At 37.7% G+C, this 72,089-nt stretch overlaps 2 protein-coding genes across 2 annotated transcripts in view; both read left to right on the forward strand.

Annotated features, from left to right (window-relative positions):
• Positions 1–11,086: 11,086 nt before the first annotated feature.
• On the forward strand, positions 11,087–34,195 carry BPIFB3 (BPI fold containing family B member 3). The gene is made up of 14 exons (XM_074201531.1): positions 11,087–11,126; positions 11,542–11,698; positions 13,080–13,184; positions 13,976–14,116; positions 18,821–18,884; positions 20,086–20,146; positions 20,829–20,920; positions 21,650–21,829; positions 22,673–22,726; positions 23,011–23,024; positions 29,399–29,441; positions 31,055–31,118; positions 33,465–33,541; positions 33,869–34,195. The coding sequence occupies exons 1-14, from the start codon at positions 11,087–11,089 to the stop codon at positions 33,902–33,904; spliced, it is 1,128 nt and encodes a 375-aa protein (XP_074057632.1). The 3' UTR covers positions 33,905–34,195.
• A 22,172-nt stretch (positions 34,196–56,367) lies between these two features.
• Positions 56,368–72,089, forward strand: part of BPIFB4 (BPI fold containing family B member 4) — a 25,779-nt gene continuing 10,057 nt past the window's right edge. The window contains exons 1-8 of the mRNA XM_074228924.1: positions 56,368–56,479; positions 59,546–59,608; positions 60,098–60,602; positions 62,834–62,938; positions 63,119–63,262; positions 65,108–65,171; positions 65,763–65,823; positions 70,570–70,661. Of these exons, the coding sequence (XP_074085025.1) occupies positions 56,371–56,479; positions 59,546–59,608; positions 60,098–60,602; positions 62,834–62,938; positions 63,119–63,262; positions 65,108–65,171; positions 65,763–65,823; positions 70,570–70,661 (1,143 nt within the window). The 5' untranslated portion in view covers positions 56,368–56,370. The remainder of the gene's footprint in view (positions 56,480–59,545; positions 59,609–60,097; positions 60,603–62,833; positions 62,939–63,118; positions 63,263–65,107; positions 65,172–65,762; positions 65,824–70,569; positions 70,662–72,089) is intronic.

The following is a 72,089-nucleotide window of genomic DNA, read 5'->3' on the forward strand; positions in this document are numbered from 1 at the left end:
CTGAGCCCTTGCTAACGGATCTTCTAGACAATAGTCATTTATTAAGTGTACAGGTTGTGCAGGCATTGTGCTAGATGTCAGGTTATATATAAAGACAGAAATGAAATAGTCCTTGTCTTCAAGGAGTTTATATTCATATCTTCCATCTTCAGTCCCCTCACTATCCTGATTACTGTATATGGTCATAGAGCAAATATTTAATAACAAAGCAAAATGGAAAATGATTAACATTCATGTAATTCAAAGCACTTTACAACAATTCTGGAAAGTATTATTGTTACCTCCTTTTTCCAGATGAGAAAATTAAGGCAGATAGAGTTTAAAGTAAATTGCAGAGTCACACAGCTAGTAAGTATCTGAAGTTGAATTTAAACTCATTTTAAGAGTTCTATCCATGGTGCCACTTAGTGATCTGGAGCATTTAAATGGGGTCTCTGATAACATGATTCCCAGAACAAAACATCACACTGCAGATGGGAGTCTGACTAGGGCTGAGCCCTTAGACTCTCAGAGCTAGGAGGGACGTTATATATCAATTCTTAGCCATTGTTGTCACTGTCAATTTTGTTATTGAACTCTTCATGACCCCACCTAGTATTTTCCTGGCAAAGACACTGGACTGGTTTGCCATTTTCTTCTTTAGCTCATTTTAACTAGCAGAAAACTGAGGCAAACTGGGTTAAGTGACTTGTTCAGAGTCACTCAGCTAAAACTCTCCTTTGACTACTCAGTGGTGCTGCCATATTCCATGGTATCCTATTATGTCTTTTCATCTTGCCATTCAAGGCTCCTCACTGTCCAACATCAATCTACCTATTCATTCTATTATATTTCACCATTTCCTTCCTTTTGGTCAACCAGATTGTACTTTACCCTATCCACATCTGGACCATTGGTCATGCTGTTTGTTCCCTCTGGATTGTTGTCCTTTTTTTTATCCCCCTCTCCCTTGTGACATCTTAATTATCCTTCAAATCCCCACTATATTGATGCCTCCTCCATTAGATCTTCTGTAATTTCCCCCAGATAGAAATGATTCTGGGATCCCTCCTTTCTTAACACATTATACTCCTCTAACACACTTATTATTAATCTACTTTGCATCATATTTGTCTCAAAGCACTGGATGGGAAAACCTTATAGAGGATGAGAAAATGTAGAAGGGTTGTAATCTGCACTTGTGAAAGGAATAACTATGTCTATGAGGTCACTGAACCAAAATAGGTTTCAAGTATATTGGTTTATAATTAGACATCAGGTCCTCCAGGACAGGGATTGAGTTTTGTTTTCCTTGTCCTTGACAATAGATGCTTAATAATAGAAAAATGGATAATAGCAAAAGATTACATTTTAAAAAATACATTATTATTGATAAATTTTGTGTTTCTGTTACTTATATTTCCCAGTTTATTCCTCCTTTTCCCTCAAAGAGAGCCAAATCTTATAAACAAAGAAGCAATTGAACAAAATAAAAACATAGAAAATGTATGTCTTTATATGTGGTATTTCCTATTCATAGCCCCCCCCCCCCCATCCCTGCCTTTGCCAAGAAGGGAAGGAATTGAATCCTCAAATATCTATTTTAAGGACAATTTTGGCTATTATGATTTGGTATCATTTAATTTCATCATTTTGTTATTGTTACTATCTCCATTTAAATTGGCACAATTGTTTTCCTGTTCCTTCTCACTTGGATGATTAGGAGAAGCATTTATTAAGTGTCTACTTATGTACCAAACATTTTGCTAAGCTCTCTCATCTTATTTGATCCCCACAACAACCCTGGGAGGTAGGTGCTGATATTATTCCCATTTTACAGTTGCAGAAACTGATCCAGAGAGAGTTTAAGTGATTTATCCAGGATTACATGACTGGTGAGTGTCTAAAATCTAATTTGAACTCAGATCTTCCAAACTTCAAGGTTTAATCCTCTATCCATTGAATCACCTAGATGTTACTTTTCATCAATTCATATGACTTCTGATACTTTACTGTATGACTCATATTTGTCATTTCTTATAGCACACAATTATTTAATTACATTCAGGTAATAGAATTTGGTTGGTCACCCCCCCCCCCCCCCCAATGATGGACATCTATCTACCTTGCTCTATAAATATTTTGGTGTACAAGAAGTTCTCAAAATTAGAAAACAAGCAAATTTCTAGAGTACTTTATGATTTGAAAAAACCACCTTTATGACAGTCCCATGAGTTATCTAGTTAGTAAAATTATTAATGTTTCCACTTTATAGCTGAGAAAGCTGAGATCTGGAAAGAGGAAATGACTTACCAAAGGCAGCTAGTTACTTTTTTTCTAAGAGCAAAGACTCAAAAATCAGTTCTTTTGACTCCAAGATTAGTCCTCTTTTTACTAAGTAAGGGAAAGAAATTGAGACCTGGAGAGTTGTATGGTAAGTGGTAGAGCAGGGCTTAGAATTTAGGATTTCAGGAGCTTCACATGGTCTTTTTATTCCATTGCATGACAATTCTTTTCTTATTGGTCAAGTACCTAAATAGACATATAGAGGGTTTCCTTACCTATATCACCTTTGCTAGCTCTTTCTCTTAGGTTTGCTCTTTTTTTCTACTATCTTCTGTAAAATTTTAACTTGATAATGACAAGAACTGTTTTTTTTAAGTGACCTTAAGGTTTACAGAGAACCACTCTCAACACAGTCCTGGGTGGTGAGTGGTGTAAATATTTTCATTCCTACTTTACAGATGAGAAAACTAAAGCCCAGTGAGGAAAATGACTTGCAAATGATCACACATATATTACAAGTTAGAGCCAAGATATAAATCCAAGTCTTCCGATTCCAGGTCCTTTAATCTTTCCATTACACCACACCACCTTGGGACTTGAAGTGCAACTGGTCATAGTGTGACAATATGTTCCACCAGTGGCAAAGCACCAATTCTCCTAGAGCTGATTCCTGGAGGTAGGGGCTCATTGTCCTAGCATCCCCTCCAAGAGCCATTACCTCGTACAAGAATCTCATAGCATTTGGCTCAGACCCATAGGGCAACTGATCCCCCTTGAGTTACTCAATTGTTGGCTGACACTTTCTCTCCCAGAAGGAAGGCTTAGCCTGGGTCGATAGGAAAACCACAATTTACCGTTGACACCCTGATGGGTTTCTTGGCTATCCCCATCCTTTTGTATCTTCCCCATCCCCAGAGCTGTTAGTCCATATAAAAAGCCTGACGCCCTGGTGCCCAGGAGGAGCTGAGCAAGCAGGCAACCAGCAAGGTCTTTTGACTCACCAGGACAGGGAGCGGGTAAGACAATAAAGTACATCCTGTAGTATTCCCTCAAAGAAGAAAATCAGGGTTTGTGAGTATTAGAGCTGGACAAGACTACAGAGACGAACAGCATCTTGGTACAGTGGAAACAACATGGACTTTGGATTCAGAGGGTTTAGATTCAAATCCTGTCTATGGTTTCATTATCTTGGTCTCAGTTTCCTCATCTGTAATATGAGAGTCATACAAGATGATCTCCAGGTTCCTTTTTGCTTTAAATCTCTGATCTCTGATAATGTAGTTCAATAGTTTCATATTTTATATATATATAGGGGGAAATTGAGGCCCAGAAAGGGGGAGGTGTCTTTCCTAAGGTCACAGAAGTTGTAAAATAACAGATTCAGAATCTGAAGCTAGTCCTTTTGACTTCAAATCCAATTTCCTTTCTTCAATGCCATGCTATCTTCCCATTTGCTTCCCGTTCCCACTGGAAACTGAGGGTAAAACTTTCTTCTGAACATGTCATCCTTCTGAATTTATTATTTCTCTGTAAAACAGGTACAAAAATAGATTATAGGAGTAGAGGTAAAAAGGGACCCTAGAGAGCACTCTACCCTCATTTTATAAATGATAAAACTGAGATATCTGTAACCTCAGTCTTCTGATTCCAAACCTAGTAATCTTTATGTGCCAGTTAGCCCTAATGAAGGTCATAAGTATTTTGAGAATTGTGGGAGAAAAGTGAAGTGCTAACACTTCATTATGTCCTTGTAGATGGGAAGGAGTCATTGTGCTATCATTTTAGACATGAGGAAAATAAGGTTCAGAGAGAGAGGGAGGGACTTTTACAAGTAAGTGATGGAAATATTATTAGAAAGACTTTGTCTCTCTGGTTCAGTCACAGCCACAACCTTGTGTTGTATTGTGAAGTGATCTGTGAGTCAGAAAGAAATTATTCTCCATTTCCCTGACTACCAGCATTGTAGCCATCACTACCATTTATGATATCAGGATAAGAAATCTAGCACTAAGATCTTCAGGTCCTACTTTTTCTTCTTTTGAGGAGGTCACATCACTGTGCTCTCAGTTTCCCCATCTATATATTGTTATATCCTCTTGCTACTTAATTTAACAGATCAAGTATAGGGATCAGTCAAAAGCATGAAATGCTGGGCTTCTCTTGGAGAAATTCAAGGTATAGGTAATGGATGGATAAAGTCATATGAGATTTTAGTACAAAATAGAGCGTGATGTTAGAAGTGGACAAGATCTTAGAACATTGAACATAGACTATTAGTGCTAGAAGGGACCTTAAAATTTATAGAATGTGGGCAATGGCTAGAGCACTGGCCCTGGAGTCAGAAGGGCCTGAGTTCAATGTGACTTATTTACCTAGCTGTATGACCTCAGGCAAGTCACTTAACACCTTTGCTTTGCAAAAACATCAAAGAATTTAAAGAATGTCCCTACTAAAAGAGACATTAGATCACAGAATATTAGAGCTGAAGGGGATCTTAAAACATAGAATGTCAGAGCTGGAAGGATTTTTAGGACCTAGAATGTCAATATATATAATAACTATAGAATGTATCCTTTATTATATATCTCATTGGGGGTAATGAGATTAGGGATTATTTTATTCTTTTCATTTATATTCCCAGTCCCTAGCATAGAACCTAGTACACAGCAGTTGCTTAATAAATATTTGTTGATTGAGTGGAAATAATATTTTTCTTGGTGTCATGACAATTAACTTCTATTTATGTGACCCTGTGCAATTCACTTCACCTCATCTAAGCCTCCTTTGTAAAGTGCGGATAATCATACTTATCTATAGGATTGTTGTGAGGAAATCTTTCTATCAGTCTAAAAGAATGATAGCAGTATGTATTATTGGATTGCTCTTTGTCCACCAACTATTTTCCTTGTCCTTCTCCTAGAGAAACTCAACATTCAACACCATTTAATTGTCCCTATGCCAAGTCTATTTCTAGTTGTTTCCATATCTCTTATTTGATAGAGAGAAAACTAAAGTGAAGAATGACTCATGAGATTCTATGAAGAGTCAGTGGCAGATATGGAAATAGATACAGGTCTCCAGGCTTTTAGTTTTGTGCTTTTCCCATTCTGATGTCTTTTTTGTTCAAATTGTATAGAATGTTTGGAACCACACAAAACATCCTCACCCACTTTGTCACCTCAGGTTACAGAAAACTTGAATGTATAGGGGTGTAGAAGAGATAGTGACTCTTTCTGTTTTTGGGGTCAAATCAGAATTCTGGAATTTATCTCTGTATCTGTCAAATCTGACTCTGTCTCTGGTGGTGATAACTAAATTGGTCTCTCAGTTAAAACTCAGTCCCTCATGTTGTTATTAAGCTTCTATTAAGTTCTATGGAGGCAAAGGGAGAGAATTCACAATTTCTTTTCTCACAGATCTCAAGGTCCAAAGTTGATTTTGTGATTAGGCCATCCTATATGTGAAGTGAATATAAGACAAATATAAATATAAATATAAATGTATAGGTAGAAAATCCCTGCCTTGAGTTAACAAAGACAAGAGAGATATCATAAAAAGAGGCTTATATTTGGAGTCAGAGGACTTGAGTGGCAATCTCAGTTCAGTCTTCTATATTACTCTCAATAAATGAGTGTATTGAGTGTTAGACCTGTATTCAAGAAGACTCAAATTCATATCTAGCCTTAGATACTTACTAGTTGCATGACCCTGGGCCAGCCACTTAACTTGCACCTGCATTAGTTCCTCATCTGTTAAATGGGTTAATATAGCATCTATCTCCTAGGGTAGTTGTGAGGGCAAAATTATCTATCTATCTATCTATCTATCTATCTATCTATCTATCTATCTAATATCTATATTTTTGCAAATTTTTAAGTGTAATATAAATGCTAGCTAATATCATCATTCTCATTCTCATCACTATCATCACCATCATCATCATCATTTCTTCACCTCTTTGAGCCTCTGAAAAGGCTAGCTTGGTGATGCCTAAGGTCACTTCCAGCTTTAAATCCTCTGGTCCCATGACTTGGGAGGAATGGTATTACTATTGTGATGGAAGAAACCAGATTGGGTAGAAAAGTGGTAGAAAAGTAATGAGTTAAACTAGGAAGGCTTCATGGAAGAGGAAAATGTGCAGTGGGACTTTGAGGAGACTCCCATGTTTTGTTAAAAAGTCAGAGCATCACAGAATCATCTATAGAACACAGAAGCCTTCTAGTTTAACCTGAATAGTAATTTGTTCACTAACTTTTCTGAGGAGGTACAGCCTAGCTTTTGGTTATACCCCACTACTTCTCACAGAAGTCACTCCACTCTTGGATGACTCTGAATCATTAGATGTTTTTCCTGATACAATGCCCAAATTTGTTCCTCAGTCACTTCTCATCATTTCAGATTTTGGTTTTTTGAGAGGGGAGTGTTGGTCATCCCCTAGGGATGGGGTTGAGCCAGGGCCAAGATTGTGTGTGTGTGTGTGTGTGTGTGTGTGTGTGTGTGTGTGCAGGAGACTGAGAATTCCTGTTCCCAACTCTTCCAGGTATTAGGGTCGATGATGTTTTCCATCTTCTCTGTGCTCCTTTTTTTTGGATTGTTGACTCCATCACAAGGGCTACTAGAAACAGTTGGAACACTTGCACGAATTGATAAAGATGAACTGGGATCAGGTGAGTTTTGGTCATGAATCTCATATTCCTCTTAGGTGTTGAGGCACTGGATATTTCTAGAGACCTTTGCAGATGATAGTCTTTTTCTCAAGGTAGCCCTGTGAAGTAATTAGCATTTATATCATTATCACCATTTACAAAGGAGGAAACTGTGGCACAGAGAGAAAAAGTTTCTTGCTCAAGGTCACACAACTAATGAGGAACAGAGCAGTTATTAGACAGATGGTTCTTGGCTCTCATTCTATTATAGTTTCTGCTCCATCAGATAACTTCTTTAAATGAATATCAAGAGAAACCTTGGAGGAGAAAAGAAATCCTAGAAACAGAAAATAGGTCTTTAAGGGAACTCAGAAGGTGCTTAGCCCAACCTGTACCTGAAGCACAGGACCAAGAATCAGAAGACTTGGTTTCTGATTCTGGTTCTGAAACTACCTTGATGTGGGGCTTTGGACAAGTTTCTTCCTCTTGCTGGGACTCACTTTTCTCTTCAGCAAAACTAAGGGAATGGATTTTTGAAAATGAGGGAGGTGGTAATCTTACTGTTCTCTACCCTGGTCAGACCCCATCTGAATATTGAGAAACTAGAGTACATCAAGAGACTAGAATGGAGATAATGCTAGAGAATGTGTTATAAAAATGATTGTTTGAAAGAATTTGGGATATTTAGTTCAGAGAAAAGTATCCACATGGACCTTATAGCTGAAGGATTTTCAGGCGACAAAGGGATTAATTAAATGACTTTTTTTGCCTGGCTCCAGAGGGCAGAGTTGGTACCACCAGATGGAAATTGCTGGGAGGTGAATGGAAGAAAGGAAGCATCCAGGTGACTTGATTAATATATTGCTGGTCCTGGAGTCAGAAAGACTTGAGTTTAAATCCTATTTCAGACTTTCACTAGCTGTGTGACCCTGGGAAAGTCACTTAATCTTTGTTTGCCTCAATTCACTAGAGAAGAAAGGGCCAAGAACTTCAGTATTTTTTCAAAGAAAATCTCAAATGAGATCACAAAGACATGACTGAACAACAACAATCAAATGGAAGAAAACTCTCCTTAACAATCAGAACTATCCAGAAATATAATGGAGCTCCTCAGGGAATGGTGGGTTCTCCATTACTAGGTGTCTTCAAGAAGATACTGGATGATGATTATCAGAGATTTCCAAAAGATTTCTGATCATATCAAGGTTAAGCTGACTGCAGAGATTCCATAGTTCTTTAAAACAAGTTTTCATTATTGCTTTGGAAAGTTCTCATTTTTGGGGTGGCTAGTTGGTGCAGTGGATAGAGCACTGGCCCTGGAGTCAGCTGAATTCAAATCTGGCCTTGGACACTTAATAATTACCTAACTGTGTGGCCTTAGGCAGGCCACTTAACCTCATTTGCCTTGCCAAAAAACCTAAAAAAACAGTTCTCATTTTCCAAAGTCCACAATAAGAGCATCTCTTGTAACAAAGAAGTATATTTAGACAAACCAATAGGAAGGTTTGTTTCTCTGTAAGTCTGGTGGAGTCAAGACTGTTAGCTTTCACATTACTGTAGCTATTGTGTAAACTGATGTTTTGCTTCTCTTTTACATTGTTCTATATAATCTCAAATTTCTCTGAATGATTTCCATTTCTTTCTTTTTATTTAATTAATTTGTTTTGAATTTTACAATTCCCCCCCCCCCCAATCTCGCTTCCCTCTCCCTACCTCCCCACAGAAGGCTGTCTGTTAGTCTTCACATTTTTCCATGTTATACATTGATCTAAGTTGAATGCTTTGAGAGAGAAATCTATCCTTAAGGAAAAAAATAAAGTGTAAGAGATAGCAAAATTACATAATAAAATACCTTTTTTTAAAAAAAAATTTAAAGATAATACTCTTTGGTCTTTGTTCATACACCACATACAGATGGTATTCTCCATCACAGATACCCCCAAATTGTCCTTGATTGTTGCATCGATGGAATGAGTGAGTCTATTAAGATTGATCATCAACTCCATGTTGCTACTATGGCGTACCCTGTTCTTCTGGTTCTGCTTATCTTGCTCAGCATCAGTTCATGCAAGTCCCTCCAGGCTTCTCTGAATTCCCATCCCTCCTGGTTTCTAATAGAACAATAGTGTTCCATGACATACATATACCACAGTTTGTTAAGCCATTCCTCAAATGAAGGACATTCACTCAATTTCCAATTCTTTGCCACCACAAACAGAGCTGCTATGAATATTTTTGTACAAGTGATGGTTTTTACCTTTTTCATGATCTCTTCAGGGTATAGGCACAGTAGTGGTATTGTTGGATCAAAAGGTTTACGCATTTTTGTTGCCCTTTAGGTGTAATTCCAAATTGCTCTCCAGAAAGTTTGGATGAGTTCATAGCTCCACCAACAATGTTTTAGTGTCCCAGATTTCCCATTTATTTCTTAAAATGTAATAACAGAATAATAATCCATTATATTCATAAACCCACAATTTATTTAGTCACTTCTCAGATGATGGACACTCACGTGACTTTCAGTTTTTTGCTACCATAAAAATTGTTGCTATAATTTTTTGTACATATGAGACTTTTCTTTTTATCTTTGACTTTTTTTCAGTAGGTATCCATTTAATGGCGTTGTTGGACCAGAGATTATAATCAATAGAATGGATTTCTTTGAATAGTTCCGAAATGTTTATCAGCTGGCTAGACCAAACAACTTCCCTGACAAGGAATGCCTCTCTTCCCATAGCACCACCAATATTTTATTAATTCTAACTTGCAACATCTTTGTCAATATTGTATGAGGCAAAATATCAGAATTTTAATTTATGATAATTGCATCTCTTTTAAAAACTGTTCATATCTTTGTCTAGTTATCTATTAATAGATAGAAATTTATAATTCTGTGAAGTTTTAGTGTTAATATTCTACATTCTTTGTTCTAGCGTTTCATCTAACTCTAACATTTTATGTTCAAATTTTCCTTCCAGACCTAATATATGGTGTTCCTTGTTCTAAGGTCCTTTTGGTTCTAAGTTATTTAGGTTCTCTGACTCCATATCTATTTACCATACAACCAGATCATAAGAATTAGGAAAAAAATTCAGGTGGAGATATTTTCATTATGAGCCAGTTCTCTTCAGAGGGCAATTCTCTAGAGAGCTGCCTTTTCTTATCTCTCTAATCTTTTGAGTAGAAGGTTTTGTTTTTCCCCAGACTTAAAGCCCCGATTTGAACCCATACAAGTACTTTCTCAAAAGGGACAGTGTGAGAAACAGTGAACCCAGAACGATGTGGAAATATGGAAAAGGGGAATGTTCTTGAACAGAAGAATAGGTACAGAAACTTTAAGAGAAAAGAAGACTTCAGTCCCCCAGTCATTGATGCATCTCTTGCCCACTACTACCAGTTTGATAGGTTCAAGAACATTTGTCCATGATGATCCTCACATGAATGCTGAGGTTATATACAATCCTAAAAATTCTCCCTAATACTTCCCTCTGGTCTCAACCACAGTTGCAATCCTGGTGATAGTCAGGCCTTTGTATGTTTGTCTATTCCTAAAAAGGCAATGATGTTCAAAGGTCTCCTGATGGTGAGGTGGAAGCCTTGGAGAATTCTGTTTCAATCATTACAGAATAATTGGAGTGAAGAGGGTGTGAAGAACATGAAGGGGGGAAATGCAAAGTAAAGTTTGAGAGGCAAGTTGGAACCACATTATGGAGAGCTTTGCATTTTAGACTAAGGAATTTACTTTTATTCTTGGTCAGGCAATAGGGAGCCACTGAAGGATTTTGAGGGGGTGGGGGTACAAAATGACAAGAGCAGTGCCTTGGGAAGATCAACATGGGAATATATATATATATATATATATATATATATATATATATATATATATATATATATATATATATGTATATATATATATATATATATATGTATATGTATATATATGACGAATAGGAGCTCACCCCAGAAGATCGATATGGAAACATATTGGATGAATGTGAGCTCTCTAGAGAGATGAGCCTTCTTTGTGTGATTCTGACCACTTCCTGATTGGATGAGAAGAGAGTTTGGCTGGATCCATTTCCTGGTTTCCTCCCCTGATTTAAATTCCATAGAAACTACTGACCTGTAAAGAAGTTTTTGCTCACAGCTTCCAGACAACTAGAAGCTGAGCATGGATGTCCTGCAAGAAGAATGAAGTAGAAGCCTGGGATCCGAGTAAAACTGATTGGTCCATTCCGGTAAAATACCGATTTAATTTGGACTTTCTTTTTTCTACTTCACGTTATTCTAAATAATGCATCTTGTTGACTTGGAGACCAAGGGACTTTTGATTGGGCCCAATGACCTGAAGTGGGCAGTATAGTGAGAATACTGGATCTAAAAGAAGACCTGAGTTTGCATTTTGACTCTGTATTGTCCTAGCTCTGTGACCTTCGGCAGTTCTTTAATTTCTATGGGCCTCAGTTCTTCCCTGTAAAATAAGAGAGTTGTGTTAGCTGATCTCTAGGATACCTTTTTAGCTTGAAATTCTATAAAACTAATGAGGATAATTGTCTCTCAGGATATGGGAATAGTGCATTTGTTTTGCCTAGAGGGGCAATAAGGCCTAACTTTCTGTCACTCATTCCAGCCATCCAGAATTCCCTAGTGGGTGGTCCCATCCTACAGAATGTGCTGGGGACTGTCACATCCTTGAATCAAGGTCTCCTTGGATCTGGAGGGCTGCTTGGAGGAGGGGGCCTGCTCAGTTACGGTGGGATAGTTGGAGTTGTGCAAGAGGTCTCTGGGTGAGTCACTTTTAATTCAATTTGATTTATATTTATTGAGAGTTCTTTTCCCAAGAATTTCTTTGGGGGCATTTGGGGCTTGACAAATAGGTTCATTCAGGGGGTTAAAAGAGCTAGGCAGCAAGTCTGACTCAGGACACAAACTGTGTGACCCCTAGGCAAATTAACTTATTGGTGCCTCTTTCTACTAATTTGCATGGCTTTTTTTGAAAACTGCCAGTTCATATCTTTGACCATTCATCTATTAGGGACTGAGAATTCTGTAATTTTGTGAAGTACTCTTACAGTACTAACATGTTACCCTCTTCTAACAACTATTCTGGTTCTAGCATTCTATGTTTTGAAGTTCCTTCTACTGCTAATATTCTATGGCCTAAAGCTCTAACGTTCTATGTTATGAGATCCCTTTCTAACTCTATCATTCCATGTTCTCAGGTCCCTTTCAGCTCTAACATTCTATGATCTAAAGCCCTTTGTAGCTCTAATATATTAGATTCTAAGGTACTTTGCAATTTCAGTATCCTATGTTTTAAACTCCTTTCCAGTTCTAAATTCTATGTAATAAGTTCCCCTCTATTGCTAACATTCAAGATTCAAAGGTCCCTTCCCAGATTTAACATTCTAGATTCTAAAGTTCCTTTCAGCTTTAACATTCTATATTCTAATATTCCTTAACATTCTAGATTCAACAGTTCATTCTAGATCTAACATTCTAGATTCTAGTTCCTTCTAGTTCTAACATTTTATGTTCTGATATTCTTTGTAGCTCTAGTACTATATTCCAAGATCCTTTCTATTTCTATCATTGTATTTTTTGGGGTACAAGATCCATCTATTTTTAATTCCATTTAGCTAAAATTTAGATTTAAGTATTCTCTCTGATAACCAAATTTGTCTAGGTTATGACTAGATTAAATGTACCATGGAAAATTTCATGCTTGGGCCATGTCATTAGGAAAGTGTAGAGCAGGTAAAAATCTACATTGGTAGAGGAGGTTTCCCTACCAGGAGTTCCCTATATATAAGAACTCACAGTAAAGTACAAGAACAAAAAACAAAGTGTGACTGTATTTGGCAGAAAGGCAACATGTATTGAACAGGCCTGGGTTCTGGTTCCAAATTTGCCACTAACCTGCTGGGTGGTCATGGGCAAATCACTTAATCTCTCAAGTGGCTTAGCCTTGGTAGTCTTGAAGAGTCTTTCAACTCTAAATCTCAAGGTGCCTACCACCTTCCCCTTCTGAATATACCCAGGATTACTTTTTCATTGCATATCCATTCTAGAGGAAGGCTCATCTGTGATGTCCCCACCTAGGATGGATGCCTACTCTATCTATGACCTCATCTTCTCTGATTCATTTTCCTTCTCCTTAACTGGCAGGTTGAAGATTGAAGAGATAACACTCCCCAAGGTATCACTGAAGCTAATGCCAGGATTTGGGGTACAGTTAAGCCTGCAGACCAAAGTTGGTCTCCATGGATCAGGGTAAATGGAACTCCTAGGAAAGGGCAATTTCTGTTGATTCATTGACACCTCACCCTTGCTTTGCAGGACTGAGCTTCATACATCAGGTTGGGTGGTGAATGGGTAGCTCTGGGCTCAGAGTCAAGGTGGCAGGGACTCATTGAAAGGAATGGGGCTAAGTTAAGGGAGTGGGGGCTCAGTGAACAAATGATAGATAATCAAGGGAACAATTGGATTCAGGAAAATGGATGGAAGCTAAAGGATAAATAATATATGTATACATACACACACACACACACACACACACACACATATGACTATGGTTTAGTGTCATGGAAGGGGGTTCCAAACTTGAAGTTGGGAGATTTAGATTCTAGTATAGGCTTTGTAGAACCTTAAATAAGTTATTTCTTCTTTTGGGTCTTCTATAATTTATCTTGTCAACATTGGCCCAGGTAGTCTCTTGAGTCTTTTAATTCTGTGTTCTAAATTCCCAGCTCTGAATTCTGTATTCTAAGGTTCTTTCTAGCTCTGTCAGTCTGTGTTCTTCACTCCTCTCAGTTCTAACATTTTAAATTTTAACATTGTATTCTAACCTAATTCTAAAATTCTTAGATCTGTATTCTAAGATTCATTCCAGTTCTGATAACCCATTTTCTATGACCTTTAGATTTGTTAATTGAGACTTATCATATGTACATGTCTAACTGTCTACTTATACCTATCTGTATTCCTGTAGTGTCATGGTTCTAGTCTCTTGGCCTTCTTGGGGAAGATAGCCCTTAACTGTTTCTCTCTGAATTTTCTCCCAGTCCCCTGGGGAGCCTGTTGCAAGTGGCAGCTGAGGTGAATGTGTCATCCAAGGTTGCCTTAGGGGTAAGTCCCAAGGGCACACCAATCCTGATCGTGAAGAGTTGCAGTACCCTTTTGGGTCATATCAGCCTGCTATCTGGGTAGGTACTGATCAGTTACTGGGAAGGTACTGGTAGGTACTAGGGTTAGTGCTCAGCACTCCCTTTATCACCCATGACCTCCAGAACCTAAGGTCCTCTGACTCTGACCACTTCTTCTTGAGACTTGGGATTTGAATCTTTCTTGGACCTGATGTTCTCATAATTATACCTTCCATTTATGAAATAGAAAATGGGATATCTAGTTAATAGCCATCTATCAAATCTTGTTTTAGATGCCTAAAGTGTAACTAGGTGACATAATGGATAGAGAGCTGGGGTTGAATTCAAATCCAGCCTTAAACACATTAACTATGTGGCCCTGGGAAAATCACCAAAATTTCTTTCCGCCTCAGTATCCTCATATGTAAAATGAAATAATAATAATAGTATCTATATCCAAGGGTTATTGTGAGAATAAAATGATATAATACTTTAAAAATATTTTGCAAACTTTTATATATAAATATATGTATATACAATATGTATATATGTATATATATGTGTTAGCTATTATTACTTAATTCTTCATCAGACACTTATTAGCTCTGTGATATTGCATAATAAAGTCACTTAATCCCTCTTAGCTTCAGTCTCCTCAATTGTGAAATGGAAATAATAATAGCTCCTGCTTCATTGTGTTGTGAGGCTCAAATAAGGTAATCTTACTTAAAATAATTTGCAAATCTTAAAATATTATATACATATAAATAGAGCTATTATTGTCATTATATTGACATTCAGATTTACACAGAGATTAATCATATAGCCTCTCAGCTGGACAGTACTTTAAAACTGGAATCATAGAACTTAAAAGGTGGAGTACCTAGTACCCTAGGAGCAGTAAAGGACCCAGGAAGGGGAAGACTAGACTCACAGTCTAGAGACTCCATTAATTCAGATTTGCTAATTCCCCTTTAGATGAGGTCATTCTTCTACTTAGGTCACAGAGATGACTCCATTTAGAAGGTTTGATTCTTTCATAGTTTTTGTTCAGTCATTTCAGCTGTGTATGACTCTTTGTGTCCTTATTTGAGATTTTCTTGACGAAGATACCGGAGTGATTTGCCATTTCCTTTACAAATGCATTTTACAAATGAGGAAATTGAAACAAAGTTAAGTGACTTGCCTAATGACAATAGTTAGGTGTCTGAGACCAGATTTGAACTCATGTATATGAGTCTTCCTGATTCCAAGCCCAGTGCTCTTTCCACTGTGTCACCTAGCTGCCACAATTCTTCGCAGAAGGTTGTTGAAAGTCCTAAAACCAAAATTAGATGAAGTGCTCTAGAATTTTAGGTATGGTAAAAGGTCATTTGAAGAGTGGTATTTGTATGTGAATATAGGAGCAAAGAGAGGAAGTGATTTTGGTGGTGTTGCTACCAGCCTATATGATGGGAAAGAGATCTGGGCTAGGAGTCAATATCTAGGTTTAATTCTGCCTCTAATTGTGTGACCTTGGGCAAATTCCTTGTCTTTTCTAGGCCTGTTTCCTCATGTATAAGAGAAGGGACTGGGATCTGATGATCTCTCAGGTACCTTCCAGCTCTGTCACTCACACAAACGTGGTTCAGCCTTTCTTCCCTTCAGGTTCACTATGCCACGTCAACACCCAGCAAGGGGTTTGAGAGTTCTTGGGAGGGAGTCTCTTCCTCCCAGGATATGTATTCTCCCAGGGAGACTTGCATTCTTGGACTTGGCTCTAGTGGGCCATGTGAAGGGCTCTGAGTTGTTTCTGTTTCTGTTTATGTATGTGTGTGAGGGAAATGATAATGCTTGCCCTCAAGGAGCTTACAGTTTAATAGATTCAAGGTCTCAATAATCAGATTGGGGAAGAAATTATAAAGGGGTAAAAAAGTGCTTTATTAGAACCCTTAATAGCCTCCTCTCAACAACAGCTATCTGTTGTGCCTACAGAGTAGAGGCTGAGGTTATTCTTTGTCCTTTGTTCCTGAAAAAGACCATGATATCAGGGCGGTGATGCCATGACATGTAGGTGAATTGACTTTGAGTGAGGAGGTACTATACTAAGTCACCAGCTTCATCTGAGTCCAGTGGTCAGATATGAGTCAGGACAACTGGAGATGGCCCCAGATTCAAGGCAGAGTTAAGTGACTTGCCCAAGGTAGTAAGTATCAAGTGTCTGAGGCTGAATTTAAACTCAGGTGCTCCTGACTACAGGGCTGCTTTATTTACTGCATCCCATAGCTACCCAGTAGTGGGAGTAGGGAAGGACTTGCTCTATGGAAAGCTTTGGATCATTTTTTTCATGGCCTGTGAGGTATATGAGTTTGCACAGTTACAGAACACCTACTTCAGGTCATATAGATGGTAAGGGAGCAAGGCTAGAATTTGAACTCAGGACCTCTGACAAAAAGTCTAGCGTTATTTCTATTGAGTTCTGGGATTATGACAAAAAAATTCACAAAAAAACAAACCAGACCAAAACAAACAAACCAAAAATAACCAAAAGAAAATTGAACAGAAGTTGCAAAATTTTACTTGGACTTGGTCACTGTAAGTCAGACAATTCCCCCTAGTGGACCTAGAAGGAAGGTTGTCCTGACTGGAGCCACATCTCATTAGAAGTATGACTCTGGCTGTTTTCAAATTTTTAATTTTTTTCTTCCTGTATGAAAATGGGTACAGTTGCCTGATAGAAGTGAGGAGACCTATATTCTAGTTCTGTTTCTGCTATGGACTATTTAATTTTGAGAAAGTCACTTTCCTTTTCCAGATCTCAATTCCCTCTTGTAAAATGTAAGAGGACTAGATCCAGGACTAGATCAAGGCTATGCTGGAACTACCTCAAACTGGCTTATGAGAGCTGATTGTTAAATTTTTAGGTTGAGCACTTATATCTCAGAAATTGGGGAGCTACAAATCAGGGTTTGATTGATCATTTTGTTGATTGCCTAGGCTTTATAAAATAATGTTTCTCCATGTTAATAATGCAGATTAAACTTAAGAGTGTCATGCCTGCATTTTCAAAGAGCTTACTATTAAACATTAATGAGTATACTGTTCGAATAGATACACTTTAAGGTTTCTTCAACTTTGTCAGTTTTTATAAACTATATATTCTAAAGTTTCTTCTAGCTCTGACATTCTATAATCTATGATTTTTGGTCTATTGGTAATCAATTTGAATAATTTGTATTTCTATGCCAATTACTAAGGACCTCATAGGGAGCATTAAGTCTTAGTCTACTTTAAATTCACCTGTTAAGTAAGTCCTTATGGAATGATGATGATGTTAAAGTGTGAAGCTGGAGGAAACAATTTCTCATTTTAAAACTCTGAACCAGCAGATAGGACCGTGATAATATGTCCTTCTGTTTCCTCCCCTCTTCCCTTCCACTTCCACAATAGGTAGGAAACAGGAACTCTCAATGTCTGGGTAGAAAAACTTAAGTCTTAGGTTAGGGCCTTCCCAATACAAGAAACAACAGGAGTAATGGCATTGCTTCTGAGGTTACACTTGGCTAGAGCTGTTACTAAGATCTTTCAAATGAGACCTGATCATTTCTGGTGATAGTTGGGTGAGGAATGGGAGTTTCTGGGTAGAAATTGAAGGAGGCAAGAAAGATGTGGCTGAAAAAGCTCAACATTTGGTCAGCCAGTAAGGCCCTCTGCCATCTCTCTTTTATCTCCAGATTTGCCTTTCTAGATTATCCTGAGCTTTCACTATAACCTGTTTTTACTGGGATGTAAATGTTTAGGAAGGAGATAACACCCCAGTTCCCTGATTACTAGGTCCTTTAGTTAATCAATCTACAAACATTTATTAGATAGATTTGAACTCAGCAAGATAAGTCTTCCTTACTCTAGATCCAATATTCTATCCTCTGTGTTACCTAGCTGCCCTGCAAGCATTTATTAGTAGGTTAGGAATTGTGCTGGGGTTCTTTGAGTGTTCTCAAAGAACTTTCATTCTAATGGGGGATATGAACATATAGGTATATATATACATATGAAAATATATGAGTTTTGCAATATTTGTATATAAATTAAATACACAATAATATGTGTTTGTGTGTTGTGTCTATATACTAGCGAGTAGGGGAATCAGGAAATGCTTCTTGTAGAATAGAGATTCTTAACTTGAGACTCATGAATTTGGTTTAAAAATATATATACACACATATAAATACATATGTATACATTTTGATGATTATATCAATATTAGTTTTCCCTTGTAACACTATTTATTTTATTTTATGCATTTAAAAACATTCTTTAGAGATGGGGGTCTATCTACAGGTTGCCAAAGGGGTCCAGGACACAGAAAGGTTGAAAATATCTGATGGAGGAGGTAGTATTTGAGTTGAGCTTTGAAGAAAACCAGGGAATTGAAGAGGCTCATGTGAGGAGGTTGGGGGGAAGGGGACAACATGGGTAGGTCACTTGCTCCATTCATGGGGAGCACCCAGTTCAAGACACAGAGACAGATGTGGAATGACCTGTGTTAAGCACATTGAGAAGGTCCTGGTGATTGAGCCATTGATTCAGTGAAGGAGAATAATCTGTAATGAGATTGGAATGTCCCACATCTGCCCTACCTCCTGGAGATGTCTCATATCTCCCACAGTTCCTCAGGTTGTCCTAAACCCATGAAATGGCATGGGGACACCTGGGTCTCATACCCCTTGGGGAAGCCTTGGTCCCGAAGCTTCTAGGTTTAACTCTATTGTTGCTCTGTCTTAGGCTACTGCCAGCCCCACTCTTTGGTGTGGTGGAACAGACAATCTTCAAGGTGCTGCCTAGACTGGTGAGTCTCTAAACTGGCCCTGTCAGGTTGCTGCCCTCTGGCTGACCCTTGAAGTCTGGACCCTGCTGGGAAATTTATATAACTCCCTAAATGACCCCCAAGTTAAGCCCTTAAATCCCTGCATCTAAAATTCACTCACAAAAACCCTTTAGGGTAATTCCATCTGAGCCGATCAATTCCTAGTACATTGGTAGTTTTGGCAACAGGGAACAGGGGCAGAGGAACAAAGACATTACTAACATTAATTATAACAATTATAAATAGGATAGCTAGTGTTTATGTAATATTTTATGGTTTGAAAAGTGTTTTTTAAATATCATTTCATTTTATCCTAACAACAACCTCAGAAGGTAGGTATTAGTACATATTTGGAAAATGAGGCAGAAGTTAAATTTTAAAGTTAAAGTTAAAGTTAAAAGTTAAAGAGGAAGATTCTCTTGTTATTATTGTTTTACAGATAAGAAAACATTAGACACAATATCACTGCCCCCAAATTTCTCAAAATGGTATCTTGCAACCACAGTCCCACATGGACTCAGTTGGAGCTAACAGTAACTAAAAAATAAAGCAAAGACCCACAGATTTGGAAGTGGAAGATGTCTTTGAGGTGGTTGAGTTAGACCTCTTTATTTTATAATTGTGGAACCTGAAGCCAAGGGAGGTTGTGACCTGTGTAGACATTTAACCTAGATCAAAGAACTAGATCTGCAAAGGATGTTCAAGGTCACCTCACATTTTATGGTTGAGAAAACCAAGGAGCAGAGGTTTGTGACATGAAACTCAGGGGATGGAGCTCTGGATTATAGGGTCAGAAAGACCTGAGCTAAATCCTACCTCTGATAACTTTTTAGCTGCATTACCCTAGGCAAGTCGCTTAATATCATTTGCCTCAGTTTCCTCAATTATAAAATGGGAATAATCATAACACTACCTTCTTAGGATGGTTAGATGCATTAAAGAATACATGCCTAGCACTTTGTAAGCCTTAAAATGCTAAATAAATTTTATCCTTTTTATTATTATAATAATCATTATTATTTAAAAAATTCATGTGACAGAGAGAGCAGTTGAAGCCCAGTCAGGGATCATGGGATCACAGACCTAGCATTGAAGTGGAGCTTTGAGGCCATCTCATCTAATCCTCTCTAAATCTTACAATCCCAGGACTCCTCCAGCTGTGTCTTCCTTCTCTCCCATACAGTTGTGTCCCATTGTGGAAAGCGTCCTGGGGGTGGTGAATGAGCTCTTGGGCTCTGTGCTGTGTAAGTTGAGGGTACCACTCCCTCTTTTCAGTTTCTTTTTTATTTCCTCCTCCATTTTCACATAAGGACTTAAGGTCTGTGTGACCTTGGCCAGATTATCCCCTTCTGGGAGTCTGTTTCCTACTATAGAAATTCAGACTGACAATCCTCATCCTGCATCTCTCCCAAGACTTTAATTAGGCAGAACTAACAAGAGACCATGCTTGAAAGCTGTTGGAGGCATCGTGCAGATGTGGACAGATGTGCTCTATCTATCTATATTAGTAATTGTGGCTAATGTTTTTAAAGAACTCCTACTTTACTAAAGTATTACATATATCAGTGTATCCTTAAGCCTTGGGTTAGGCAGTGCTGATTGCATTTTACATATGATGAAAACTCAGGTTCAAAGGACTCCAAGTGACCTACCCAAGGACATACAAGGGGTCTGTATAGCATAGGATTTAGACTTGAGTTCTTTTTCCCTTGTATCACCTTCCTCTCTTGAGTGAGAAACCTTACTTCTAATGCTAGTTTCATTGTAATCCATATTAAAAGCTTGGGAACATTAGAGTAAGAGCATGGATATACTTATAACAGTCAGTGTGGGATTTTGAATAAAGACCCGCAGTCCAGGACTGTAGTGGGTAGGAGCCATTGGGTCAGGGTTAATTTAATGACACTCCTTTCTCTTTCCTCATAGGTCTTGTCCCCCTGGGTGCTCTGGGCACTGTGGAATTCACACTGGCTACCCTGCCCCTCATCTCCAACCAGTACATCCAGTTGGACATCAATGTGAGTGAGATGTAGGAGCTGTAAAGCATAATCTAAGTGAGAACTATGAAAGGTCACTTTCTGTAAAGGTGCGGCTGTTTCAAGCCACTATTAAATTATCTTAGAGAACATTTGGATGTGGGTGCCTGTTTTTTTGGGGGTAGGAATGCTATGGCTGCTTTTATTGAAAGAACAGCTTTCAGATCCAAAAGAGAACTGGAGTAGTCTAGTCCAATCCCTTCCAGAACAGGAAACCTTTCTTTAGTTTTCTTTGAAAGTGATTATTCTACTGCTATCTATATAGCCCTTCTGTCTCCCTCCTTTTTTGTGAATAGGAAGCTCATTATCTTCTGAGTAGCCCATTCTATTATGGAATAGCTCTGAATTTTCAAAAATTCTAATTTATATTGAATTGAAATCTACTCTCTTGTAATTTCAATCAGCTGACTCTAGTCCAACTCTCTGGGACCCAACAAAGCATGTCTGATCCCTCTTCCCCATGGTAACTGTTCAGAGGTTTTTATATCTTTTTTTATCAGCAGCTTTTATATCTTTCCTAGTGTACTCTTCTTCTTCAGAGTAAGGACTCCCCCTAATCCCAGTTTTTTAGGGTTTATTGGTGTCATGCCTGATCTTGGATGGCAAGGCAGGATCTACAGGAAGTTGAGGGATATGGGAAATTCATGTATGGGGTCAGAATCATAACTTTTCTCACTTTCTCCACCCTGCCTGCAACTCCTCTGTCCCCAGCCTCTGGTTAAGAGTGTGGCTGGTGATGTGATTGACTTACCTGAACCTCCAAAGCCCATTAAGGTGCCCCCAAAGGAGGACCACACCTCCCAGGTGACAGTGCCACTGTACCTCTTCAACACTGTATTTGGACTCCTGCAGACTAATGGGGCCCTGGACATTGACATCACACCTGAACTGGTGAGTGACAGGAGGCTAGGACCTAGAGATGCCATCATTAGGGATGATCTTCTCTGTGGGGCTCAAATATCCCTTCCTATTGCCACATCAGTAGAGAGGGTGGAGTGCTTTTCCAACTTTGCTGAAAGGAAAGAACATGAGTGTTGAATTTAGAGGTCCTGGGTTTAAATTCTAGCTCCTGATACTTAATATGACCAAATCATTTAAATTTAACCTCTCTGGCTTCAACTTTCCAAAATGAAGGAATGAAATCAAACAAACTCTAAGATCTCTTTCAACCCCGAATCCATGATTGGTCTACTTTCCACATTGTCCTTTCAGTCTGAGCTGGTATTTCTTAAAGGGAACATGGGACTAGTGAGTATGGGAGAAAAAGTCTTGGATTCAGAGAAAAGGCCCAAGACTTGCTGCATGATCTTGGGCAAGTCAAATTTACCTCTCTGAAACTCATTTCCTCAACTATAAAAAATGAGCATAATAAATCCTTGGATATGGAAGTCCTTGGTGAGTCTTTATTAGGTCATATTTGTAAAATGTTTGCAAATCTTAAACTGCCACATCAATGATAACATAGGAGACATAAATTTCATTTAGAGGTACATACCCATATGCATGCATTTATGTATAAAATGACATATTTTTCACATACATGGATATGTTTATAAAGAATTATTAGAGGTAGAAGGAGAAGCATAGAAATGGCCTTGTTGGTTGACATATCTCACCACTTGTATTCCCTCTCCCTAGCCCCATCTTACCAGACACCATTTCAAGGTCTCTTACCCTATTCTATGTAACTCTTTTCCATTAATTGGAATTCCACTGTGTCTGTTCTGGATACAGGTTCCCAGTGGTGTCCCCATGACAACTACAGCTTTGGCAAGACTGCTTCCCAAGGTAAGTGAAGTAGTACTGGTATTGATTGGCCTGCTTCTTTCCCTCTGCACCCTCCTTCTCTGCATAAAAAAGCATATTAAGTGGATCATAAGAGAAAATTGGGATAGCTAACTTCATGGTAGACTGAATGGGGCCCACCCTACTTATATGACTTTAGAAATTTGATCTGTAATTAGGATCAGTTTCTGAGGGTTTTGTCCAGATGCCAATATATTTAGGGGAAGAGTATTTTCTTCATTCTGCATTCAGGAGATTGGGTTTCTCTTTGATTTTTCTTCCTGTAGGAGTTGAGGGAAAGGCAAACTCAGGAGAGGGTGAGGGTGGCAGTATAGACCAATGTAGGTCCGAGGAGGAGAAAAGGAAGGCAGTTGCTTCTTTTTCCTCCTTACATTGCACCCCAGGTTGGATTGTCTCTCCTAGGACCCAACTGCCTTCCTTTTCCCCAATCCCAAGAGAGAATTGACTGGTCCAATTCCTCTCCTTCACTTTGAATTTGCCCAGGTGCTGGAATATCTAATTAAGATGGAAAGTCAGACTTGGGTTCTTTCCAGTTTTGTTTTTGAAAATTATTTAGCTATATAATCTTGGAAAGGATTATATAGCTCTCTTTTGGCCTCAGTTTCTTACTTTGTACAATGAGGGAGTTGAACTAGATCATCTCCAAGGCTATCTTTGTTGATGCCATTCAAAATTCATCTCCAGATATATCTGAAAGATATCATATCTTTTCTTGAGAATAGGTTTTCATGGAGGGAAATTTTGAGGGTCAGGGCAGGCTTGAAGGGTACTTAGGAAGAATGAGGACCCTAAATCATTTAACAAATGGATTTAATATCTTTAATATGCAGGGCTTTGTGCCTGGTGCTAGAAATAAAGAGAAAGATGGAACATGGGAGACTCTTCTCCGAGAGTTGACAAACTAATGACCATGGGTGGGAGGGAAAGAAGTTGAAGGAAGAAGATATGCATAGAAAATTACTGTGCTTCAGAAAAGCATGAGTTAAATGCAAAATACAAGGTGAGAGAAAGTTCAGACAAAGGACTTTGAGATTTTTCAGGAGAGAAAGGCCATATTGGAACCCATTCAATTCAATTCATTTAATTCCAACAAATGTTATTCATTGTGAAGAGCTAGAAATCAGTGGAAATATAGTGACAAGGACAGCAACAGTAAGAGCCTGTATTTACACAGTTTTAAAGTTTGCAAAGCTCCTTAAATATGTGAAAGTCTTATCTACAAGGAGTAGATTATATTCATTGGGTAATGGTGCCTTCACAGATAAGTATGATGCAAAATATGCATTATAGATTTTGACTGGGGAAGAAAAGGGTACAGTCAACAAACATTTATTAATCTCCTACTGTTGTTGTTTCTTGTTTTGTCTAATTCCTTGTGATCCCATAGCATGCCAATACTATCCATAGGGTGTTCTTAGCAAAGGTACTGGAGTGGTTTGCCATTTCCTTTTCCAGCTCATATATGTATATTTTATAGATATTTTAATATATTTTATAGAGACATGTATAAATTATATATGCATATAATGCATATACTAAAATATATACATATATAATGTACACATCAGTCTCTCAGGAGAAGGGACAAAATTTTCAAGCTTATATATTATATATTAAAGACATAAGGAAAGAAACTAGACAACCCTAAGGATAGAACACTGCATTTGATCTCAAGAAGACTTGAGTTCAAAAATCTATCCTTAGACACTTTCTAGCTATTGTAAAATGCAGATAATAATAGCACCTGCAGTCCAAGATTTTTGTAAAATGAGGTAATATTTGGAGGGGGGGGAGACATAATCAGCAATTGTATTAGCTGTGTGCGATGTGACCTTTGTCTCAGCAATCCACTTGCCACCAACTGAGAGATATTAATGAGATTATAGAAATATCAATATTTTTACCCTAGTAAAAGGATAAAAAGTGGGTATTGAGATTATGTAAAAGAGAAAGTATACTCAATACCAAAAGTGATCAAATGTGGGTTGGTGGAATAGAGGAGGCAATTGATTTTAAGTCAGAAGACACAGGTTCAAGTCTTGTAAAACCATGAGCAAGCAATTTCCTTTCTTTGAGTCTTAGTTTCCCAATCTGTAAAATGGAGATAATATTATCTACCCACATGGAGAAGTTATGAACAATAACAAGTAAGGTTGGATAAATATGAAAAAAGTCTCTAGGGGGTAGCGAGATGGGAGTGGATAAAGCACTGGCCCTGGATTCAGGAGGACCTGAGTTCAAATCCAGCCTCAGACACTTAATACTGTCCAACTGTGTGATCTTGGGCAAGTCACTCAACCCCATTGCCTTATATAAATGAAATTTTTTTAAAAGATTTTAAAAATCCTCTGAGGAACTACAAAGTGTATTAATCCCTCTAGCTCTGAAGGACCATCCTTCCAGGATCCTTTCTCTGACAACTCTTCCCTTTTAGGTCTTTTGACCTGGTTGTCAATCTTAGCTGTAGTATTTTCACTTCCATGACTTTGGACGAGTCATTTAACCTCCTAGGATCTCAGTTTCCTTATCTGTAAAATAAAAGGATTGGATCAGATGACCTCTATGTTCCTTTTCACTTCTATTCAAAAGGCACTGTGAGATGGATGATGCAAATTCATCTATTTTTAATAGTACACAAGGAGAAAATAAAGTCTGCCTATTACCGTTCCAGAGAGAAGGACACATGAAGTTTAGTTGCTGAAGTAGCTAGCTGAGCACTCAGTGTCAGGACCTGGATGAAAAAAATATGTAAGCCCCATTAATCTAATCCTCTGCTAGATTTCAAGGCAATGAAATTAAATGGAAAAAAAATAGAATAAGTATCCCTTACTTTACTGAATATATGCCTAAAAGTTGAATTCTATGACAACTATTTCTCTCTGAACAATATTTTTTCTCTCTGAACTTTATTTTTGTTACTAACTTTTGTTTTTATCCAACCTTCATTTCTAAATATGTCTATCTCCTTTCCCAACCTAACAAACCATCCTTCATTTTTTAAACATTAGAAATTTTTTTAAAAAGAGAAAAATAGATCTTAAGCAAAATGAACCAACACATCAACTCTTTGTAATAGTATATGTAACATCCACATCCATAGTCTTTCACTTCTGCAAATGCACTTCCTCATGTCTGGAATCAAGTTTGATTTACACAGTGTTAAATTTCTTTCTTCTTTTTTTGTTCTTTTCTTTCTTCCTTTCTTTTTTTTTTTTTTTAATTTCCATTTAAATCATTGTTGTCATTGAGTAATTGCCTTCCCAGGTCTACTTACTTCCTTCTACGTCTGTTCTCTGAACAATCTTAAGTAAATCCCTCCTTTCTTCCCTCCAACCCCACCCCTCATGACCATTGTGGAATCAGAGATTAATTTCACAGGTGAAAGAAAAAAAAGAAATCCTCATACATGTCTCTATAAAATATATTAAAATATCTATAAAATATACATATATATTTTACTGTAATGACTATACTGGTTGACATGTATTTAAGGCACAACCATGATTCAGCTATTTAAGTTGTTGGGCTGGTGGGATCAGTTACTATTTATTGCTCTTCCTTAAACTGAATCTAAACTCAAGACTGTGAAAAACATAACTGTCAGTACAGGAGAGATCTTGGAACAGAGAAGGTCAGAATTGTAATGAACTTAGAACAGAGTGGGTCAGAGCTGGAAAAAATCTTAGAATTGAGAATGTCACAGCTGGAGGGGACATTAGAATAGACCCATATTAGAGAGAGAGAGAGAGGAACCCAAGAATACAGAATTTGGAGATGTAAGGTACCTTAGGACATAATAATCAACAATGTCAGAAGTGGGAGGGACCCTGCAGCCCATATAATCTAATGCCTACATTTTATAGAAAAGGAAATTAAAATTGAGATGAGAAATGCTTACCCAAAGTATCATGGCAAGCTAGTGGCAGAGCCTAGACTAGAGTCCAGGTCTCTTGACTCTCAGTCCAGTGCCCATCCAACTTGGTTTGGTGATTGGCCCTGAGAATCCAGGTCTGGCTGTACTTTGGATAGATTGCTCTGACCTCAGTTCTGAACAGAACTGTGTTAAAGAGGAAAAGTTTGTAATAATACCCAAGGGAGATCTCAGGATCAGGGAAGTACAGGTTGGATTCAATGCCTCAGGAGTTTCCTCCAGTCCTAAAATTTTGTGATTCCTTGATTCTGCTACAAAGATGCTCAATGTCTAGAAAATATACTTGACTACTTGGTGGAGGTGGTCCTAAAACTTGGGAAAGTGTCTCTAGTTATTGCTTCCCTCATCTTATAAAAGGAGGAGATTGGGTTAGAGCTGGACTGGACTAGATGAGACCCCCTTCCACCTTTTATTCTAGAATTTTGGTTATCTGCCAGCTTTGAGACAAGTAAGTGGGGGCAGTGGAATTCAAATCTATCCTCAGACACCTACTAGCTGTGTGACCCTAGTCAATCCACTTAACCTTAGTTTGCCTCAGTTTTCTGGATAATAATAGCACCTATCTCCCAGGGGTGTTGTGAAGATCAAATGAGATAATATTTGTAACTTCTTAGCACAGCAGGGGTTTAATAAATGCTGGTTTCCTTTCTCTCTCCTTGTTTCCATCTTTCTTTCCTTCCCTCCTTAATTCCTTTCTTCCTTTCTTCTTTCCATCCTGCATCCCTTCCTTCCTTCCTTCCTTCCTTCCTTCCTTCCTTCCTTCCTTCCTTCCTTCCTTCCTTCCTTCCTTCCTTCCTTCCTTCCTTCCTTCCTTCCTTCCTTCCTTCCTTCCTTCCTTCCTTCCTTCTTTCCTTCCTTCCTTCCTTCCTCAGAGCATTCACACTGATTTCTGACTATTGAAGGTCCTTTCTCCTCCCTGCCCCTTCACCCCTATCACCAAGCTCTCAATAACTAGCACTCAAATCCCCCTTTTCAGATTTTGTTTCTCAGATAGCCTCTCCCTGGCACATTTGACCTTTCCAATGGCTGAGCAGATTATCTGATTTGACCATGCAAGGAGAAAGGTTAATGTTAAACTGCAGAGAAGAACAATTGACCTATTCTTTAGTCAGGGTCTTGTTTACATCTCAACTCTAATGGATGGTTTGTGGCTGTCAGGTTTCCTCTCTTTAAACTCCTTGTCTGTTAGAAAGTTGTAATTGTTAGTTGACACAGCCTGTTTGTCTACTCCTTCCCAAATCTCCTGGACTTCAAGGTAATGGTTTGGTGATAAGCTAATCTTACTAATGTGTTCTCACATAACCAGTTATTCCCTCCTAAGGCATTTAATACTTTAACCCTTAGTAAGAAGGAGATTTATTTTCAGTTAGAGCTGAAATTTTTAATCTGAAGTTCTTGAACTTGAGCATATGCTTAAATTTTTTTAATGACTGTATTTCAATATAATTAGTTTCTTTTCTAGTCCTATGTATTTTAATTGTGTGTATTTAAAAGTATTATGTGCAGGAGTCTCTAGATTTCCCTAGGCTGCATAGACTGTGTATATACATATATAAACACATATACAAATAAACTGTATGTACACACATGAAAATATAATATGTATATGTCTAAATATGTATGCATATATATGTATATATTTGGTTGTATGTATATATGTGTGCATCTATCTATCTATCTATCTATCTATCTAGCTAGCTAGCTAGCTAGCTAGCTAGTTATGCATCCTGATAGTACATTCCCTTCATTTTACAGAGGAGAAAGAAGCCTGTAGCCCATAGACTGGTTCAAGGTCATATAGTGAATTAAAGGTAGAATTATTTCTTCCGGCAACAGGGACAAGGGCATAGGGACAATAGTCTAAGAGGACCTCCCTCAGATCTTACCTCTGTCTTGGTCAGAACCAGCCATATTCCCTTGGTCCTTTCCTTTTCTTTTTCCTCCCTTTGTTCTTAGATCCAAGAGGATTTGTCCCTCTTTAGGCCCCAATAAAAACACAACAATCTGAGCTGGCCATTGTGGTCAGAAACTTATAACTGCCCTTTCCTCTCTTTCCTTTCTCTCAGCCCTTCCTTGTTTCTCTGAGCTACGGAGGTCAGCTTAGTGCAATGAAAATAATGATGGATTTGGAATCAAGAAATCTGAGATCAATTTTTGGCTTTATCATTTCCTAGCTGTGTAACTTAAGCAAATTATTGCATGTTAGATCTGGAGTCAGGAAGATGTAGTCCAATCCAATGTGATAAACATGTATTAAGTGTCTGCCAGGCTCTTTCCTGAATGTTAAGGATCCTATTAATAAAAAGAAAGGCAGTCCTGCCTTGAGTTCCGATCCAGTTTCAGATACTTACCAGTTAACTGTGTGACCCTGCAGAGTCACCTCTGTCTGCCTCATTTCCCTCAAGTGTAAAATGGGGATAATAGCAACACCTGCCTCCCAGGGTTGTTATAGGATCAGATAGGATGATATTTATAAAGAACTTGCTTGGCACTTAATAAAGTGCTTTCCTACCTTCTCTGGATCTCAGTTTTATTATCTATAAAATGAAAGGTTTGAACCAGATAATCTCTAGACTTCATTATAGGAATGACATTTTAGAGAAATTTATGAGTTTGGAGGAAGCCCTGGGACCTCCCCTCTGCTTTATTAGCTCTTCTTGTCTTCTTTGGGAGAACTGGGCATACAATCCCTAACCTGTCCATATCTCTCTTCATTCCTGCAGGCTCAGTGCAAAGCTGGCTTCTTCCTATGCAGCTAACTTTGATGTAAGTTCTTGGGGAAGACAGGTTGCAAGGGAGTGAGTGGGCCATCCCTGGATCCATTCCAGAAACACCACAGATTGCTTATGTAAAGAAATAAACTTAGCTATACAGTCCCCACTGTTTCAGCTCCACTAACACCAACCCCAGGCAGAGCATGTCCCTGAAGTTCAGAGTCAAAGTACAAACACTGAGGATCTGAGCTGCTATTGGGAAGGGAGTCAGGGACCCAGCAGATTTGAGGAGCATTTGCACCTGAACTGATGCTGTGTCTCAAAGACATCCATGGTAATTTCTCTTCCTCCTTCCCCTCCCCATCTTCTAACCTTTGGTGAGAATCTTTTTTCCCTTCCCAAATTACTGGAGTGATTTTGGTGGGCCACGTTGGGCCAATGGATGACCTTGATTCCCTTGTACCTCCACAGTCCCTTAATAATTATATCCATTCTCTCATATAACCCTCACAACAGTTCTATGAAGAAGGCATGTCTCTTATGTCCATTTTATAGAAGAGGAAATTAAGACTGAGAGAGGTATAATGAATGAGTCAGTGGCTAAAGTGCAACTAAAATTTAGAACTCACAACTCCTAATGAAGTGTCTTTTCTATTATAGCAGGCTGACTCCCTATTGTAGCTCTGGACAGAATGCAGCTGTTTGATGTAAAGATTAACTGGGATTCTTAAGTGCCAGAATAAGGCAAACCAGAACCAATAAAAAGTTATTAAACTCTATAGAATAAGAAACTTGTTACCCCCAGGAAGCTCAGGATGAAACAATGAACAGATTCTGGAAAGCTATAGGCAAATGATGATGGCAGATCTCTAGTGACTTGTAAAGTAATGATCAGATTTTAGCAGGCAGCTGTGACCTTCGAACCAATATTTATAAAGGACAAATTCTACTTTCTGTGGCACTATCATTCATTCATTCATTCTTCATTCATTTGACAAGCATTAAAAGCTTGTTATATGATAAGCACTGTGTTAAGTGCTGGGGATACAAAGAAAAAGCAAAAAGCACCTGCCCTTAAGGAGTTTACATTTAAATCAGGGTGTCAAGATGTATGTATAAAGGTAACAAGAAAGTATGTAGAAAGTAGATAAATTACAACCTTAGAGGAGAAGACTTTAACATCTAGGGGTGGGGAGAATAACCAAGAAAGATCTTCTGCAGAAAAGTAGCATTTTAGCCAAGACTTCAAGAAATCAATACATCCTAAAAAGTGGAAGAGAGGAAGGAGTTATCAGGCATGGAGGACAGTGGTTGTAAAGGCAGTAGAAGGATTAATGGGTATTGAAATGGACTAGTATGGCTCATTTGTTGGGTATGTAGAGGAAATTATGTAAAAGAAGATTAGAAAATTAGGGAGGTCAGGTAGTGAAAAGCTCCAAATTTATAATTGATCTTAGAGATAAAAAAGAATCGTTTGAGTTTATTGAATAGATAGAGGTGAATGGTCATACTTGAATCTTAGGAAAACCATTTTTATAGCTGTTAGATTCCTATGGATTGGAATCTAAAGAAATTTGAGTCTGGGCTTCTAATGCACACAATAGGAAGAAAGGAGACAACTGGTTGCTAGCCATACTTGCCAACCCCCTGTGTGTTCCATTTCAGGTTTCACATCTAGAAGAGTGGCTCAGTGATGTCGTGCGGGCAGCCTACTTGCCAAAACTCAATGGTATGGAGCATCTGACATTCTTATCTTGATTTCCAGCTCTTTGTTCCCCTCACTTCCTTTAGTTCTACCTCTTTGTACCTTCATGGGGAAGGGAGGTGATGCACCAGAAAAGAGCACTAGTCCTAGAGCACCAGTACTAGCTTTTTGATCTTGGACAAGTCATTTAAGCTTGATTGCCTTACATCTCCAATTGTACTGATTCATATCTGGCTACTGGATCCAGATGGCTCCAGAGGAGAAAGTGAGGCTGGTGACTAAATATAGCACCCCCTCACTCAAATCCAATTCACTTGCATGTCATGGCATCATCTCTCTGAGAATGTGGTCCACTTTGAGAACAAAGGACAAATATCACTAGTTCTAGTAGATGCCTTTTGGAAGCATTAATATGCACAGCCTGGGGTGGATCTCATTTTACAGACAGTTCCTTAAGTGATTGTACAAATTAAATCCTTTTTGGGGGGCGGCAAGGCAATGGGGTTAAGTGACTTGCCCAAGGTCACATAGTAAGTATTAAGTATCTGAGACTGGATTTGAACTTAGGTCCTGAGTCCAAGACCTGTACTCTATCCACTGCACCACCTAGCTTTCCCAACAAATTCCATTTTTTAAAGGGTTTTTGCAAGGCAATGGGGTTAAGTGGCTTGCCCAAGGCCACACAGCTAGGTAATTATTAAGTGTCTGAGGCCAAATTTGAACTCAGGTCCTCCTGACTCCAGGGCCAGTGCTCTATCCACTGTGCCACCTAGCCACCCCAACAAATTCCATTCTTGACCTACAATCCATAGATGAATAAAACCATTGAGATCTCTTTAGGAGACTCCCCACTCTGTCTCCTCACACAGGCAGAACTTACCTTCTGGCAACTGGTCAGTTAGAAATTTATTAAGTACTTATTATATTCCAGGAATTGTTGTAGATATAAAAGGTACAAAGTTGAAAGTGAAATAGGAAAAAATGCACATATATGTAGAGCACAAAAATATGTTCATATATAACTATAAACAAAATATATTCATATTATATGCAGGATAGCTTGTGGAGAGAGGGAGGGAGAAGATTGAGGAAAGTTCTCATGTAGAAAGGAACTTGAGTTCCTTAAGGCAACAAGGGATTCCAGTCAGATATGAAAAGCTAGCACATTCTAGTATTAGCTGGACATCCCATGTTAATGTATGGAGATAGAATTTAGAGCTTTGTGTGTAGATATACTAAATAAAATAGAATGGCTATCACCAACAAAGCCCAATGGAAAGCACATATAAGGGAAATAAGGGTGGATCAAGTGGATAGAGTGCTGGACCTAGTATCAGGAAGATCTTGATATCTGGCCTTGAATACTCACTAATTCTGTGATCCTGGGCAAGTCACTTAATGTTACTGGAGAAGGAAATGATAACCATCCAATATCACTGCCAAGAAGACTCCATGGGGATAATGAAGAGTCACACATGACTGAGCAACTGTACAACAAAGGGTATAGGACCTAATATCATAATGGACTGTGATCACTAATTTGAGTTCCATTTCCCCCACTCCTAAACAGTATAGTTGAGGTCTTGCCACCAATTGTGTCACCAGAAGTTTGAATCACCAGAAAAGAGGAACTCTTGGTAATTCATTTTAAACATTGCCTATACATTTAAGCATATCATAAATATATGACCTGGGTGGATAATTATTGGTTACTGACTCCAGATTGAGGTTTGCATATTCCCTTCTAAGTCTATGCACTCTTCTCCTCTCAAAGACAGTTCTTATACTATCAGGAGGCTAAGTGAACCCCAGGTTACTGATTCATCAAGGTTATACTCCTGCAGAAGACAGATTCCTCTTAAAATGGCACTAGCCCATTGGATGGCATGTTCTATGAGTCACCAGCTCTAACAGAGGGAGGAGTAATAGTGTATTAACTATACTCATCACATTTGGACCTAGGGTCACAGACTGTCTTTTGGACAGAGCAAAGTGATTATCATTGCAGGCATCGAACACATCGAACTCCTTTGCATAGAGTTTTAATCTAATGGACCAGCCAGTCACAGAATCATGTTAATGACAAAAGTTCTCACTTACATTACTCCATGGCTCTGAGTTGAAAGTATCTTACCAACAATCATCTCATCTGTTTCCCTTGTGATAAGGTGGATGGTGTGATTGGTATTCATTTTACAGAATAGGAAAATGAGACCCATGGAAGGAAATTGACTGGCTTAGGGTCATTCAAAGAGTCAGTGGAGAGCTGAGAGAAGGATTTGTCTCCTTGTTCAGGCCTCTGACATACAGCCTTAGCAGGTAACATGCTGCACATCTTAGCTAACCATCTCATCTCCTAATTCTTTGCAGTGGCTTTGGAAGTAGGAATCCCTCTGCCCAAGATCCTCAATGTCAACTTTGCAAATGCTGCTCTGGAGATCATTGATGTAAGTAAGACCTTAAAAACTGATTTCTCCTGGATGGGTTTTCACTGTGAGGGCAATACCTCACAATTCACTTTCTGAAGCAGTTTAGGTGGGGCAGTGGATAGATCAGAAAGGAAAATAAATGTTATTGAATTAATTTACTAATGTCACTTAATAAGTATCTCCTAATAATAGAGAATGCTGGGGGTGGGTTAGTAGTCCTAGAAATGATTAAGGCATTTTGTGCCTGTTATCACTGAATTTAAAGTCTATTGAGGGGTCAATGAAAATGTGTCTGGGAAGAGGGCAGAGAAATTTAATGGATCTATATTTAATTGATCCTTCCAGAATGCTGTCCTTCTGACTGTGGCTTCAAGAGGCTGAGGAATGGAGGAATTCCCAGGGTTCTGGTACTTTCTGAAGATATGGGGAAGCCTTTGAGCCTTCCTGGTTTCCTCTTATTCTGATTCTCCTGTGGACATAGAGTAGATAAAAAAATCAACCCATGAGTCCTGGGCTGACTCTTTGTGGTTCTGTGACCCTTTGGCAATGGTGCCCAGGCTAGGTTACTTGGGCTCTTCCTCATGAAGGTCTTTTAGGACATGGGTCCAGTTGAGAGAGCATTCAGTATCCACCCCTGCAGGTGCTCTTATTTCAATAAAGCATTCTACTATTTCTGCATTCCCTGGCTGACTTTTTTCCAGTTTTCTTAGTTCTCTTGTTACTTTCTTGGAAATCTAGCAACTTGATTGGGAGGGTAGTATGAGAATGTCTAGATGCTGTGATGGCTTCAGATGATATAGTCAATTCCTGATGAAAAATAACATTAACTTGGTGGTGTAGTGGATAGAGCTCTTAGGCTTGAAATCACAAAAACTCATCTTCATAGGTTCAAATATGGCCTCAGAAACTCTACCTGATGGTGTGACTGACTCTGGGCTAGTCACTTAATTCTGTTTACTTCAGTTTCTTGATCTGTAAAATAAACTGGAGAAGGAAATGGCAAACCATTCCAGCATCTTCGCCAAGAAAACCCCAAATGGAATTACAAAAAATCAGACATGATTGAAACTACTAAGATTATTAACCTTGGATAATAATAATAATAGCAATAATAAAACTGATTATCTCAAAGTCATCCATATTTAGTTTGGACAGTGTGTGTGTGTGTGTGTGTGTGTGTGTGTGTGTATGTGTGCTTTGGGGGTAAGGCAGAAGATTTACTTTTCTGGAAGAGAACAGGTAGTCATCATGGAAATCAATAGATGGTTGTTAATGTAATTGAGGTTAATGAATTGGGGCAGTCATACTTCAGTCCTTTAGTACTTAAAACATTTGGCATTTCATCAGGATGAACACATACTCCTGATAACAAAACTCTTCCACATCCTACAAGATGGTTTTATGAGTGACTGTGCCAAAAACTAAGACAAAGCAAAACAAAACAAAAATCTCCCAAAACAGAAAACATCATCGTGCACTCAAGGTACATTTGATGAGTCTCTCTGACCATAATTGAAGTTGTGGGACAGTAGACCCACATTCTATCACTGGTTCTATACTCCAAGTCTTCTGGTATTAGTAGAACCTGGTAGAATTTATGCTTTACTGTCACCATCTTGGCAAGTCCTCTTTTCACTCTCCACAAAGAGGAGACTATTTTAGCAGCAGGAATAATCACATGAGTGAAAATAACAACCTTGCATTTCTAATAAAAGACTGGCACTGAATTAGTATATTTAAAGGGCTGCCAAGAGCTTTACACAATTTCCTTTAAGAATCACGATAGCAGGCCAACTAGGTGACACAGTGGATAAGAGCACTGGCCCTGGAATCAGGGTACCTGAGTTTAAATTTGACCTCAGACACTTAATAATTACCTAGCTGTGTGGCCTTGGGCAAGCCACTTAACCCCATTTGCCTTGCAAAAATCTAAAAAAAAAAAGGAATCATGATAGCCTTATGATGCAAATTCTGCAGGTAGAACTGCTTCCATTTTAAAGAGGAGAACATTGAAATCCAGATTCTATAAGTCATTTGCTGGTGGAGGACTTGATGGGGAGGACTTGAACAACGCCTTGCAAACTCCAAGACTAATATGTTTAAATGAACAGACTTACAGGAAGATTTTTTGATCACATATTACATTTTACATGGAAAAATAATTACCTGGTAATATTAAGAGTGCAAGATAAAGGGTGGCTAGGCAGCGCAGTGGATAGAGCACTGGTCCTGGAGTCAGGTGTACCTAAGTTCAAATCCGGTCTCCGACACTTAATTACCTAGCTGTGTGGCCTTGGGAAAGTCACTTTAACCCTATTGCCTTGCAAAAGAAAAAAGAAAAAAGAAAAAAAAGAAGAATGAAAGATAAATTCTAAAGAAGTAAACATTACATCTATGCAATTAAGTTATAAAACAGATCACAATGAAACACTATAGTGCATTATACATAAATTAAAAAGGAGTCACAATTGCTTCTTACTGTAATCTTCTAAAAAGCTCATTCTGAGTTCTGCCTAATTTCTGTTATATGTTCAATGTATAAGATCCTATTCCTTCTGATAGTATAGAAACCATGAACATTTTCCTTAGGCTAGCATATCATGAACCTATTTGTAGTTTAGATAAGCACAAGGAAATAGCCCACTAGAACCTAGACCATGCAGCCTGCCTTTATAAGATAGCTCTTAATTTACATAAATTTGCCTTATATAAATTCAACTTACATAAAGAATTCTGAAAGAAATTCATATCCCAGAAAAAATATCTATGTTAATTTTTCTGCACAGTACTGTGCACTCTTTCCTAGCATCTTGGCTGGGCGCCTCCCTCCTCCCAGTCAACTACCTCCCCTACAAAAAAAAACATTAAAAAGCCATTCCAAATGAGAGCAGACATATGGATTCAAGGAAAGACTGCTGCCTGGACAGATTGGGGGCTTGATTGCTCAGAGAGGAGACCTTTGTCCACCTCTACCTACCCACCCTATGTCTGGCTTCTATGTATCTTTGCTTCTTTCACCTGTCTCATGTTTTTTGAGAACTGTCTGTAGTCTGTGGAGTTTTATGATTATTAAACACTTTTTAATCAAACTTCATTTGATGCCTGTAGAGGAAGTCAGAATATGTATTGTTATACTTATTTTACAAATGAAGAAGTTGGGACTTGATTTTGTGATCTTGGACAAGTCATTTCCTTTTCTCCAGGTACTTTAACAATACCAAGGAGAATGCCTCTGAATCATTTTTCCTACACAAGATAAAACTGAGGCTCAGAGAAGAGAAATCAGGCTAGGATTAAGCTCTCTGGATCCTGACCTCACTGATTTCTTGACTATCTACAACATTTCAAACAAGTGACTCTCCTGACTTCTCCCCTTCTAGTGGAGGCAAACTCAACTTCCTGAGGCAGCCCATTCCATTTTTGGAAAGTTCCCATTGAGATGCAATTCTTCCTTATTTAGACTAAGTGTGCAGGTATACTATTTCCAAATATTGCCCCTCATTCTACCCACTTTGGGCCAAAGAGAGCAAATACAGCCTAACTTTTTCTGAGAACAGAGTGTCTAAACTTGAAAGCAGCTTCAGTGTCCCTGCTAAGACTCTCTCTTTCAAGCTAACCAATTTCATGTCCTCAATGAATGCTTTCACCATCTTAGTCTTCTTGGGATGTACTCTAGGTTGCCTGTTTTCCATACAGGACTGAATTCATTACTTTAGTTGTGAGCTGACCAAGGAGGTGTTCTGTGTTCTGAAGTTTTTCCCCAGGTTTAAATATTTATGTTCAACATCCTTCCAGCATCCACACTCTGTGTTCTGAGGTCTTCTGGAGATCTAATATTCTTTGAATCTTTAATTTAAACAAAATAATGAACACCAGGGAGAGACAGAAACAGAGACAAAACTGATAAGGATTAAGAGAGTCAGCAAGAAAATGAGAAAGTGAGGGAGACAAAGAAAGATCTTTTCCTACAAGGTAGAACAGAAAATAAAGATTATATGTGAAAGAATTAATCTCTATTCCATGTACCTTGGATGATAGATTCACATTCTGTCAGCTGTACCATGCAAAAATTATATTATAAATTCAACAAATTACTTTCAAAGCCTCCTTGTTTGTCTGTATTTTTTGAACTCCCTTTTATTGTTTTTGCATCAAAAAATTCCTTAATGCATGAACTGATGCTGAGTGAAGTGAGCAGAACCAGAAGAACACTGTACATACTAACAGCAACACCAGATGATGATCAGCTATGATGGACTTGTTCATTTCAGCAGTACAAGAATCAAAGACAATTCTAAAAGACTCGTAATGGAAAATACCATCCATATCCAGAGAAGAAACTGTGGAGGTTAAATGTAGACCAAAGTATACTATCTTCAATTTTTAAAAGTTGTCTTATGTATTAGGGTTTTTCTTTCTAATGCTTTTTCCATTTTGATTCTTCTTTCACAACATGATTAATATGGATTTCTTTTTAGCATAGCTATAAATCTATAACCTATATTATATTATTTTCTCTCAGGTAGAGGAGGGAGGGAAAAGAAAGAGGGAGAAAAATGTGAAATTCAAAACCTTGCAAAAAATGATTGTTTCCAGCATGTAGCTGGAAAAAATAAATGAAATATTTTAAAAAAATTTTTTAATCCCTCTCCTATCTGTTATACCTTTTGCTTTTAAGGTTTTACATTTCAGAGATTTCCCTCACACACTATATTACATTTCCTTTCAATTTTCCTTCTCTGTCTTCCACCCTGATAAGATTGATCATTTATAGGTTTCAGATTTTAGAAAACAACTAACCCAACCCCATTATTTTACAGATGAAGAAATAGGGCAGAGAAACAAATTAGGTAGTTGAATGGGTAGAGCACCCTAAGTACCAATTGCTCAATCAATAAACATTTATTAAGTACATACAATATACTAGTTGCTGGACTAAGAACTAGGGATATAAAAAGAAGCAAATCACTGTCTTCAAGGAGCTTATAATCTAAAGAGGGTGGGCACAACTTGCACATAGTATATATAAATGCAAGTTTTATACAGTTTAAATAGTAAATTCTGCCTTTGATACTTCCTAGCTGTGTGACCTTGACTAAGTCACTTAAACACTCTCAGACTCAGTTTTTTCATCTATTGAATTCAATAGTCTCTAGAGTCTTTTCCAGCTCTAAATCCTGGGTTACCATAAAGTAATTTGGCATAGTTTGGTGTGATTTGGTGTAGTTTCGATTTGAAGTCATTTTCTCTATCAATCTGCATCTCTTTCCCCTACACTATGCCATCATTTAATGATATTGATGAAGACAATGATGGCCTAAAATTGTCTCTAGAGGCAAAAATGATGCTGAAGAGATGTGTAAATTCACCTTGGAATTTTGCATTCACTTTAGTTGTTAGGCAACCTTAGTGGTTCTCTCTCAGGGACTGAAATCCAGATCTGATTTTGCAAGAGTAGCTTGGACAAAGGAACTGTTCTGACTCTAGGCCACCTAAGCTGTGGATTTCAGATTGCAATCTCTAGCAGCCTAAGTGAGCCTATTCTGAGAGTGGGGTTGGCGCCTTTATCCAAGTTAATCTTCAGAAAAGTCGTCTTAGGCAGAAACCTGGAAGATGTAACTTCAAACCCAAGATTGTTTTTATCAAGGGCAACTAGAAGCCCCAGGAGTCCCAATGGTGTACATTGCAATGGAATCTGGGTTGATTCTCACCTTTATGTAAGAGGATAGAGCAATACCTACCAGGTGCTGCCACCTTGGTGCATTTAACAAGCATGGTAGAATTCAAGAGCTGCATATTTACTCTGGAGATTCAAGATTACCCTGGTGCTTGAATTTTAATATTCTTCTCAAAAGAAGATGCAGGCGGGAGAAATTTTCAAGGAACAGAAGGAGGAGACACCAGTTCTTAATAACTAATATCTATCTTAGTGATTTCAACTTTCTGAGCTTTTTCTTCTATGAGATGGAGATAATAATGCTTGCATTAATAGTTTATAGTTTCCATTTCTGATTGCCATTTTTCAAGATGATTTGTAAGAAGAGCACTTTGTAGAATTGAAAGCAACAATTCAACTTTCAGGAGTGCTCATCATCATCATCATCACAGCAATGTGCTATCATAATTATCAAATCTCTACAAACTTAGAAGAGGGGCAAGGTATGGATCATGCATTTGATAGATGAGGAAATTAAGGTTCAGAAGAGGAAAATGACTTGCCAAGGTCACATAGGGATGGGTATTATTGACTGATCTACTTTTCACCCATTATACTTTCCTGTTACCTCATGTATTTCTTAATTTCATATTATCTCTGGAGAAGGAGCCTTGGCTTTTTAGAGAGGAGAAGAAATTTTTCCAAGTAAGAATCAGGATTTTAGATTTTTCTTGAATAATATGCTAGGAACACTAGTATTCAGACAGACAAAATAAATTGATTAATGAATGGTTAACAGAAGGATAGAATGCCTGGCCTGGAGTCAGGCCTGAGTACAAATCTAGTCTTAGATATTTATTAGCTATATGAACCTGGAATAGTCACTTAACCTTTTTCCCCAGTTTTTTCAACTAAAATTGGGATAGTAGTAGAACCTATCTCTAAGAAGTTTGAGACAATCAAAGAGATAATAATTGTAAACCTCTGAACACAATGCCTAATACATAGAAAGTTCTAGGTGAATGTTTATTATTGTTATTATTATTATTACTATTAGTGACTGGGACTGAATTAATGAATTGCTAGGGACAGATTTTCTCCCCATTTATTTGTATTACCTATATAGTTGACTTTACTTAATATTAATTTGCCTTACTTGAGTGATTTGCTCAGCATGAGCTCCTTGAGAGAGTCTTGAGTCTGCTGTTTGCTGTGTGATTCCAGATACTTTTCTCTTGTCCTGATTTTATCATCCACCATTACTATGAATTTGACCTCTCTGAGCCTCCATTTCCTTAATTGTAAAATGAGGGTATTAGATTGTATTGTCTCTAAGTTTCTTTCTAATGCTAGAGGCTAAGCAGTCTAGTAGAGTACTAGATTTGGTTTAACTCTTCTGAAAACATCATCACCAGTAAAAGAAATCAGTAACAACATCAACACTATCACTACTATAATCATTAGTGATATTATCACAATTAATATAGTCATCTCTCTTCTAAAAATAATGATCATTATATGAACATCATTAACCATTTCATTATTAGTTCCATTTTTTGAATATTTTATTGATTTCTTTTCTTTTTGTCACTGTTACTTTTATATATTATATTTTATTTTTATACAGTGTAGCTTATATATTGTCACATTTTATATATTATCATCAACTTACTCCCACTCCCCTCAATAGAATCTTCCCTTGAATGTAACTATAGTTAAACAAAACACATGAATCCATTGGGAATATTTGAAAACAGATCTAATTCTGTACCTCTAGTCTATTATCTCTTTGCTAAGGAGAAATCATATTTCACAGTCAGTTTTATAAAATCCTGCTACTTCCACATGACCTTTGTCTAAGTAAACTTTGATCTGGCCCAGATGACCTATGTATTTCTATTTTCTTTATTGTTATTTCTTTTACTCATGTCAAGCATAAGACAATCTGATGTTAGAGTTGAAGCTGATGGCTCTACTTCAATCAATTGAGAGAATAGTTAAATTAATCCTGACAGGTTTTTTTTCTGATCTTTTTTGCTGTATCTTTTCTTCTTAGTTAATCTTTAAATGGTCTTGAAATGAGATGTTTAATTGGTTTTATCATCACATTTTCTATAAATCTATTTTTCCTCTTCACTACTTCTCATTTTACGATGTAATACTGTCTTCTACTAACAATTTTTTTTTTAGATTTTGGCAAGGCAAATGGGGTTAGTGGCTTGCCCAAGGCCACACAGCTAGGTAATTATTAAGTGTCTGAGACCGAATTTGAACCCAGGTACTCCTGACTCCAGGGCTGGTGCTTTATCCACTGAGCCACCTAGCCGCCCCCAACAAATTTTAATAGTTTATATTTTAAACTGATCTTGCTCTTGCTAGGCATATTTTTTTCACTCAGCAAGGAGATTGAGTGTCTACTGTAGGATTTCTTGGCTCTTTTGGTCTCCTCCTTCTGTGGGGTGCTTTACAATAGTTACAACTCCTTTGAAAAGTGTGATAGTCTGTGTCAATGCCTATTCTTTTATCTATTTGTAATGTTTGGGTGCTACCAGCTTATTTATATGTCAGATTGAGTTATTCCAATAATGTGCAATATCCTTTTCTCATTTTTATTCTTGCTGACCCTGTTCTTTTAAAGAGTAATCTCTGAGAAATCAAAAATATAAAAGTTGATTTGGAAATGACTCCCTAAGCCAGTTGGAAAAAACAAAACAAAACCAGCCCACAACTTCTTAGAAATCTGTAAGAACTTTGATCAATGAAATGACCATGAATCCAGAGGACTGATGATAGTGGATTTAGGATGGATTATGTTTTATATATACATAAATGTATATATGCCCTCACATATACATGCATGAATCTATATACACAAATACACAGTGTCAGCACATAGTAGGCTTTTTTAAAGTTTTTTTTTGCAAGGCAAATGGGGTTAAGTGGCTTGCCCAAGGCCACACAGCTAGGTAATTATTAAGTGTCTGAGGCTGGATTTGAATTCAGGTACTCCTGACTCCAGGGCTGGTGTTCTATCCACTGTGCCACCTAGCAGCCCCAATAATAATAATAATAATAATAATAATAATAATAAACAACTTTTGGCTATCTATCTATCATCTATCTACCTATTGTATACAACTAGCAGAGTTTTTTTTTTAACTTGGTCTTATGTATTTGTTACAATTTTTCTTTTCTTTGTTTTTCCCAGGGGATGGGAGAGAAAATAAATTCCTTCTTGCTTAGAAAATACAGAAATAGCAGAGGAGATCATTAAATTATTAATTTTATTTAACTGTTCTGCCTCATTACAAAACGAAATTTATAAAACAGGAGTAATTTGTAAATGTAAGTAAAAACAAGACACATTAATAAAATTAAAAGTGGCAAAAAGAAAAGAAAATTGTTCCTACATTAGTTACAAATAGTTTCCTGTTGGAATATAATCAATTTAATTTTGGGGGGGCTTGTCATGTTTAGCATTTCCCGACTTTCCTTTTTTTATATTTATTTTTATTTTTGTACAAATGATGTTTGTTTATACATTACTTACATATTCTTGTTTAAGAGTAAACATAATACCCCCTCTCCCCCAAAAATATAGACCCTCATGAGCAATAAAGTAAAAGAAAAAGAAAAAAATAAAAATTTGATAAAAATAATAATAATGGGGGCAGTCAGGTGGCACAGTGGACAGAGCACTGGGCCTGGATTCAGGAGCACCTGAGCTCAAATCTGGCCTCAGACACCCAGCAATCACCCAACTGTGTGACCTTGATTTCCCGACTTTCTTAAAGAAATAATTCATGATACAGAGATATGAACATTCTGTATAGGCTATGAACCTTTGGTCACTCTTAATTCTTACTCCCAAACAACCTTTTCCAATATTTTCTTGTCCTCTTTCCTAGGTCTACCTTTGTACTAAGTTATCATGTATTTAAGTGCATGTTAATTTTTTTGGGGGGAGAGAGAAGTTATTATTTCTTGGGTAGAATTTCTCTATCTCCTCATTTTTTGCAGCTGATGTTTGCATATGATTCACAATCATCTTCATGATTTTTTTTGATAAGAACTTCATATGAATTCTACAAGGTGAGGTGACCAAATATTCCATGAAATTATGCTTCTAATTTTTCTACTGTTTATTTATTTTATTAAATGCAATTATATACAAAGATAGTTTTCAACATTTAGTCTTTTGCAAACTTTTGAGTTTTCCACTTCTACTTCTATTTTTCTACTACCCTCTTTTTCTTTCCTTATCCCTATGGCTAGCAAACAATCTGATATGGGCTGTATATGTACAGTCATGTTTAACATATTTCCATATTAGTCATATTGTGAAAGAAGAATTAGAACTAAGGGGAAAAAACAAAACATGAGAAAGAAAGAAAAAACATAAAAGAAAAATTTAAAAGTGAATATAGTATGCTTTTCTCTACATTCAGAATACATATCTTATTCTTTGGATGTGGATGGCATTTTCCTTAATAAGTCTCTCAGGATCATCCTTGATTACTAAACTGATAAGAGGAGCTTCTTCCATCATAGTTGATCATCTCACAATATTGCTGGTAATGTGTACCATGTTCTCCTGGTTCTGCTCACTTTACTCAGTGTCAGTTCATCCAAGTCTTTCCTTGCTTTTCTAAAGTCAGGTTGCTCATGATTTCTTACAGGAAAAATTGTACTCCATAACATTCATATATTATAGCTTGTTCAGCCATTCCCCAATTGATGGACATCACTTCAATTTCCAGGAATTATGTTTTTTATTACTTTTGGATACAACTATAGCCAATTCCATTGACTCCTACATTTACTTCTCACAAGAGAACCTCTTACTCATCCTTTAATTTAGTGAAAAGTTCCTTTTTCTTCTCGGTTTTTTGCTTATAGGGAAAATGTTAAGATTGCTATGATTTCCTTCTTCCATTAGTGCCAACTGGGCCACTAACCTTTAGAGAATTAGTAGTTAAGCTGATATTCAGAGACATTTATAGGATATTTGATCTCTGCATTCTCTCTCCCACCAATCTTCTACCATCCTAGCAGAAGGAGAAGGGGGTCACCAAGAAGATTATTCTATATTTTTCTTAGTTTCATAAGTTCCTGTTGTAAAAACATGAGCTTACTGGTGAAGAATCTTCACAAGATAAGTTGAAGTAATTTTATGACACTTTCACAGGAGGGCAAGCTGAAGTCCAGAAAGATGGCATATGATAGTCCAGCACCTAGCTGGCCTGGACTACAATACAGCTGTCCTAAGATATTTTTTTTCCATTCCTTCAATTTACCCGTGTAGCGTTTTTAGATGACTAATGATAATAAAACAGAGGGAGTTTGGGGAATCTGAAACTTACAACTAAGAGTTGTGGGACTTCAGAGGTTATACCAGGGTAAGGAGCTGGATAGTACAAGAAAAGATGCCAGACCCTCAAAGGGGTTAGGTGTGACTAGAGGGAAGGAACCTATCAAAGAATGTTTAAACCAAAGAGAACAGAAGGAAGGTCAGAAAGAATCCCTGACAAGCAGGATGACTTTGAAAGTTACATATTGAATTTGTTATATACTTAAAAAGAAATGAAAGAAAATTGGTCATAGCAGAGATTCAAGTTTCATTTACACCCCCCCCTTTTTTTACTGTTTTACTATAAGTATGAAAATGCTCATTTTATTTGGTATTTGTTAATTCAGAGCAAAAAAATTAAATGATTAGTCTCTGTTGGGACATATTGTCAAAAGTGAGAGAATGATTTATGATATGGTTTAGTAAATAAGTGTTGCCTTATTTAGGAGAGAGAAAGAGAGAAGGGAACTGGGAAATGATTACAGTCTTCGATTTGCTGTGTGATTCTGAGCAAATTGTTTCTACTTTCTGGCCCTTACTTCCCTCATCTGTAAATTAAAAGGTTTGGCCCAGATGTTTTCTAAGATTTCCTCTAACTTTATCATTCTAATATTCAAAGATTTCTTCTGCTTAACCTAATTTTTTTAAAAAAGTTTTAGTGTAGTTCTTTGTTTTATACTACAAGTTTCTCCTTAGCATTCTTTATTATTTAACCTTTTAAATATCAGACATATAGTTACAAATGTGAGATAATTGACATAGCCACAGTGTCTGATGTTATATACTACATCCCCCTTCTGTAGTGTTTCCACCTCTTTACGGAGAGAAGAAATCTGTTTCCTTATTAGTTCTCTGGGATCAATATCATCCATTACATTTCATCAGAGTCTGCCTCCTTTTTGGTATTGTTATTCTATCATTACAGACCTTGTGTGTTTTTGTTCTGCTTTTTTTTTTTATTTCATAAAATTTTCCCTGTTTCTATGAATTCTCCATATTCATCATTTCTTTTAGGGTTTTTTTGCAAGGCAAATGGGGTTAAGTGGCTTGCCCAAGGCCACACAGCTAGGTAATTATTAAGTGTCTGAGACCGGATTTGAACCCAGGTACTCCAGATTCCAAGGCCGGTGCTTTATCTGCTATGCCACCTAGCTGCCCCTTCATCATTTCTTAAGGCTCAGTTATATTCAATTACATGCACGTGCCCTATTTGTTCAATCATTCTTCAAGTGTTAGAGTGCTTCCAAGTGTTAGATGCTTCAGTCATACTGAGACTTGGGAAAGACCTCAGTCTCTCATTGCATCCAGGGTCATCTTCAATCATCCTAATCTATGTCTTGCCACTGGGCCCAAATAGCTCCAGAGGAGAGAGACTGGTGACTTTATAGGTGGTGCAATGGATAGAGTACTGCCTTTGGAATCAGGAGGATGGGAATTTGAATCTGGCCTCAGACACTTGACTTTTCATAGCTGTGTGACTTACCCCTGATTGCCTCACATCCAGGGCCATCTCCAGTTGTCCTGATTTATATGTGGCCACTGGATCCACTTGGCTCTGGAGGAGAAAATGAGATTGGTGATTTAGCACAGAACCCTCAAATCCAATTCACATACTTGTCATAGTATCCATCTCCCTGATGTTGTTGTCTTCTTCGAAAATGAAGGACAAAGAAACTTTTTTTAGGTTTTTGCAAGGCAAATGGGGTTAAGTGGCTTGCCCAAGGCCACACAGCTGGGTAACTATTAACTGTCTGAGGCCAGATTAGAACTCAGGTACTCCTGATTCCAGGGCTGGTGCTCTATCCACTGTGTTACCTAGCCGCCCCACAAATAAACATTATTACAGTCTTCCCTCACTTCAATTCACTTGCAAGTCATGGCATCATCCTCTTCAGGAATGAAGGACAAAGGACGGCTAGGTAGACCAGTGGATAGAGCACCAGCCCTGGAATCAGGAGTACCTGAGTTCTAATCTGGCCTCAGACACTTAATAGTTACCCAGCTGTGTGGCCTTGGGCAAGCCACTTAACCCCATTTGCCTTGCAAAAACTAAAAAAAAAAAACTAAAAAAAATGAATGAAGGACAGACAACAACAAAATGCCTAATTTGTTTCCAATTTTCCTCTTACCCATAGAGCACTACTTTGAATAATTGTTTATATATGAGGCATTTCTTTCTGTCCTTGACCTCATTGAAGGATATGCCCAGTAGGGAGATCATTAGTTCAAGGGTATAAACAATTCAGTGACTTCTTTTCACATAATTCCATATTAGTTTTTATAAACAGTTGTACAAGTCAATAACTTTACTCACAATGTGTCAGTGATAATCCATAGCTCTTCCAAATGAACTGTTGACATTTTTAATGAGCTTTGTTTATTGTAAGGGTGTGAGGTCAAATTTCAGGATTGTATAATATGCATCTATTTTATTATAAGTGATTTGGAGTGATCTTTCATATAGTCATTGATTGTTTTTCTTTATACCCTTTGAATGCTTATTAATGAGGGGACCTCTGTGACATTCCACATCCTATATTGTAATGTTGCTTCCAGATTTGATACTCTGGCATTTTGACTCCACTGGTGAGGTAAGCTCATCTTAGAGTCTGAATTTACTTAAAGGTGGAGTCAGGCATGATTTCTGTCTCATTAGCATGTATCATATTTTGTTGAGGTGAATTTCAGTTTTGGGAATTTCTGCTTGAGGTGTATCATTCTTGTGTCACAAAAATGCCACTAGATTTTTAAGACTGACATACCCAAGAACTGATTCATGGTGGTTTTAGTAATAGTAGATTCAATTGAAAGAGAAATTCAGCTGTATTTTAGTTATCCAATAGTTGGGCTGGGTTTCTCTTATAGACATTACACATAAAAAATGAAAACTGGCATTTATACTGTATTTTAAGGGTTGTAAAATACTTTAGAAATATTATTTCATTTGATCTTTACAACAACCCTGAGAGGTGAATTGGTAATTAATTTAAAAAATTATAGAATGGGGCAGGCATGCCTGATTCTTTAGATACTCACTAGAAAAGACTACAATTGGCCGTGGGAAATGGGGCAGCAATCAGACTTTAATAATCCAAGAAGATACAGAAACAAACAACAAAAATGGTACAGAGTCAGGCAGCAGGATGGAGGAATGGGATGGTGAGGAGAGGCAGGCAGTATAGGGAGGGTAACGGGAAGGGGAGAGGCAGAGAAAGTTTTTATAATATTTAATTTTTCCCCAGTTACACTTTAAGATAGTTTTCAACATTCATTTTTGTAAAGTTTTGAGTTCCAAATTTTTCTCCCTTCATCCATTTTCCTCTCTTCAAGATAGTAAACAATCTGATATAGGTTAAACATGTACAGTCATGTTAAAAAATGTTCACATTATTCATATTGTGAAAGAAGAATCAGAACAAACCCTATTTCTCCAACCTTATTTTTTAATTGCTTCCTATCTGGTAGGGAAGCTTAGGTGGCATGGTAGAGAGCCAGACCTGAAGTCAGGAGGATTCAATCTTCCCCAAGGCCTTCGATACTTACTCAGTTCTATGATCCTGAACAAGTCACTTAACTCTGCCTTGCCTCTTTTCTTCATCTGTAAATTGAACTGGAGAAGGAAAAGTGAACAGGAGAAAGAAAAATAAAAAAAAAGCAATGAAAATAGTGAAAACAGTATTCTTTGATATGTATTCAGACTCTCTGGATATGGATGGCATTTTCCATCAAGAGTTTTTTGGAATTGTCTTGAATTATTGTATTGCTGTAAGATTACTGTAAGTCTATCATTGTTGATCAAAAACACAATGTTGATATTACTGTATTACACTATTCTCCTGGCTCTGCTCTTAGCATAAATTTATGTCTTTCCAGGTTTTTTTGAAATCTGCCTGCTCATCATTTTTTATAGCACAACAGTATTACATTACATTCATAGAACAGAACTTGTTCAGTCATTCCTTAACTGATAGGTATCCCATCAATTTCCAATTCTTGGCCACCACAAAGAGAGCTACTACAAATATTTTTTTTTATATATGAGTTCTTTTCCCCTTGAGGTAGAGAGTAGTACTCAGGTAACTATGGATTAGAGATGAAAGAGTTTGTTTGAGATTTCATTTTTATGATTTTTTTTGGTTTGTTTGTTTTGAAATAGACTAACACCTATCTGTGCCACCTTGGGGTTAAGTTCATTGACAGAATCACATCACCTCAAAATTATCGATTAAGCTTCAAAGTTGTTATTAGCACCTTTTTGATGTTTTACCATCTAGAATTGTGGAGGTCTGGAATTTGTCTGGGATTTCCATAACATAGAACTAGAACCTGGATTGCAGCACTTAGCTAGTTTCTGTTAATTTTTTTTTTTACATTTAACTACAATATGAATTTTGGTTAATATATGATGTAGTTTGTAAATTATGCTACTTTGAGATTTGGAACAGTTTGTTCCTCACTTCTTGGTTCCCCTTCACATTCTGATTTCTTGCTATTGCCCCTTTATTACTAGCAAGAAGAGGGATGATAGTTAAGAGTAAGATAGTATTTTAACACAGTAATTATGTATGATTATACTTATTTGACAGAGGAGGAAACTGAAGGAGATAAGGGTTAAGTGCCTTGCCTAGATTCACAGAGCTAGTAAATGTTTGAGGTGGGATTTTGGTCTTTCTGATTCCCAGAAATATACCATCTATTGTGCCACATAATCTGATAAATAACAAAAGCAAGGGAAGTTTTTCTCCCTTTTCAGTGAAGAAATGAAATGGAGATAGTAATTCATATAAAGGTTTAAAATATCTAAAAGTCAAATATGACCCTTTCCCAAAATCATTTAATACTAATCAGTCTCTTGATTCCAGTTCATCTACTCTCACTTTTAAGAACATTTCCATCCTTTCAGTTTTTCAAGCTTAAATCCTCTGAGTTATTTCTGATTCCTTCCTCTCTTTCACTCCCCAAATTCAATTAATTGTCACTTTCTGATAATTGTATCTGCAGGTTGTATCTATACTTTCCTTTCTACTCTTAATTCTGCCACCCTAGCTCAGGTCCCCATTACTTCTCACAATATTTCAGCTGCCAGATTGATCTTTTTAATTCATAATTCTGATCATTTCACCTTCCTCTCCTCAAAACCTTCAACAGTACCAAAATAGCTTTCACATTTTCACTTTACCTTATTTCTCCAGCCTTATTATTATTATTTTTTTTTTTTTAGTTTTTGCAAGGCAAATGGGGTTAAGTGGCTTACCCAAGGCCACACAGCTAGGTAATTATTAAGTGTCTCAGAGCGAATTTGAACCCAGGTACTCCTGACTTCAGGGCCGGTGCTTTATCCACTGCGCCACCTAGCCACCCCTCCAGCCTTATTTTTTTAATTGCTTCTTATCTGGTGAGGAAGCTTAGTTGATACAATAGAGAGCCAGGTCTGAAGTCAGGAGGACTCAATCTTCCCCAAGGCCTCAGATACTTACTCAGCTGTATGACCCTGAGCAAGTCATTTAACTGTGCCTTGCCTCTTTTCTTCATCTCTAAATTAAACTGGAGAAGGGAATGACAAAAAATTTCAGTATATTTACTAAGAAGACCCCAAATGGGTTTATGAAGAGTGTGACAATTGAAATGACCAATAACATCAATACCTATCTGATACTCTTATCATTTACTCAAACCCATTCATTCACTTTTCCCCTTGCTTTTCAGTCTTCCTGCTTCTGTTCATACTATTCCACTAGTCCCTACCCTAAACCCTTATTTCTACCTGTTGTAATTGTATACTCTTCAAAAGCTACCTCTTCTAGGCACTAGGCTACTTTAATCCTTCCCTTAGTACATGCCTTGTTGTAATAGACTTAATTGTGTTTCTATCTTATCCTGCCTACTAGCTCAGGAATAATCCCTGAAGACAGGACTATGTCTTATTCACCTCCTTCTCCCTCGAAGCCTTCTGTGATTTGGCTCTGATTTACATTCCCAAATCTATCTCATACCATTTCCTTACACTCTTTCTGCCTCCCAACTGAACTAGACTACAAGCAGCTTCTTAATCTTACCTCCCCTCTATCAACAACTCACATTCTCACAGGTCTTCTATCCAGTTCCATGTATTATTGCTGGAAGCTCCCTCTGGGCTTGGGATGCATTTCCTCCTCATCACTGTTATCGAAAGTTCTTCTCTTCTTTCAAGAGTCAGATTACATGCAGCTTTCTGGATGAAATCTTCCCTGATCCTTTGAGTAAAGGCATTTTCTCCCTCATTCAGTTTACTATGTCATTAAATAGTTCTTTATTGTCCTTTTATTGTTATCATTTAGCTTTTATTGACTTCATTTTTAATTATATCCCTTTCTTGTATCCAATCAATAAACCATTCTTTATAACAAAGATTAAAAAAGAAAAAGGAAAAAAGCACTTTACTAAATACAGCCATCATATCAAACATGTGAGTGTGATTTTCTATATCTAGCCTTCCACATTTGCAATAAAGGAGAAAGAAAAATGGGGATAAGCATTTATTAGGCAGCTATGTATGGTTGTTGTTTGTCCTGTTTTTGAAGAGGACCTTCAACATCACAGGTGATGTCTTAACTTGCTCATGAATTAGATTTAAGTAAGGTAGAGTTGCACAACATCTTCATTTAGCTATCAAAGTCAAGGGCAGGACAAATTCAACATAACTAGTGATGGCCTGGGAAGCAGTGGATGAGCTTGACATCTTCAGTGTCTGACCAAACTCTAAGAGTTCCACAGTGCTTTCTTTGGTTACCTTCATGGTTGTTGGAACAAATTGTTCTTATTCACCCATTCCACTGGGAAAAGTCTTCAAATGTTTGGAGTAGACATCCCCCTGACTTATGGACAGTTTTTTCAGTTATTCTCAACCTGGTATAACAAATCTGCTGTGATAGTGGTGTGACCACTGGGCCTGCCTCGTCTTCTGGGAGTCACAGTAACATTCAGAGAGCTGAATGAATCAGATGGGCACCAAAAGTAGGTGAGCATCCCTCAAAAGAGCTCAGCAAGTCCTTGCTGCAGACGTGCTTGTCCTCCTGAACACTTCACATTTCCTACTATGTGCTGATGAGAAAGCTACTGTCGTTATCCTCAATTTACAGTTGAGTAAACAGAGGTAGACAGAGGCTTAGTGAGTTGCCTGAAGTCATTTAGCTAAAAAGTATCTAAGGTGGGGTGGGGAATCTTTTTTCCTACCAAGGGTCATCTGGATATGTATAACATTATTCATCTGCTGTATTTTGGTCAAACATTTAATTAATTAACCATTAAGAAGCTCCTGGATTAATTGAATTTTGAATCCTGACTGAGGATGCTGTGGTAGCACGAGATCATGGACCTTTTATGGTTCATGGATTAGATGTTCTGCCCTGATCTAAGACATAATTTGAACTCAGGTCCTCCTGACTCCAAGGTCTAGGTCTCTCCTCCCAAAGTCACTTCTGTAAAGTCATTGAGGTTCATTGTATCAACTCTTTTCTGGACCAAACATGATTATCATAATTATATGGCATTCAATTCCATATTTTTTCTTGTTTTCTTTGGTCACATTATTATAGTCATAATATATACCATTTTCTTGTTTCTGCTTATTTCATTCTTTATCCATTTATATAGATTTTCCCATGTTTTTCTGAACTCCCTATATTTGTCATTTCTTATAACAGTAATCTTCCATTATATCCATGTATTACAATTTGTTTAGGTAGTCCCCAGTTAATATTTCTAGGTCTTTACTACCACAAAAGGAGCAGAAAACAAAACAAATAATGCCTCTCCTCTAAATTTCAAACCCTGATTATTTTTACTGATATTTTTAAAAAATGACACTCTCATTCCCTAAGTGCTGCTCTTATCCCCAAGGAGAACCCTATTTCACCAAAGGAATATAGTTAAGCAAAACAAACCAATATGATGAACTTGTGTATATCTTATTCTATACCTATAATCCACTACTTCCCTATAAAGAGGAGTGAGTGGAGTGTTTCATCATTAGTCTTCTGAAGTGAAAAGGTCTGATTTATCTAGCTAGCTAAAGGCAACTCAGTGGCCTGATAGCTAGAGCACTGAACCTATAGTCGGAATGCTTGCTACCTGTGTGACCCTGAGAAAGTCATTTAATTGCTGCCTCAGTTTCCTCATCTACCTCCCAGAGTTGTTGTGAGGATCAAATAAGATAAGAATTGTAAAACCCTTAGTTCAGTACCTGGCCATGGTAAATGCTATATAAATGTTAACTATGATTATTTTTGTAGAACACTGTCAGGATCTCCTCTTATCCCCATCTCTGTCTTCTTTGTATTATACCTACTATTATACATGCCACATCCTCTCTACTGTTAGGATGTAAGTTCCTTGAGGGCAGGGACTTTGCCATTTTTCATTGAAGAAAACCCAGGGCTGAGGCCAGGAGGGTATATAGTGGTTGCTTAGTGGCAGTTTGTTGAACTGAATTGCTCATTTAATTGAATTAAAAGATATATTACTTGGGGCAGCTAGGTGGTGCAGTGAATAGAGCACTGGCCCTGGAGTCAGGAGTACCTGAGTTCAAATCCAGCATCAGACACTTAATAATTACTTTGCTGTGTGGTCTTGGGCAAGCCACTTAACCCCATTTGCCTTGCAAAAACCTAAAAAAAATAAAAGAAAGATATATTACTTAGCCTGAAGGAATACATTTCTACATTTCAGGCATTTTGACAATCAGAGAGAAGATACTTTGGGATGGATTAGGGACCCTCCCCTTCCCCATAGTACATTAGCACCTGCAATGTTTGGTAGACTATCTACTGAACAAATATAGGGCTAGTGCTACTCAAATTATGTTTCCTTAAAAACAATAACATATTTCAATAGCATTTTAAGGTTTACAAAATGCTTTCAATACAACTACTTGTTTTTTAAATTATCTGTTATTCTAACTACATGCAAACATAGTTTTCAACATTCATCCTTTTGTGAGTTTTTGAGTTCACATTTTTTCTTTCTCTTTTCCTTCCCTTCCCTCTCCCCTTGACTGCAAGTAATCTAATAGAGCTTATACATGTATACTATGCTAAACATATTTTCATACTAGTCATGTTGTGAAAGAAAAATTAGAACAAAAGGGAACAAAAAATCATGAAAGGGCAAAAAAACCATAAAGCATAAAACAAATTTTTTAAATGGAAATTACGTTTTGTTTTGCATTCAGACTCCACAATTCTTTCTCTTGGATGTGGATGGCATTTTCCTTTGCAAGTTCTTTAGAGATGTTTTTGATTATTGTGCTGTTGAAGAGAGCTAAATCCATCATAGTCGATCATCTCACAATGTTGCTGTTACTATGTACAATGTTCTCCTGGTTCTTCTCACTTCACTCAGCATCAGTTAATGTAAGTCTTTCTAGGTTTTTTATAGATGTAATTATTACTATTTTGAAGATAAGGAAAATAACCTAAGAATAGTGACTTCTGTAGTCATGGAAATAGTAAGTGCTAGTCCTGGATTTGAATCCAGCTCTCCGGACAACAATGCAGTACACTTTGTGCTGCTGATCCCTTCCTTCTCACTCTTCATGTCTGTTCCTCATGTTTTTCCCAACCTCAACCAGAGCTAGAGGGAATTGTGGTGAGGGTCCTGAATTCATCGGGGAATGGGACCCCATCATTTTGTTGAACAAGAAAGGGGCTGGACCAGCACTAGGCCAGTCAGCTGCCAGTCTTAGGGGCAGTCCCTTATCCTCAGGAATGCCTGATAATATTCTGGGCTGATTAAATACAGGTCTATGTGATATCCTCTGAGGAATCCAAGGTTGTGGTTAATCATTTCTATTGGACTTAGTCACAAACCACAAAACACTGTGGTTTGGGATTCTTTTTTTTTTTTTTTTTTTTTGTTTTTCTTTTCCTGCTAAGGAAATCCTAATTCTGACCTCTCTCAATTACCAGATTTCCTCTTATCCTTCCTACTAGAACACATATGCTATAAAAAGGCAAGTATTGCTTCAAGACACCCATATTCAGAGGTCCAGGGGAGAAGACTTCCTTGGACTGAAAAACACTTGGAGAAGAGGCACAACCGGACTCTGTTTAATCCAGTACTTATACAGGTAAAGTGATGCCTCAGTATTCTTGGGGATGGCTCCCTGTTTTGCCTTGACCAAATCTAGGATGCTAGGTTGTCTCTCTGAGTATGCTGGCATCACATATTTGGAGACTGACAGAGACACCTTGGTGTAAAGTCAGGTGCTTGAATTTGGAGGCAGAGGACCTGGGTTTAAATCTCATTTCTGGGATTTAAATCCATATTATACATCCTTAGTTACTTCTCTTTGGGTTTCAATTTCTCTATCTGTAGAATGATGGAACTGGACTAGATGATTTTAAGAGCCCTTCCACATAGAAGACTATTATCCTATGATCTGCTGAAAATTTCAGAGCTGGACAGAACCACAGAGATATTTGTCTACAAGTATCAAAAACCAGATGTACTCAGCATAACTGTTGTGTATTCTATAACCTCCTCATGGGGCTTGGTAACCACATCTTACCCTGGCAGTCATTGCCATTTTTTCCTACCTTCCATCTCTTCTCCCATTGCTTCCATCCAAGTAGAGACTCATACTCTATGCCTAGATTATTTTAACAATCTCTAAAATTGGTGTCATGGTCTCCATCTTCTGCCTTTGAAGCATCCTGCTATCTCAATGTTAATTTAGTAGCACCTTCAAAGTCACAGTGTCTGAGGTAGAATTCAATCCAGGTTTTTCTGCCTCTATGTCTAGTACTCTATCTACTACCCCTTGCTATAAAAACTTTACTTTCTATTTTTTATTGAGAAAAGTTCATAACCCTTTACTGGATATTAAAACCTCTTTACATTCTGGTAATATTATTATTATTATTATTATTATTCCCATTTTATAGATAAGGAAACAAGCAGACAGAGGTTGTGACTTTTCTGAGGTCACCTAGCTAACAAGAGTCCCAAACAGGAACTGAGGTCTTAGTGAGTCCATGTCTGTTACCCTATCCAGTTGTCACCTAATTGCTTCTGGCACCACTTTAACTTTTCAGTCTTATCTTCCATTATTCCCTTCCATATTCTCTATATTTCAGTTAAACTAGATTGCATTTTTCTCCCCTCCCTCATCCAAACCAACATGTTTTATAATTATCTACCTTTATTCCTTTGTTCAGATTGTCCTCTAGACTGGGATAACCTTCCTTTTAGTTATTAAATTCTCCTTCATCCTTTAAAGTCCTAATCCTACAGGAAGACTTCCCTGGTCTCTTGTACTAATAAAGATGTTTTTTTTTCCTTCAGAGCTTATAGAATTATGTTTTTATTGCTCTGATGCAATTAGCATAAACTATATTCAGTTTGACCTGTTTGTACCTTTTGTTGTTGTTCAGTTGTTTCAGTCATGTCTGACTCTCCATGATTTCATTTGGGGTCTTCCTGGCAAAGATAGTGGAATGATTTGGCATTTCCTTCTCCATCTCATTTTATAGCTGAAGAAACTGAGGCAAACAAGGTTGCATGACTTGCTCAAGGTTACAAAGTTAATAAGTGTTGGGGGGTGAATTTGAACTCAGATCTTCCTGACTCTAGTCTTGACGTTTTTTCCTCTACTTCACTTAGCTGTCCCAGTTTAGAACCCCACTCCCAATAAGATTTCATTCCACATGGGCAGAGATGATAATATCTAAAGGTTGCATATTCCCCTTATTCCAAAGGGCAACTCTTTGTATACAGCAGGTGCCTAATGAATGTTTATCATATTTCTTTCTTTTTTTTTTACTACTATATATTAATGAGAAGTTTCTTTCTTAGGGAAGCAAGATGCTGAAAACGTTCTGCCTGGCAGCTCTGTGCAGCTCCATGGTGTTCACTAGTGCTCAGTCAGAAACAAATACAGTCCTCAGAGTGAGCAAAGATGTTCTTAGTAATGGTAAGTGTCCCTTCAGGGCCCCAGTATGGAAAGGCAGGAGGGAAGGGGTCATACCCAATGGCTGTGATCTCTCCGAAGAGACATAGGAGAGGGTCATAGGTTCTTGTACCGGATGTGGAGAACTGTACAAGGGAATCTCTTGAGCATCTTGTATCTGTATCAATCAATCAACATTTTATTTATTTATTTATTTATTTATTCATTCATTCATTCATTCATTTATTTATTTATTTTTTAGTTTTTTTGTAAGGCAACCGGGGTTAAGTGGCTTGCCCAAGGCCACACAGTTAGGTAATTATTAAGTGTCTGAGACTGCATTTGAACCCAGGTACTCCTGACTCCAGGGCCGGTGCTTTATCCACTACGCCACCTAGCTGCCCCTAATCAACATTTATTAAGTGCCTACTATGTATCAAGTACTTCTCCAAGCACTGGGGCTGCAAGAGCTGAGTTTTGGAAGAAATAAAAAGATGCTGTTAGAAGACAGGCTGGGCTGAGAGAGTCAGGAGACTGCATTCAAATTCTAGCCTGCTCTTAACTTATGTGGTTGGGGCAAGTTACTTTCCCTCCTGGCCTTCAGTGGCAGGGTGGGTGGTTTGAAATAAATGGTCTCTAAGGATCATTCCAGCTTTGACAGAATATGATGTGGTGAAAAGAGTCCTGAATTGGGGGTCAGATCCTCACTTCAATTCTCACTTCTGTTGCCTGCTAGCTGTATGACTTTGGGCAAGTCACCTCAACCTCTCTTTGTTGTTAGTGTTGTTGTTGTTCAGTTGTTCAGTCATGCCTGACTCTGCGAACCCATGGACCATGCATACCAATGCTGTTTATGGAGTTTTCTAGACAAAGATACTGGAGGGGTTTGCCATTTCCTTCTCTAGTGGATTAAGGCAAGCAGAGGTTAAATAACTTGTCCAGAGTCATACAGCTATTATCTGAAGTTGGATTTGAAATTAGGCTTTTTTGACTCCAAGCCCATCACTCTATCCACTGGGCCACTTGGTTGCCTGTTTTTCCTCAATTTATTTATCAGTAAAATGAAGTATTTTGAATTAGTCTTTTCAGAAGTGTCTGACTCTTAATGACTCCCTTTAGGATTTTCTTGGCAAAGATGATGGAATGGTTTGCCCTTTCCTTCTCTAGCTCATTTTACTGATGAGGAAACTGAGGAAAACAGGGTTAAGTGACTTATGCAAAGTAATGCAGCTAATAAGTTACTGAAACCATATTTGAATTCATAAAGATGAATTTTCCCAATTCCAGATCTGGCACTCCATCCACTATGTCACCTAACTGTCTGGTACATGGTAGGAACTTCATAAAAGTAGGGTTTCTCACCTCCATTTTTAAAAGGATAAAACTGAGATCTAGAGAAAATAAATACATCTCCCAAATTAAAAAAAAGCTAGAAAATAAGAAAGGCAGCAGAACAAAGTGGCTAGAGGTCTGACCTTGAAGACCTGACTCTCGATTTCTGGTTTTTTTCTTTTCAAGAATCCCCATTGATTTAAGGGAGGGTTGCTTTTGCACTGGGAACCATTCTTCCTTCTTGAAGGGAAAGTAGTAAGAAGTAATGATGAGCCCTTGCCTTCCATATTCATGGAAACTGGTAGGGGAGGGCAGGATAGTGGGGTGGTGAGTTAAGGGATTCTTATATATCATACAATCAAGTTTTATTTGGTTATACACCTATGTGTGTATGCAGATATGAATGTATATAAAGAGCAAGTGATCCTATTCTGGTCAATAAAGGATCCTTTGGAGATTGTGATCTCCAAATTGTGATCCAAAGATCCAAATGTGATCTCCAAATCTCCAAAACAGCAAATTCTTCTTACTGGCTTGTTTTCTTATTTCTTATTTTGTCTTTTTACACTGGGTGTAGCAAAAACATTCTGGCTAATTAAAAGCCCCTAGGAAAGGGAATTCTGGATAATTGAGATTTTGCTCTGCCAAGGCAAAAAATCTCTGGGAAGTCAGACAAAATCTAAAATAAAATTAAGTTTTTAAGGGGACTTTAGAGGAGAAGGAAGAAGAGGCAAGTTGTATCAAGAAAAAGCAAAGCAAAATCCTGGATTTGGAGATAGAGGATATGATCAGATCCTTACTCTATTAAATAATAATAACAGTAGCAACACATAGCATTTATACAGTATTTAATATATGCCAAGTATTATGCTAAGTGTTTTATAATGGTTAAATATTATAACAAGCTATATCATTTAATACAAAATTATAATTTATAAATATTTTAAGCTATATTATATAGTACAAAATTTATATTTTATAAACATTATAATTTATATTTTATAACACAACATTTATAATTTATAAATACTATAAGTTAAATAATATAAAATATAATTTAGAAACATTGTAGTAATTTATATTATATACTACAACATTTATAATTTATAAATATTACAATAAGTTATATTGCATAATATAGAACTTATAATTCATGATTATATTTCTCATTTGATCCTCAAGACAGCCTTGGGAAGTGGATGTTATTATTATACCCATTTTTATAGGTGAGAAAACTGAGGCAAACAAAAGTTAAGGGGCTTACTCAGAATCAAACAGTCAGTAAGAGTTTGAGGCTGGATTGGAACCCAAGCCTTCCTCATCTCCAAACCAGCATTTCTATACATAGTTGCCACTTTACTAGTTATATCTAAGGTAATTATCTTTCCATTTCTAGAACTCAGTTTTTCCTCCATAATAGGAGGGATATTATGGAACAATGGGGAGTAACCTAGATTTGGAAACCAGGAAGACTCAGGTGTAAGTCCTGCCTCTGAAAGATACTAGCTGTACAACCCTGGGCAAATTACTTGACCTCTTAGTGCTATATGCCACTGGTTAAGATGATAAATTGTAAAAAAGGTACCTACCTGCATTGGAAGAGGTAATTTCTTTATTAAGAAGTTCCCTATATTGATCCTTGTCAAAGGAGAGGTTTGACTCAAGTGATCTCTGAGATCCTTCTTACTTTGAAATTCATTGATTGTATGTTCCTATGAAGAAATTTCTGATTCATGGAATTTTTTTGATTTTTTTTAGCCATTGCTGGTACCTTGGAGCAAGGAGATGCACTACGATCCGCCCTTAGAGAGGTTCCCCTTGGTAAAGCTGGTGGTGATGGTGGGGGCCCTCTGCTAGGGGGCCTTCTTGGTGGAGGAGGAGGTGGAGGGGGTGGAGGTGGTCTGCTGGGAGGCCTGCTTGGTGGTAGTGGTGGTGGGGGCAATGATGATTTGTTAGGTGGAGTTGGAGGAGGTCTTCTGGGTGGTGGTGGTAGCAGTGGTGGTGGGCTATTGGGTGGTAGTGGTGGACTATTAGGAGGTGGGGGTAGTAGTGGTGGTGGACTATTAGGAGGTGGGGGTAGTGGTGGTGGATTATTAGGTGGTAGTGGTGGTGGTGGACTATTAGGTGGTGGTAGTGGTGGACTATTAGGTGGTGGTAGTGGTGGTGGTGGACTATTAGGTGGTGGTAGTGGTGGTGGTGGACTATTAGGTGGTGGTAGTGGTGGACTATTAGGTGGTGGTAGTGGTGGTGGGCTGCTAGGTGGTGGCCGACACCGTTATGATGACTACAGACGTGCTGAAATTCCTCGAGGTGTTGGTGGTGTTCCCTATAATGACTTCCATGTTCGGGGAACCCCCCAAAAATACACTAATGGCAAGCAACTTGGAGGAAATTACAAATACGGTCACATCGAGTCCAACGAAAACACCGCTCAGCTTGGAGGCAAATACAGATATGGTGAAATATTAGAAACAGACGGCAGTGTCAGGGATCTTCGAAATGTCAATAATGCATATGGAGGTGGCAGAGGTCGTGGCAGTCGTCATTATAGATCTGCTGACATTAAAGACGTTAGAAATCAGCATCGTGAACTGCTCCCTGGAGAGATTCCTCCTGGTGTGGCCACTGGGGCTCTAGGCCCAGGAGGTCTACTGGGCACTGGAGGGATTCTAGCTTCAGAAGGCATTCTGGCTGGACAAGGGGGTTTGCTTGGCGGTGGTGGTCTTCTGGGAGATGGAGGTCTTCTTGGAGGAGGAGGGGTCCTTGGTGTCCTTGGCGAAGGTGGCATCCTCAGCACTGTCCAGGGAATCACAGGGTAAGGGGAACTTTGAATCTCATGTTACTGTATGTTCATGATAGACTCTAAATGTGTGTAGAAAAGAATATTGAATTTGGGATCAGAGAACTAGAGGTCAACTCGCAGTCATATTACTTGCTATCTGCAAGCCTTTAGACTCTTCTGGGGACCTCCTTTTCCTTCTTTCTGAAATGAGTTATTATTGACCCAATTTGGAGTTTTCCTGGCAAAGATCCTGGAAAGGTTTGCCGCTTCCTTCTCTAGCTCATTTTTTTTTAGGTTTTTCCAAGGCAAATGGGGTTAAGTGGCTTGCCCAAGGCCACACAGCTAGGCAATTATTAAGTGTCTGAGACCGGATTTGAACCCAGGTACTCCTGACTCCAAGGCTGGTGTTTTATCCACTATGGCACCTAGCTGCCCCTCTAGCTCATTTTTACAGATGAGGAAATTGAGGTAACCAGGGTTAAGTGACTTGCCGAAGGTCATGGAGCTAGTAAGTGTCTGAGACTGGAATTGAACTCATAAAGAATAATCTTCCCAACTCCAGCCTCTGTACACTGTCACTGTACCACTTAGCTGCCAAGAAAGGGTTAGACTAGTTGATTTTTAAAAGTCTAATTTCAGCACTAAAGCCTCCAGTTTTATGAGATCCTGGGGTTCAAGTCTTTTTTCTATCATTTATTATTTGTGTGACTTGACCAAATCACTTGATTTCTCTAAATCTCAATTTCATCCGCAAAATGAGGGGGTTGAACTAAGACCAAGAGTTTTTAATCTGAAACCTGTGAACTTTTTAAAAAAATTGATAACTTTATTTCGATATCAGTGATTTCTTTTGTAATTCTGTGCACTTAGGTTTTAAGCATTTAAAACCATATTTTGAGGAGAGGTCCATAGCTTTTACCAGATGCCAAAGGGGTGTCTGACACAAGAAAAGTTCAAGAATCCTTGGACTAGATGGTTTCTGTAGTCCTTACTAGATTTAAATCTGTGATATTGTGACTCCCATGAATATGATTTGTGTGGCAAAGATGCAGGTCTTTCCAAATTTCAGAGTGTACTTAGAAAAGAAATCTAAGAAATTCTCCAAAGATAAATGGTAATCTTATCTGGAGCCATTCCTGTCTCAGAAGAGAATTGTCAGGAAGATTTCTCCCTTGGGTCTTATTAATTTAATGATTTGAAGATAATGAAATGTAAATATTCCTTGTCTTAGAATTAGGAGACTTAGAATTAGGGTCTTTGACCAATGCTAACTGTGTGCCATTTGGCAAATGAATTAATTTCTCTGAGTTTAGGTTACTTCATCTATAAAATTAGAATAATACTAATGGTATTGCCTTCTTCACAGAATTGTGGAATGAGAAAACACATAAGTAAGTCTTAAAAAGATGGAAAAAGGGAATTATTATTATTACTATTATTGCTATTTTATTATTATTATTATTCAGTTGGTTGTGTTCCTTCTCAGAGATTCATTGGAGGCTGAAATGGTCTTAAAAGCTCAGTATCATTGGTTAAATGTTTTATTTTAAAATCACATATAATTAAATGTGATTAACACAGCTTTTAATTGCTGCCATTCTCTGATCTTTAGTGGCTGGTAGTTTTGGAGAGTTATGGAGGGAAAAGAATTTACCATGAAGATTAATGACCCATGGAAGTTTCAACAATAAGGATTATCCAAAAGTGAGATTTGTGGACCCAGGGCTTGAATAAGTACCAGGCAGAGTATTCTTGGCAACCCCAGTAAGTTTACTCAGTAGGTCACTCTATTGCCATAATTCAAGTTTAGGATTCAGATCTAGAAATACTCTGTGAACTACCTTTATTATGTCTGCTGTGATTTGGGTTAAGATTAGCGATGGGGAGTTCATGATCTTGTTGCTAGGTGGTCTAGGGACTGGAGGGCTAGACTTGGAATCTATCAATCAGTCAATGAACATTTATTAAGTGCCTGTTATTTGAATCTTGTTTCAGACACTCATTAGTTGTATGATCCTGGGCAAGTCACTAAACTTTTCTGAGCTTCACCTTTCTCTTCTGTAAAATGAAGGATTTGGATTTGATTCCAGCTCTAAAATCTATAATCCCTTTCATGATTGATGAGGACTAAATTCCTTTTTAGCTCCTTTCCTCCTTTTGTGTGTTGTCCCACTCTCCATTTGGGGGCATGCTTATCATCTTGGTTGTTGAGTTTCTTGCTCCCATCACTTCTAGTCCTTATCTCTGCCCTTCTTGACATGCAGGTTGAGAATTGTGGAGCTCACACTTCCCAGGGTATCTGTGAGGCTCCTGCCTGGTGTGGGAGTCTACCTGAGCTTGTACACTAGAGTGGCCATCAATGGCAAGAGGTAAGTCTCCTTCACTCTGGGCTGGGTATTAGCCCATGGATTCACATGGATAAGTAACAAAGCTGCAGTATTCAGTTCTAAGATCTTGTCCTTAAAAGATCTAGGCTGTGTCTCACTGTGGGATGTTAGGCATGGTCCTTGCCCTTGGGCACACAACTATCTCCCTCTTGTTCTTTCCAGTCTCATTGGTTTCCTGGACATTGCTGTAGAAGTGAATATCACCGCCAAAGTCCGTTTGACCATGGATAGGACAGGCTATCCCCGACTGGTCATTGAGAGATGCGACACCCTTTTGGGAGGCATCAAGGTCAAACTCCTTCGAGGGTGAGTGGCAGCTCTATCTGGACATCTCCATTCATTATACTTTGCACTTTACATTAAAAAAAAAAGACCCTGATCATTGGATAGACTCAATGATTTGTTTTCTTTAAGCAGAAATAGTCTGTGAAAAGCCATTATCACTTTTTTTCATTGATCTCAATTGTGACAGATGACTTACATTTGGGAGATGACAGAAGATCTACCCGAGGATAGAATATCTTCTAACTGTCCCTCAATGATTTTAGTAAGAGGGAGTGTGATGGAGAGGCAGCCTGGGGCTGTGGCTACAGTGCTGGACTTATAGAAAAGATTTGGATTTAAACTCTGCTCCTGGTGCTTTCTAGCTGTGTGACTCTGGCTTACTTAAGTTTAAATAATTTAGACTATTGCTACAGGCAACCCCCTAGTACTTATCTGCTATGTCACAGGTTCCCCACCAGTGTCGGAGGCAATTCCTCACATGCACAATCACTCATTCCTCTATTTGGGCAGAATGTAGCAAAAAGAATCCTAATTTGGAGGTAGATGACCTGAATTGTCCTCCCAGTCCCCCAGTTTACTAGTTGTACAATCTTGATTCCATTTTTCTCAATCTCAGTGTCTTCATCTGTAACATGGCACTAAGACCTACATTACCAACTTGTAAGACAAGCATTTTTGTATACTCTGAAGCACTATAGAAATGAGAAATATTATTATTATTATCATTTTCTGTCAGGAATAAATGTGAAAAAACACCAGGGAACATTGCTGGCTTTCTATTGTTTATTAATTGATTTTTTTTGATAGTTTCATAGTTTGATAGTTATTTTTCTACAAAACATTCTGCAAGGGTGGAGCAGTCGATAGGAGTTTGAATCCAACTGTTTCCATTACACTATTTACTAGCTTGGTGAACTCAGACAAATCACTTAACCTTGATTACCTCACATCCAGGGCCCTCTCTTGTCCTGATTCACAAACATGGTCATTGGATGAATCTGGAGGAAAAAGTAGGTTGGTGACCACAGCCTCCATCGCTCAAATCCAACTCACGTGCTTGCCATGTCATCACCTCCTTCTTGTCTTTTTTGAGAATGAAGGACAAATATTATCACAGTCTTCAACCTTGTCTGACAGGCATAAAATATTCTTCTTTAGTAGTTCACCATCTTTCTGTCATGAAAGAATAAAAATGTGGCATTATCTCTTTTCTAGGACCTTTGCTGGTTTTCCTATTATTCAGTGTTAAATTGTCTTTGAATAATCTTTTCATTTGCATTGTTATAATTATTATATTGTATTATTCCTTTGGTTTTGCTCCTTGATTTTTTCATAGCCATCTAAGAAATTTGATCACACCATATATTTATAAAGATCTTTATAGTTTATAAAGAACTTTATATCTGGTATTTCATTTGTTTCTTACAATAAGTTAGTGAAATAGGTGCTACAGGTGCTATTTACATTTTTACAGATGAGGAGACAAGTTCAGAGAGGATAAGTTATTTGCTTATTATGGTAAAAATATTATTATAGTAATTGTGTGTAATTTGAACTTGGATCTCTTCTGATTCCAAAATTTCCAAGTTTATCCCTCTTCCCACTATATCACATGGTGATGTGCTTTCCACTATAGTATGACATGACAAGATATGTCAACTCCTTGATGGAATACTACTCATTGAATCAGTTGACAAACATTTATTAAGGGCCAACTATGTGCCAGACACTTCTCTTTGACAAAAAATGAGGCAATCTCCCATGGTGGGGCAGGGGAGAAAAGATTCTTGTTTCCTTGGTGCAAACCTATGGGATGCTAATATTGACCAACTTTTACTTACTCAGTTTTCCTTTTGACTTTTCCAGCTTGCTCCCCAATCTTGTGGATAACTTAGTAAACAGAGTCCTGGCCAATGTTCTTCCTGACCTGGTAAGTGGGCAAGAAACCCCAAGGGTGCCCTGTGTTTTCTCTTCTTGGTCTTAGAGCTGTTCAATAATGGAATTGGCCATTTTTGACAGTAGTGAGATTTCACTCCCTGGAAGAATTTAAGCAATAAATGCTCTGAAGTTCTCTTAGATCAGATTTTTATCTTTCCATGGGAAGGAGAAGAGAGAGTAGCTTCATTTCATTGGAACCACTTTCAACTGAAGGGGTAATAGCAATTTTTTCTCACTGGGAAGAGGGATAATGGGAACATATAAAAAGGTCCATGGTGGAGGAGGAAACTCTATCAAAGATCCATTAAGGATGGTGGAACTTGGTGCAGACATACCCCATTGGTTATTTCTCAGTGGGAAGGAAGCATTGATGCCTTTCTTCCTGAATTCTTAGCATTGAGACTAGGGTTTCTTCTGAGCATGATGGAAGCCTCTTGAAGGAGTTTGTAAAGTGAACATCCTGAGGGATTTCACAAAAATCCCCCCACCATATTCTTAGACTGGAAGATTGCAGACTTGAGTACCCCTGTAGACTGAGTTTTGGTATGCCTCCTTGTGACATTGCTGTTGTATCTCCTTTCAGCTCTGTCCAATTGTGGATGTCGTACTGGGCCTTGTTAATGACCAACTGGGCCTTGTGGATTGTAAGTTCTTTTTATTTTCTCATATCTTCTCCTGACTCAGGATTCTGCCCTTCCCAATACTTCCAAGGGGTTTCCTGTCTAGATTTCTACATCTGAGGTCTGTGGAAAGATAAGACTACTGATATGAGAACTGTGAATGGAAGCTCTACGCTTCTTGAAACCGTTCCAGAGGGAAAACCCAGAAAGATATTGAAGTTGAGGCAGGAATAAGGGGAGAGATAGCTTCATGGTCCTTGATCCTTGTCAGACTGTGTCCTGTTATGGGGAACACATTTTAAGAAAAGCATTGATAAGTTTAGGAACATCCAGTGCATCCTATGACCAGGATGGTGAAAGGTTGGAAAACCCCACTAAAAGAAAATTGAAGGAATTGGAGACATTTACACTGGAGAAGATATATAGGAAAAGGATTAGGGTTTGCTCTGCTTGGCCACAGAGGGAAGAACTAAATGCAAGGGGTGGAAGTAGCAGAGAGGGGCAAATTTTTGGTCAATATAAAGGGGAAGAGACTATATAGTAATTAGAGTTTAGCAAAAGAGGAATGGGCTGTCCTGAGAGGTGATGAGTTCCCTATCTCTAGCAATCTTTAAATGAGGTTGGATGACTGCTTATTGGGATTTTTCTGCTCAGGTTTGGATTAGGCTACATGCTCACTTAAGTGCCTTCTAGTCCTAAAAGGCACTGACTCTATTTAAGAAAATTGGAGGACTGAAGTCTTCTGCATTCCAAATAGGCATGAGCATCTTGAGGACCTGGCCCAAGTCATTAGAGTAGGATCTTTGACTAGGCTACTGTAAGGTTCTGCATTTTTTAGGGATAATTTTTGTATTGGAGGAACAGGTGGAGAACCTGGTGGATTGGTAGTTGAACCTTCCTAGGTAGGCAGATGGGTGTAGGAATCTATGGAATCTATGGGATTCTTATGAATGACCCGAGCAGGAGAGAAACTCTAGGGGCCATTAATCTTATTTTGTGACTGTCAGAAGGAACTTCTGTTGTGAATCAACCGTCTCTATCTTGTCCTTCATACCTAGACCCTAGATGATTACACTGAGGGTTTTGCTGTTATGTACTTTTTGAGTTTAGGGTGAAGAATAGGAACAGTGAAAGGAGCATTGGATTTGGAATCAGGAGACTTGGGTTTGAATCCTGCCCCATCCTGTATACTGTAACCTTAGGCAAGATACTTAATCTCTCTAGACTCGTTTCCCTATCTTTAAAGTAAGAGTTGATCTTGATGGCCTCTATGATTCTTTTTCCTATTACCTGAGTGCCTCAAACACTCTGCCTCAAAGTCTGAACTTCTAGGGATGTCTAGGTAGGCTAGGGAGACTATTGTCTGCCTACTTAAAAAAGCGGAGGAGTGGCTAGGTGGTGTAGTGGATAAAGCACTGGCCCTGGAGTCAGGAGTACCTGGGTTCAAATCCGGTCTCAGACACTTAATAATTATCTAGCTGTATGGCCTTGGGCAAGCCACTTAACCCCGTTTGCCTTGCAAAAAAAAAACCCTAAAAAAAAAGTTGAAAAGATTGTCTGACTTTCAAAGGCCTCTACAGTCTGGTGCTATCTTCTGTTTTCAGGCTTACTTTGACACTCTTCCCTTCCACATGCTGACTATTCTAGACATGCTGGACAATTTGCTATTTTTCATACACAAGATTGTTCTTTCTCCCATCTCTATACCTCTGTTTGACCAATTCTCTTGGTCCTGGAAGGTTCTCTCTCTTCCTTTATATCAAGTCAAATGTTACCTCCTCTAGGAAGCCTTTCTTGATTCTCATTCTTGAGTTGCTGAGGATTTTCCCCCTTAGACCACAAATAACATTTCATTTTTAGCCTGTCTTGTATTATATATCACAGGAAATTGTGTTGATGGCTTATCTCTGTGCTAGGATATATGCTTTATGAGGGCAGGAATAGTATTACATTTCAAAGACTTTTAGCCAAATGACCTCATTTGCATCTCTTCTAGAATTCATTTAACTGTGGATAGTAGGTTCTTTTAAAATTATTTATTTATCTTTAATATCCCCTCCCTCCCCATAGCATGTTCTTTTTTTATTTTTTAATTTTACAATTTTCCCCTAATCTCACTTCCCTCCCCTTCCCTCTTCCCACTTCCCTACAGAAGGCAATCTGATAATCTTTACATTATTTCCATGCTGTACATTAATCTAAATTGAATGTTTTGAGAGAGAAATCATATCCTTAAGGAAAAAAATAAAATATAAGAGATAGCAAAATTACATAATAAGATAACAGTTTTTTAAATTAAAGGTATTAATTCTTTCTCTGGATACAGATGGTATTTTCCATTGCAGATATCCCCAAATTGTCTGTGATTGTTGCACTGATGGAATTATTGATCATCAACCCCATGTTGCTGTTATGGTGTACAATGTTCTTCTGGTTCTGCTCATCTCACTCAGCATCAGTTCATGCAAATCCTTCCAGGCTTCTCTGAATTCCCATCCCTTCTGGTTTCTAATGGCACAGTAGTGTTCCATAGCGTACATATACCACAATTTGTTCAGTCATTCCCGTTGATGGATATTCACTCAATTTCTAATACTTTGCCACCACAAATAGAGCCACTATGAATATTTTTTGTACAAGTGATGTTTTTACCTTTTTCATGATCTCTTCAGGGTATAGACCCAGTAGTGGTATTATGGGATCAAAAGGGTATGCACATTTTTATTGCCCTTTGGGTGTAATTCCATATTGCTCATCCAGAAAGGTTGGATGAGTTCACAGCTTCACCAACAATGTATTAGTATCCCAGATTTCCCACATCCCTTCCAACATTCATCATTGTCCTTTTTGGTCATATTGGCCAATCTGATAGGTGTGAGATGGTATCTCAGAGCTGCTTTAATTTGCATTTCTCTAATCAATAATGATTTAGAACAGTCTTTGATTTCCTCATCTGTAAATTGCCTTTCCATATCCTTTGACCATCTGTCAACTGGGGAATGGCTTGTTTTTTTTTTTTAATTTGACTCAGTTCTCTATATATTTTAGAAATGAATCTTTTGTCAGAAATAATAGTTGTAAAAATTGTTTCCCAATTTACTACATTTCTTTCGATCTTGGTTACAGTAGTTTTGTTTGTGCAAAAAGCTTTTTAATTTAATATAATCAAAATTATCTAGTTTTTTTTTTAATGATTTTCCTATCTCTTCCTTGGTCATAAACTGCTTCCCTTTCCATTGATCTGACAGGTAAACTATTCCTTGATCTCCTAGTTTTCTTATAATTTTGTCTTTTATGTCTAAATCCTGTATCCATTTTGATATTATCTTGGTATAGGTGAGGTATTGGTCTAATCCAAGTTTCTGCCATACTAACTTCTAGTTTTCCCAATAGTTTTTTAATCAGACAGAGATTTTTTTTATCCCAAAAGCTGGGCTCTTTGGGATTATCAAATAGCAGATTACTATAATCATTTCCTGCTGTCTCTTTTGCACCTAGCCTATTCCAATGATTTACCACTCTATTTCTTAGCCACTACCAGACTGTTTTGATGACTGATGCTTTATGATATAATTTTAGATCTAGTAGGGCTAAGTCACCTTCTTTTGCACTTTTTTCATTAAATTCCTAGAAATTATTGACTTTTTATTTCTCCATATGAATTTACTTATAATATTTTTCTAACTCATTAAAGTAATTTTTTGGAATTTTGATTGGTAGGACACTAAATAAGTAGTTTAATTTAGGTAGAATTGTCATTTTTATTATATTAGCTCAGCCTATCCATGAGCCGTTGATATTTGCTCAGTTATTTAAATCTGATTTTATTTGTGTGAGAGGTGCTTTATAATTGTTTTCATAAAGTTTCTGAATCTACCTTGGCAGGTAGACTCCCAAGTATTGTATATTGTCTGAAGTTACTTTGAATGGGATTTCTCTTTCTAGCTCTTTCTGTTGTATCTTGATAGTCATATATAGAAATGTTGGAGATTTATGAGGGTTTATTTTATATCCTGCGACTTTGCTGAAGTTGTTAATTGTTTCTAGTAGTTTTTTAGATGATTTTTAAGGATTCTCTAGGTATACCATCATGTCTTCTGCAAAGAGTGACTAATTCCTTCAATTTCTTTTTCTTCTCTTATTGCTGAAGCTAACATTTCTAAAACAATATTGAACAGTAGTGGTGATAATGGGCATCCTTGTTTCACTCCTGATCTTATTGAGAATGTCTCTAGCTTATCCCTATTGCATATAATGCTTGTTAATGGTTTCAGATAAATATTGCTTATTATTCTTAGGAACAATCCATTTATTCCTATGTATACTATTCCTAGTATTTTTAGTAGTATACTATTCCATTTATTCCTATGTATACTATTCCTAGTATTTTTAGTAGAAATGGGTGCTATATTTTGTCAAGGCTTTTTCAGCATCTGTTGATATAGTCATATGATTTCTGATAGGTTTGTTATTCATACAGTTAATGATACTAACAGTTTTCCTAAGATTGAACCAACCCTGAATTCCTGGGATAAATCATACTTGGTCACAGTGTATTATCCTAATGATAACTTGCTGTAATCATTTTGCTAATATTTTATTTAAGATTTTTGCATCTATATTCATCAGGGAGACAGGTCTATAACTTTCTTCCCCCATAGCATGTTCTTAATAAATGTTTGTTAAATGAATAAATGAATGGATAAACTGGCGTGGGTAGAAGTGCATTCACCTCTTTTTCCCCCTGATCCCTCACCTGTTTCTCTGCAGCTTTGATACCACTTGGTATATTAGGAAGTGTTCAATATACTTTTTCAAGTCTTCCATTGGTGACTGGTGAATTCCTGGAGCTGGACCTAAATGTAAGTCTAGCCATTTCATTGAGATTGAATTTGAAGGTGGTAAGAGCCCTTAACTTTAATCTAGAGTTCTTGGGGTCCCTTCCTGGGTTCAGGAATGCTATCAAGAGGAGACATCAGTAGGTTCCTCTAGAATGACCTGTCATAAGGATAGCACCCTTGGATATGGAGCTTATCCATATGGAGATAGACTCTGACTTTCCCAATTTAGGGCATAGAGGATACTTCCAAGCCTTGCTCTCAGGCATCGATTTACATCTAGGTAGCATTTTAAGCTTGTTAAAACAGTTTCTTCAAAACTCTGGGAGCTAGGGAGTGCATATTTTTTCACCCTCATTTTACAAAGTGGGAAATTGATCCTCTGAGAAGCTAAGTGGTTTGTTCGTGATTAATCAGCTAATAAGTGCCCCATATTGAGCATCTAATAGAACTTTATTCTCTTTATCCAAAGTCCATTTTTCCAGATGGATCAGAGCTGAATCACCTTACTCTGAAATCAGGAGACATTGCTTAATAGCACCAGGTCCTCTTCCTAATCTGAATTAAACACAATAGTTCCCTTTGCTGACTCCTCACACAGACAGGCAAATGGATCTTTCCCTTAGGATCCCTTTTCTCTTGGCAATTACAGAAATGAGATCCTATTCTGGAATCCATGAGCCAAATAGCTGGTTCACAAGTTTTTGGTATTTGAAGTTGGGAGGGATTTAAAAGATTGTAAATTCCCCATTTTACAAAGGAGGAAACTGAGACCTGAAGGGGCAGTGACTTATTCATTACCCTATGACTAGTAGGTGGCAGAATAAGAATTGAACATAGGACCTGTATGACTTTGAACAAGTTACAAAGCTTTTCTGAACTTCACTTTCCTCATCTGTAAAATGGGGGAATTGAACTAGATGACCTTTAAGGTTTCTTCCAGTTTGAAAGATCTATGCATTTTGGACTCCAAATCCAGTGCTTCTTACCACATTAACCTGATAAAGAGATCTCTCAGCACTGTGTATACTCTGTCTGTTTCCTCTGCTTGCATATATTTTGAAAGGATTCCATAGTGGAACCTACCACCTCTTTCCAACAATAAATTGCTTCAAGTGTCCAGAGGCAAGTGGCTAGCAATAATCACTAGAATTACTTTGCATAAGTCAATGATGATTAGCAGATAAGGAGCCTGTAGATCAATGCCATTATTACTCCAAAGTCACCCAATGTATCTTGGTCATAGCCAGATTTTTGTCCTTTCACTGGATTTCAATGACTCTACAAGAGACAGGGAGGCTTTAACTGTGAAATTCTGCCTCACTTAAATCAATTCACTTGCAAGTCAAGATATCATCTTCATGATGTCAATTTTCCTCTTCAAAAATGGAGGATGAATAATTAATAATGTTAGAGAATTCTTATAAGCTATTACTCATAGCTAGAATTTAT

This window comes from Macrotis lagotis, chromosome 1 (assembly GCF_037893015.1).
Source record: "Macrotis lagotis isolate mMagLag1 chromosome 1, bilby.v1.9.chrom.fasta, whole genome shotgun sequence".
NCBI classification, from domain to species: Eukaryota; Metazoa; Chordata; class Mammalia; order Peramelemorphia; family Peramelidae; genus Macrotis; species Macrotis lagotis.

Excerpts from the sequence above, each read along its gene's own strand:
- BPIFB3 (XM_074201531.1), top strand. The coding sequence starts at position 11,087 with ATGTCCTGCAAGAAGAATGAAGTAGAAGCCTGGGATCCGA. Across the intron at positions 11,127-11,541 it reads AGTAGAAGCCTGGGATCCGA|CCATCCAGAATTCCCTAGTG; the intron begins GTAAAACTGATT and ends CACTCATTCCAG. Across the intron at positions 11,699-13,079 it reads GTTGTGCAAGAGGTCTCTGG|GTTGAAGATTGAAGAGATAA; the intron begins GTGAGTCACTTT and ends CTTAACTGGCAG.